The sequence below is a fragment of the Elgaria multicarinata genome, chromosome 5, assembly GCF_023053635.1.
Source record: "Elgaria multicarinata webbii isolate HBS135686 ecotype San Diego chromosome 5, rElgMul1.1.pri, whole genome shotgun sequence".
Lineage (NCBI taxonomy): Eukaryota > Metazoa > Chordata > Lepidosauria > Squamata > Anguidae > Elgaria > Elgaria multicarinata.
This window is the reverse complement of record NC_086175.1, coordinates 132629892-132701376: the sequence shown is the minus strand read 5'-3', so window position 1 is coordinate 132701376 and position 71485 is coordinate 132629892. Positions and strand designations below refer to the sequence as shown.

The window sequence follows — 71485 nt, the reverse complement described above, 5'->3', positions numbered from 1 at the left end:
CCCACCCCCTGGGATCTGCTCAGCAAGTCTGCTTGGCAGGCGGGGAGCATTTGCTGGAGCCGGGAGTAGCACGCTGTGGGCGGTCTGGCTGGACGGGCAGAGAAGGTACCGCGCTGGCGCTCCTGACCCCCCCCAGGGCGGGCCGCCTCCCTGGCCGAGAGGGCAAAGTGAACAAGGAGAGACCCCGCGTCACCCTGAGCCCCCCCCTCTGCCTCTCAACCACCTCTTTTCCCTTCTTCTCCCCACATCAGATTCTAGGGACAGATCCTGTGGACCTTTAAGGGCATTTTTTTGGTGTGGGTGTGTGGGTGTGTGAAAGTAGCTCGCTTTGCCTAGGGCGCAAAATAGTCTGGGTGCCAGGCAGCGATGGCAGTAGCAGTATTCCAAGCAGCAGGGCCGCCTCAAGGGAGGGAATCGGGGCAGTTGCTCAGGGCCCCAAAGTGTGTGGGGAGGTCAAACCACCACCTGAGGATGGTGGTGGTGACCCTGTGGTGGTTGCAGCAGAGGCGGCGTTCCGGTTCCTCCCTTTAGCCTGTGCCTGGTGGCAGGCACCTCCAAAAAGCACATCCACAGGCCTCTCCTGTGCTAGGAGGACCGTGGGCCCTGCCGCTCCACTCCTCTGGCTCAGCAGGTCAACGCCTAGCTTTGAGGGGGCTTCAGGACAAAGCACGGAGTGGCCCAGCGCTCCCGAGAGCCATGCCAGCCCCACGCAGGGAGCGCCCACCGCAGCGCTGCCCGCCTGAGGCCTAGGGCATGTCTACACCTCCCGGCGTTCCGGGAGGGGGGAGGAGAGGGTCTCACGATATGCTGATCATGAGTTCCTCCCCGTGTTCACACGCGGCGCGCGGCGTCCAGGGAGGGAGGAGGAGGTCGCGCCCGCCATTTTTTAAAAAACAACAACAGACCGTCAGCTTGAAGAGCTCTGTGCCCTGGGCATGGTTCCCGGCTCCTCGCATTTACTCGCGAGGAGCAAGGATGAAACCGGGACGGCCGCCCACACCTCCCGAGACTGCGGGAAAAACTGATAAAAAAAAGGGTATGGCAGTATCCATGGGAAAGGGAGGGGTCATCCCTCCCTGCTCCCGGGCTCCCCTGTGCGCAGGGCCGGTGCCAGACTATTTTGGGCCCTAGGCAGGTGAGCTGCTTTCACCCACCCACACCCACCCCAGCGTACCTGGGCGCAGGGTGCCATCTCGCCCACCCAGCCGAAGCGAAGCCAGGACGCCGGGGTGGGGGGGCCGGCGGGCGGGTGGCTTCAGAATGGCGTGCCCAGCTGGAAGCCGCTCTGGGATAGCGACTTCCGGGTGCGCCGTTCCGAAGCCACCCGCCCCCCTACCCCAGCATTCTGGCTTCGCTTCGGCACCCTCCCAGCTGAAGTGAAGCCAGGACACTGGGGCGGGCGGGCGGCTTTGGAATGGCACACCCAGAAGCCGCCCTCTCAGCGCCGCTTTGGGAGAGCGGCTTCTTGGTGCGGCGTTCGGTGCCCCCCATACCTTGGCGCTCTAGGCGGCCGCCTGAGTGGCCTCTATGGTAGCACCGGCCCTGCCTGTGCGTCATGCGGACGCACAGGGACGACCCCCAGGATATTGTCTGGTGTTGACATGCCCCTAGATAGAACAAGGGATCCGGTGGGTGCGCTCTCTGGGGTGCCCCACTGGCTGCTTCCCTGTGGTGAGAAATGCCACTGCAGAAAAACAGCCGGTGCAGCTCCAAAAGTCTGCTCGACCTAAATGCCATGCTTAGACGGTCCTTCCTTTAAGGGAGGCTTTCTAGGTGGGCGTTGGCCTGTGCTGTGCTTCCCCAGGGCCACTTCACCCAGCATGCCTCACTTTCAGGAAAGGCCCCTGGAAGCAGTAGAGGCTGGTGGCTCCGATGTCAGTGGGGCGCTGAATCCGCTCCGGGCTTCAGTCAGAACTCTGACTGAAACCCGGAGCGGATTCAGCGCCCCACTGGCATCGGAACTGCTTTGAAGAGAGGCGTAAAGGATGAGGCAGGGGGTAAGGAAAGTAAGGAGGAGGAGGAGGAGGGTTGTGGAGGGACCCCCGAAAGGGCAGGTTCCCTTGGTTCTCTGAGTAGCGGTCAAAGTCTCTCAAGACACAATTTCTCTCATCTTGGAAAAGTTTTATTACGAGCGGCCTGCAGTGCGGCAAAGTGGCAAACCCTAGAGGATCTGAAGGACTGCCCACTAGTTGCAGGCAAAGCTAACATACTTATATAGGGTAACATCCTCAGAAGCAACAACAGAACTTCCTCATATAATAAAAAAATCATAATACAGTTTTGCAATACAGTAACCAATGATAGACAAGGCATTTATGCATGTGCAGAGTGCAGATAATTCTAAGACTAGAAAAACAATCCGTAGATGGGTCTTGCAATCCTGGAACATCTGTTCCTTTGTGGTTACTGCTCTTCCTGTCCTCGCTGGGAGGCTCACACTCTAACTAATGTGTCAACACTTCTTGTTGGTTGAGCAAGTGTTGCTCAATATATTTTCAGTTACAGTCTGGATCAAATTGCTATAGAACTTAATTTCTAATAGGAGGGGCTTACATCAAAACAGGGTGGGCACAGATAAAACAGCCCATTCACACATTTCTTCAACAGGGTGAGGGTGACAGTAGCTGAAGAAGAAAAGGTCGGAACCTGGAGAAGGGCGTAAGGCTGAGAGCACCAGAGGCAGCGGCTGCCGAGGAGAGATGAGATAGGTCAGCGGCATGTCCGTTGGAACACCAAAACACCACCTGGCCTGGGGTGTGTGGGAATACTAGCAGAACTGTCCCACTATTGTGCTGAGTTAAAGGAAAAGCTTGGTTGCTTGCTAGTGAACACCGGTACTCAGTTGACGATTCTACAGTCAGCTGCCTTGTGGCCTTTAGCAGGCCAGGGAGGTACAAGAATTTGGTTTCGATTCACCAATCATTCAAAAAAAATGCAACCCCGAATGTGAGTGCGCGTTCTCCAAAACGGTTCACAAATTCCAGAACTTGCATTTGCATGTTTTTAAAATGTGCACTTTAAAAAAAAATCCCTATTTTTCACACTTGAAGGGAACATGTGCGCCTTTGAAAAATACGCAGAGAAATGCGACTTTTCCTGTTCGAAATGTGCATTCCGCCCCCCCCTCGCCCCAGCCTAACAGATCCCAGACAATCATGGGAGCGAGCCAGTTTGCCTCCATGCCCTTTGAACGACCAGGCTTGCTTTCCCACTATCTGCCACAGGTGCAATGTGCAAGATCTGGCACCATTGCTACGGCGGGTAACGTTGCCCGTCCTGACGCAATCCATTGCGTCGCCAAGCCAGCCATCTTGTTTTGGGTTTCCCATACCATTTGATTTGCCAGTGTTTCAAATACTGGAAGGTGCCTGAACAGGTATGCCAAATATGATCCCTGACCCAGGTTGTTTCCTGTGGCACAACTGACGCCCTTGGCAAATTGCCGCAGGGCATTCCTTCCACTGGTAGGAGCACAAACTTGCCGAGAACAGTGAGTTCCTTCTCATTGCTTTGTTTCGCACTCCGTCACTCACTACTCAGGACACCGGCGCTCCCTGGCCAAGGCGCATCTCACAATCATGTGTTTCACCAAAATATTTGCCTATTGGTTTTATTTAATTCCTAAGCTACTTCACTGGAAGGTCTTCTCATTACAAAAGAGCAATATAGGAACCGTCGTTTCATAAAGCACTCGTTTCAAATGTGAGCACCATTTTTCACGTACATATTCTCTTTTCACAGTTACTGGCTGCCAATTAGTTTCCGGGCGAAGTATAAAGTGTTGGTTATCACCTTTAAAGCCCTACATGGTTTGGGTCCAGGCTACCTGCGGGATCGCCTTCTCCCATACAATCCGTCCCGCACACTCAGGTCCTCTGGGAAGAATTTACTCCAGCCAACAAAAACTAGATTAACAACTGTTACCCAGAGGACCTTCTCTTCTGCTGCTCCCAAACTGTGGAATGGCCTGCCGGAGGAAACTCGTCAACTTAACAGTCTACTAGCATTCAAGAGAGCTATAAAGACTGATATCTTCCAGCAGGCCTATCCAATTTTAAGATGTTTTTCGGATGTTTTTAACAATGTCTCCCATCAGTGGGAGGGCTTGGAATCATAGCAAACAGTATGGTTAGGAATGGCTCACACGATACGCTAAGTCATAATGTTTAGCTCAAAATGCTTAACCACTATGGTTTAGTGTGAACAGGGCCTAATGTCCATTGTTGGGGAACATGGGCAGGAGGATACATTGTAAGCTTTCCAGTGATAATCTGGTCGGCCACTGTGTGAACAGAGTGCTGGACGAGATGGACTCTTGCTCTGATCCAGTAGGGCTCTTCATGTTCTTATGTTGAAAGTATAACACAGTATGTTGCAAATTTTCGGTAAGGTTGTTAGTGGTTGCTCTAATATATCCTGAAACTGAGTAGAAAAGTCACCACTTCCTTTGGACTTACGGGTTTCATTTTTTAAAATTTGATTACACTCAGAAGTTTGTAACCTGTAACTTTCCAATCAAGCCTAGACACATGTGCTTCCAATGGGGATTTGGACCTATGTGCATTTTAAAAAGTCAGCTTGACTTTTGACATTTGTGTTTCTCTATGAAGCCCTATGAAGAGACGCTGAAAGAACTGGACATGTTTAGCCTGGAGAAGAGAAGATTGAGGGGAGACATGATAGCACTCTTCAAATACTTGACAGGTTGTCACACAGAGGAGGGCCAGGATCTCTTCTCGATCCTCCCAGAGGGCAGGACCATGGAATCATGGGCTCAAGTTGCAGGAAGCCAGATTCCGGCTGGACATCAGGAAAAACTTCCTGACTGTTAGAGCAGTAAGACAATGAAACCAGTTACCTAGGGAGGTTGTGGGCTCTCCCACACTAGAGGCCTTCAAGAGGCAGCTGGACCACCATCTGTCAGGGATGATTTAGAGTGGATTCCTGCATTGAGCAGGGGGTTGGACTCGATGGCCTTGTAGGCCCCTTCCAACTCTACGATTCTCTGAGAGCTCCATCACATGTACTCCCCCCCTGCTTTTCCTCTGCTTATTTTTACCCTGTGATGCATAAGAATGTCAAGCTTATGGTTCCTTTCACCTGAATACGCTGCTCTTTCGATTGTTTGCTCTTCCACTCCACCCCGCCCCTTCTCTTTCTCCCTCCAGTTCATTGGCTGCTCCTTCCCCCCTTTCACGAGACATATACAAGCAGGTCCTGTCAGATGAGTACTTCAACCAGACCGCCTTTCTGCCTGGCAAAAATGGAACGACCCTTTAGTCTGGCCCTTTGGGGCCATCGAGGGAGTACAATTCTGTCTCTGCAGAGATTCGGATGTTGTGTGGTTTTTAAAAACGCTTTAGAGCCTGGGATGCAAGGTTTGGGTTTTCTATTGAGGCTTGGAGCCAGCTGATGGGAGAGGTCACTTTTCCCTGCCAGGACGTGATGCAATCCATTCAAGCCAACAGCAAGGCTCCCATCACAGCACACGCCCCGAACAAAAGAAAATGCGCTTAGGGAAAATAATCAAGACTTTAGGCGATCTAGGAAAAGATGGAAAAGGCTGGGGAAGAGGCGGGGTGTCAGCAGGACAGGCATGGCGTCGTGTGAGTACCGTGCTGCAAATCCGCACACCAGGCATGGCAAGAGGGCAGTAAATCTTAGAATCATAGAATAGTAGAGTTGGAAGGGGCCCATAAGGCCATCAAGTAAAACCCCCTGCTCAAGGCAGGAATCCACTCTAAAGCATCCCTGACAGTTGGTTGTCCAGCTGCCTCTTGAAGGCCTCTAGGGTGGGAGAGCCCACAACCTCCCTAGGTCACTGGTTCCACTGTCGTACTGCTCTAACAGTCAGGAAGTTTTTCCTGATGTCCAGCTGGAATCTGGCTTCCTTTAACTTGAGCCCATGATTCCATGTCCTGCCCTCTGGGAGGATCGAGAAGAGATCCTGGCCCTCCTCTGTGTGACAACCTTTCAAGTATTTGAAGAGTGCTATCATGTCTCCCCTCCATCTTCTCTTCTTCTGGCTAAACAGGCCCAGTTCTTTCAGTCTCTCCTCATAGGGCTTTGTTTCCAGACCCCTGATTGTCCTCATTGCCCACCTCTGAACCCCTTCCAGCTTGTCTGCATCCTTCCTATTAACAATTGAATAAATCTCCATCCAGTTATGTCCCAGCAATAGTAAATAAATTCACTGAGTGGTTTGGGAGGATTCCTGGAGACTCCTGATGAAAAACAATAATGGGTATGTGGGTGTGTGAAGAATTGTGGGATGATGTTCCTAAAATGGCAGAGATATTTGGACCGAGCTGGCTTTGAGGTGAGGACCCCAAAACGGCTGGGGGAGCAGGTGAAGGGGAAGCAAGTTACAACATTAAGTTAGGTGTGTCTCCACTAACTAAGTTGTTTTGAGAATAACCTCAAACCCTCCAAGCAAGAAATTCCATGTCTTTGTGGGGAGGTTTCCTTTCCCCCTCTCTTTTAATGTAAATAAGTACCTGTGTAAGTTTCTCAGAACTTTGGAGGGGGAGTAGGCTATCAATCAAATGAATGAATGAACAAACAAACAAACCATCAGTAGTAGCTTGCGAAATACTGCAGACTCTTGTGGTTCAGTTTATATAATTTCCTTGAATGAGTTCAAATTTCCTTGAATGAGTTCAAATCTCCAGGGCCTGATGAACTGCATCCTAGAGTAATGAAGGAGCTAGCGGAAGAACTCTCAGAACCTTTGTCTATTATCTTTGCAAAATCATGGAAGACGGGTGAGGTGCCGGATGACTGGAGGAGGGCTAACGTTGTCCCTATCTTCAAAAAGGGCAAAAAGGAAGAACCTGGGAACTACAGACCAGTCAGTCTGACATCCATCCCTGGGAAAATTCTGGAGCAGATTATAAAGAAGTCAATCTGTAAACTCCTTGAAATCAGTGCAGTGATTACTAGAAGCCAACATGGATTTGTCAGGAACAAATCCTGTCAGACTAATTTGATCTCATTTTTTGATCAAATTGTGGACTGTGGGAATGCTGTGGATGTCATATATCTTGACTTCAGCAAAGCTTTTGACAAAGTGCCCCATGATATTCTGATTAACAAACTAGCTAAAAGTGGGCTAGATGGAACAACTATTAGGTGGATCCACAGTTGGCTACAGAATCGGACTCAAACAGTACTTATCAATGGAACCTTCTCAAACTGGGGAGAGGCAACGAGTGGGGTACCGCAGGGCTCGGTCCTGGGCCCAGTACTCTTCAACATTTTTATTAATGATTTGGACGAGGAGGTGCAGGGAAGGCTTATCAAATTTGCAGGTGATGCAAAATTTGGTGGGATAGCTAATACTCTGGAAGACAGAAACAAACTTCAAAGTGATCTTGATAGGCTGGAGTGCTGGGCTGAAAACAACAGAATGAAATTTAATAGGGATAAATGCGAAGTTCTACATTTAGGAAATAGAAACCAAATGCACAGTTACAAGATGGGGAATACTTGGCTCAGCAATACTACAAACGAGAAAGATCTTGGAATTGTTGCAGATCACAAGCTGAATATGAGCCAACAGTATGATATGGCTGCAAGAAAGGCAAATGCTATTTTGGGTTGCATTAATAGAATTATAGCTTCCAAATCATGTGAGGTACTGGCTCCTCTTTATTCAGCCCTGGTTAGGCCTCATCTAGAGTATTGCATCCAGTTCTGGGCTCCACAATTCAAGAAGGACGCAGACAAGCTGGAGAGTGTTCAGAGGAGGGCAACCAGGATGATCAGGGGTCTGGAAACAATGCCCTATGAAGAGAGACTGAAAGAACTGGGCATGTTTAGCCTGGAGAAGAGAAGATTGAGGGGAGACATGATAGCACTCTTCAAATACTTAAAAGGTTGTCACACAGAGGAGGGCCAGGATCTCTTCTCGATCCTTCCAGAGTGCAGGACATGGAATAACGGGCTCAAGTTAAAGGAAGCCAGATTGCAGCTGGACATCAGGAAAAACTTCCTGACTGTTAGAGCAGTACGACAATGGAACCAGTTACCTAGGGAGGTTGTGGGCTCTCCCACCCTAGAGGCCTTCAAGAGGCAGCTAGACCACCATCTGTCAGGGCTGCTTTAGGGTGGATTCCTGCATTGAGCGGGGTGTTGGACTCGATGGCCTTGTAGGCCCCTTCCAACTCTGCTATTCTATGATTCTATATCAAAGCTATTACCACACAAAATAGTTACTATTCAGCCCCGCTTGTGGGTGTCCCAACAATCTCTGATTGGCCACTGTTGGGAAAAAGATGTTGGGCCAGTCCTGGTGCAGTGGACAGGTCATAGTTCTGCAGTAGCGCATATGCGTTGGATAAAGGAAGTACCAAGGCTAATCTACGCCTGCAGAGGGATGCTTCGGAATGCTCCCCGCTTCCGCGATCACCACTTACGGCGCACACGCGGCTGAACTTTCCTGCAATTACAAGAGTGCTGTTCCGGGAGAACGTGTGTCCCGTTGTGGCACTTCCACCTGTGTTTTGGTACAAGTGGGCAAGGCCAGGCAGATGGCAATGGAGCACAGGTGTTTCTTTTAATGCCTTGTGAGGGATGCGCATGATTACAGACATGCAGCGACACATGGGGGGATAGGAACTCCGTCGCATATGCGCGCCTGCGCAGATATGTTTGTATTTTTAAAAAAAATGAACAATTGGCGGTAAAACACACTGATACCCATGCGCACGCCCCACACAACTGATTGGCTGTTCGCTGAGCCCAGAACTCATGGAGAACAGCAATGACCTTGCCCACACTGTACAAGTTCTTCAAAATGGAAGCAAGAGAACCAGGAAAACCACAACAACAGCAGTCAGGAATACTCTGGGGAAACTGAGAAGTGGAGCCATGTCCCCCGCGGGAGCAGGTGAACGTCATGTGCTCCATAAGTGACGACTCCGATACAATCCTGCAATAAACGGCTGTTTCAGACTACGCTGCCCGCAGATTCAGATTTCTGGCATTTCAGGAGATGGGGAGATAGGATGGGCATTTATGAATCGCCCCAAAAAGAGTATGGAAAGATGGCAGTGGTTTGCACGAAATTTGCATATGCTAATTCATATCAATAGATGAGGTTTTATTTATGCATTTCTTTCTGAACACTTCTAGGTCAATCTTCTTTTTCAACAAAATAAATAAATCCCAAAGCAGCTTACAAAATCTAGAAATAGTTATTAGAATTTAAATAGAAATACAAAACATCTCACCCTAGGATAGTAGACCGTGACCAAGTGACCTACTATCCAGGGGCTAATTCACGACGGAGAGCAGTCCTTACGGTTCTTTATCTCTGAACCAGAACTGGGCAGGACAGTCAACAGAGAACACGAGAACCATTGAAAGTTGCCTTCTCCTGAGTCAGGCCTTTGGTACATGTAGCCCACTATTGTCATAGAATCATAGAACAGGAGAGTTGGAAGGGGCCTACAAGGCCATCAAGTCCAACCCCCTGCTCAATGCAGGAATCCACCCTACAGCATCCCTGACAGAGGGTTGTCCAGCTGCCTCTTGAAGGCCCCTAGTGTGGGAGAGCCCACGACTTCCCTAGGCCATTGGTTCTATTGTTGTACTGCTCTAACAGTCAGGAAGTTTTTCCTGATGTCCAGCTGGAATCTGGCTTCCTTTAACTTGAGCTGACTGGCAGCAAGGACTTCTCCAGGGAATCAGGGAGGATTTTTTCCTCAGCCTACCTGGAGATACCAGGGATCAAACCTAGGACCTTCTGCCTCCAAGTGCTCTACCACTGTGCTATGTTCCTCTACTCAACCCTCTACAATGTAAATCAGTGCTCTACCTCTGAGCTTCAAATAAAGAATTGCCCTCTATAAAAGAGGACACCTGGCCACTCTTCCTGAGGGAAAGAGCCTGGAGATTTGCTGCCAGTTGGGAACACTGGACTAGATGGACCAATCCCTGAGGCAGAGCACCTGCTTTGCATGCCAAAGGTGGGGTGGCCGGGTGGCCTACTTCACAGAGGATGGTCCTCTGTTTGAAGGGCTGTCCAGCTCAAGTCCGGCTGAAAGATCAAGAACCTGTGAGAAGGGAGAGCTGCAGCTTTGGAGTCATCCAGCAAGTCAGCACTAAGATACTCCCCCACTATAGGAAGCTTTATTTCATTTCAATTTAAAGCACGGCGTTGGTGATTTCTAACTGTGCATCTATTCAAGTAAATGTGCACCTGCAGGTGTTACATGTGCACTTCTGTCCTCTTTTTTGGCAGCGCAGAAGGGCCGCATTTGTGATCCTGCCACATCTGATTGCAAGAGGCCGAAATGCTGAACGAGACGCACCGCTGCTCCACGGCATTTGTCCGTCCTCCAGTAAGCAGAGAACCGCAGAAACTGGAAGCGGAGGGAAAATCCATGCGGCAACCGCCTTTCCTCTTCCTCCCCACCGCTCCCCCGCAGGGCTTGCCAGTCACATGCTGCAGTCTGTTTTTTTGATTTGCAGGTGCAATGTTGCACAATCGCGGCCTTTCCTGGCTCTGCCAGGCTGCATGGCGGGCTGTCAACATATACGCTATTGTTCTTGGAGGCGGCTCAGCTTCAAGACTTTGAACTCTACCAGCTGGGGCGAGGTAGGGCAGCAATGCATCAGAACAGCAACACGCCACGCCTGCTTGTGGTTAGGAGCCTGGCGCACCCCAGAGCAGGTCGAGCCAAGGCCATGGGCTTTGGGCGAAGGCCTTCCACCGCCGGTAAAGGATCCATGAACACAGCTTTGGAGGAATTGGGTGCTTCTCCTCCCTTCCAAAGCACTGGCTTGATGGTCTATATAGCTCAGCCTTTCCACCAACCTGTTGCTGACACAACTGCAAGGCCCATCAATGCAGTTGCAGTCCGGCACACCGGGAGGGCACCAGATTGGGAATAGAGTGGTCACTCATGCCTTGCAAAAGAGAGGAAAGGCATTGCCACGAAAGAGGGCATTGGCCTGCATAAAACATGCACCTGCTAGCGGACATGTGGTTGATCCTACTCCGATCTAAACCTTCCAGCAGACAAACCCAGACTCTCTCTCACTCTGTCAACTCTCCACACTCAAGAACTCCTTCCAACTGCTAACTGCCATCGTTCAAACCCTTGAATCCAACAGCCAATCAGCATTTGCGCCAACATTCCATTCACTCACTCCCCCTCCCGACAAGATTCACCACTTACCATCTTTACCACTCGAAGTCCAAACGGCACTTACATCCTAAATAAATAGCAATAAACAGTAAAACGTCACGGAGCTCTCCAAGGAGTGAAGCCTTCCTCTGACTGAAGCATGGAGTGGATCCACCACCCACCGGCTGACATCAGAGTCACCAACATCACTGGGTAGCAGTGATGGGAATAATAGAATCACAGAATAATAGAATAGCAGAGTTGGAAGGGGCCTACAAGGCCATCGAGTCCAACCCCCTGCTCAACGCAGGAATCCACCCTAAAGCATCCCTGACAGATGGTTGTCCAGCTGCCTCTTGAAGGCCTCTAGCGTGGGAGAGCTCATAACCTCACCAGGCAACTGATTCCATTGTTGTACTGCTCTAACAGTCAGGAAGTTTTTCCTGATGTCCAGCTGGAATCTGGCTTCCTGTAACTTGAGCCCATTATTCCGTCTCCTGCACTCTGGGAGGATCAAGAAGAGATCCTGGCCCTCCTCTGTGTGACAACCTTTTAAGTATTTGAAGAGTGCTCTCATGTCTCCCCTCAATCTTCTCTTCTCCAGGCTAAACATGCCCAGTTCTTTCAGTCTCTCTCCATAGGGCTTTGTTTCTAGACCCCTGATCACCCTGGTTGCCCTCCTCTGAACACGCTCCAGCTTGTCTGCGTCCTTCTTGAATTGTGGAGCCCAGAAAGAGGATGAGGACCAAGAGGAGCAGGTGACAATGGCAGTGAGAAGGCAGATTCACTGAGGGAGGAAGGGGCCCGTGGGGAGGGTCTCACCGGAGGGTCTTCAGACACCTAGATCTGGCATGGACTGTGTATCCACATGCACATGCAAGGGTATAAGCAGCCTCCAACCCCTGAACCAGTGTCACATGTGACTCTCTGGGGATCCTGATATATAACAGCATTACCATCGCATCGGTTTCATTATTTTCAATCCCTTTCCTCTGAGTGTCCAGAGTGGGGTTCTTTCCCCACGTTGTAGCATGCCTGTAGCATCCTTTCCTTCAGCTTTCTAGTCATCTTACTGGAATACACGTTTGAGAGCAGCCGACAGTGTGCTTTCATGGCGAATTTCACACAAAACACTCCCATGACGTCCACCTTTTAGTCCGCTATCGCGGCAAAGGACTCGGATGACGTTGACTACGTCCTGCTGTGATTGCGGTTCTTCCCCCCCTCTTGGCGATGTATTTTGCCCCTTGGAAAGTGTGATTCTTCTTGAACTATGAGCGGCCACTGGGGGCACAGAAGGATAATGAGGAGCAGAGCCGCCTCCCTCGGCAGCCCCCAAGCAAGCGCCTTGGAGCCTGGAGCAGGCCCAGCCCTCCCAGGGCGCGCGCTGGAGCAGGAAGATGAGGAGCAGGGCCACCCTCAGCAGCCCCCAAGTGAGTGTGGCCCAGCCCTCTTGGGGGGGGGGGCAGAACAGGGTGGAGGCACAGAGGCTGATGTGATGGAGCTCAACAACAACAACAGCTGCTTTCAAACACTATGGGATAATTCGAGGGAAAACCAGGACAAATGGGTAGGTGTAACGGAGCTTTTCGAAAGTGATTCCAACATTCTAATTTCCAGCAAAAAGACTGGGTGTCCCCAAGTGAAAACAAGAAGCCGCACACCATGTGAAGGGGTGGGTGGAAAGAAGTCAGCTCAGGATGCAGAAAGCCTCACCTCTTCCTGAGTTGCTGTGGGCACCTGTAGGCTCCTTCTTCTCTCTCTCTCTCCCCGCCCCAAGCATGGAGTGGGTGGCAGTTTCTGGATTGTTTCATCCTCTGGGAATGGTTTTTGGTTTTGTGATGTCATTTCTGTGCATGGTGCAGCAACACGGGGAATGTCAAAAGGTTTTTTACGGTTCCAGCAACATGGAATCCAGGAAATAAAATGGGGAGATGCTCTATTTTCTGTCCTCTAACCAGTTACAGATCCATAAAAGGACCTCTCCTCTTATTCAAAGAATCATAGACTCATAGAATAGCAGAGCTGGAAGGGGCCTACATGCCATCGAGTCCAACCCCCTGCTCAATGCAGGAATCCACCCTAATGCATCCCTGACAGATGGTTGTCCAGCTGCCTCTTGATGGCCTCTAGTGTGGGAGTGCTCACAACCTCCCTAGGTAACTGGTTCCATTGTCGTACTGCTCTAACAGTCAGGAAGTTTTTCCTGATATTCAGCTGGAATCTGGCTTCCTTTAACTAGAGCCCGTTATTCCGTGTCCTGCACTCTGGGAGGATCGAGAAGAGATCCTGGCCCTCCTCTGTGGGACAACCTTTCAAGTATTTGAAGCGTGCTATCATGTCTCCCCTCAATCTTCTCTTCTCCAGGCTAAACATGCCCAGTTCTTTCAATCTCTCTTCATAGGGCTTTGTTTCCAGACCCCTGATCACCCTGGTTGCCCTCTTCTGAACACGCTCCAGCTTGCCTGCTTCCTTCTTGAATTGTGGAGCCCAGAAAGAGGACGAAGACAAAGAGGAGCAGGTGACAATGGCAGTGAGAAGGCAGATTCACTGAGGGAGGAAGGGGCCCGTTGGGATGGCCTCACCAGAGGGTCTTCAGACACCTAGAGCCAGCACGGTCTGTGTGGATGCACATGCAGGGGTATAAGCAGCCTCCAACCCCTGAAGCAGTGTCACATGTGACTCTCCAGGGATCCTGATATATAACGGCATTACCATCGCATCGGTTTCATTATTTTTAATCCCTTTCCTCTGAGTGTCCAGAGTGGGGTTGGCTTCTTTCCCCACGTTGTAGCATGCCTGTAGCATCCTTTCCTTCAGCTTTCTAGTCATCTTACTGGAATACATGTTTAAGATCTCCATCACACCAGGCTGACAGTGTGCTTTCATGGCGAATTTCACACAAAACACTCCCATGACGTCCACCTTTTAGTCCGCTATCGCAGCAAAGGACTCGGATGACGTTGACTATGTCCTGCTGTGATTGCGGTTCTTCCCTTCCCCCCTCTTGGCGATGTATTTTGCCCCTTGGAAAGTGCAATTCTTCTTGAACTAAGAGTGGCCACTAGGGGCACGGAAGGATGACGAGGAGCAGAGCCGCCTCCCTCGGCAGCCCCCAAGCAAGCGCCTTGGAGCCTGGAGCAGGCCCAGCCCTCCCAGGGTGCGCGCTGGAGCAGGAAGATGAGGAGCAGGGCCACCCTCAGCAGCCCCCAAGTGAGTGTGGCCCAGCCCTCTTGGGGGGGGGGGCAGAACAGGGTGGAGGCACAGAGGCTGATGTGATGGAGCTCAACAACAACAACAGCGGCTTTCAAACACTATGGGATAATTCGAGGGGAAACCAGGACAAATGGGTAGGTGTAACGGAGCTTTTCGAAAGTGATTCCAACATTCTAATTTCCAGCAAAAGGACTGGGTGTCCCCAAGTGAAAACAAGAAGCCGCACACCATGTGAAGAGGTGGGTGGAAAGAAGTCAGCTCAGGATGCAGAAAGCCTCACCTCTTCCTGAGTTGCTGTGGGCACCTGTAGGCTCCTTCTTCTCTCTCTCTCTCTCCCTGCCCCAAGCATGGAGTGGGTGGCGGTTTCTGGATTGTTTCATCTTCTGGGAATGGTTTTCGGTTTTGTGATGTCATTTCTGTGCATGGTGCAGCAACACGGGGAATGTCAAAAGGATATTTACGGTTCCAGCAACATGGAATCCAGGAAATAAAATGGGGAGATGCTCTGTTTTCTGTCCTCTAACCAGTTACAGATCCATAAAAGGACCTCTCCTCTTATTCAAAGAATCATAGACTCATAGAATAGCAGAGTTGGAAGGGGCCTACAAGGCCATCGAGTCCAACCCCTTGCTCAATGCAGGAATCCACCCTACGGCATCCCTGACAGATGGTTGTCCAGCTATTAGATAATGTTCTTCGCTGAGGGACAGGATCCAATCACAGCTGCCTCTTGATGGCCTCTAGTGTGGGAGTGCCCACAACCTCCCTAGGTAACTGGTTCCATTGTCGTACTGCTCTAACAGTCAGGAAGTTTTTCCTGATATTCAGCTGGAATCTGGCTTCCTTTAACTTGAGCCCGTTATTCTGGGCTCAAGTTTCCATGATTACTAAGTTTGTTCAGGAGTCTTTGGTGGGGGTCTTTATCAAAAGCCTTTTGGAAGTCCAAGTAAACAATGTCCACCAGATCACCCTTGTCTACATGTTTGTTGACACTCTCAAAAAAGTCTAGCAGATTGGTGAGGCAGGACTTGCCTTTGCGGAAACCATGTTGATTCTTCTTCAGCAGGACCTGCCCTTCTATATGCTTACTAATTTTCTCTTTAATAACGCTTTCAACTTGAAACTGCATTTGGTTTCCTTTTTCTAGGTGTAGAACTTGGCATTTATCCCTATTAAATTTCGTTCTGTCATTTTCAGCGGGCAGGCTGCACGGCCCACAGTGCAGTCCGCCACCTCCCAGAATCTGCAACCCAAGGCAACTGCCTCACTCTGCCAAACAGTAGAGCCAGCCCTAGAGAGCTGAGTTCCAGTTCAGTGAACCTCTTGGAGACCACATTCCAGTAGTAGACAGGACTGAAGGCACGGGGAGTGGGGCCGAAAATACGAAAATGCAAGCCTATTTTACCTTAAAGCTACTTACTACTGATAACTTTAGGAGAGACATTTCAACATTTTAGGATGGGAGTGGGTGGGGAAAACTGCACAAAAGCCGGGAAATCATGTCACAATTGGTAGTCAGAGGAAAGGGGTGGAGTCAGGGGGAATGGGCAGAGCCAAAGAAAGAGGGTGTGGCTAAATGGGGGAAGCCAGAGGTCTGGGCTTTAAGCTTCTCATAGAATAGCAGAGTTGGAAGGGGCCTACAAGGCCATCGAGTCCAACCCCCTGCTCAATGCAGGAATCCACCCTAAAGCATCCCTGACAGATGATTGTCCAGCTGCCTCTTGAATGCCTCTAGGGTGGGAGAGCCCACAACCTCCCTAGGTAACTGGTTCTATTGTCGTACTGCTCTAACAGTCAGGACGTCTTTCCTGATGTCCAGCTGGAATCTGGCTTCCTTTAACTTGAGCCCGTTATTCCGTGTCCTGCACTCTGGGAGGATCGAGAAGAGATCCTAGCCCTCCTCTGTGTGACAACTTTTTAAGTATTTGAAGAGTGCTATCATGTCTCCTCTCAATCTTCTCTTCTCCAGGCTAAACAGACCCAGTTCTTTCAAGTCTCTCTTCATAGGGCTTTGTTTCCAGACCCCTGATCATCCTGGTTGCCCTCCTCTGAACACACTCCAGCTTGTCTGCGTCCTTCTTGAATTGTGGAGCCCAGAACTGGACCCAATATTCTAGATGAGGCCTAACCAGGGCCGAATAAAGAGGAACCAGTACCTCACGTGATTTGGAAGCTATACTTCTATTAACGCAGCCCAAAGTAGCATTTGCCTTTCTTGCAGCCACATCGCACTGTTGGCTCATATTCAGCTTGCGATCTACAACAATCGCAAGATCCTTCTCATTTGTAGTATTGCTGAGCCAAGTATCCCCCATCTTGTAACTGTGCATTTGGTTTCTATTTCCTAGATGTAGAACTTGGCATTTATCCCTATTAAATTTCATTCTGTTGTTTTCAGCCCAGCACGCCAGCCTATCAAGATCACTTTGAAGTTTGTTTCTGTCTTCCAGGGTATTAGCTATCCCACCCAATTTTGTGTCATCTGCAAATTTGATCAGCGTTCCCTGCACCTCCTCATCCAAATCATTCATAAAAATGTTGAAGAGCACTGGGCCCAGGACTGAGCCCTGCGGTACCCCACTCGTTGCCTCTCCCCAGTTTGAGAAGCTTCCATTGATAAGTACTCTTTGAGTCCGATTCTGCACTCTTACCTTATATTGTACCAACGTTAGGGTGACCATATGCCCAGATTTGCCTGCATTTTGTTGCTTGCCTGGGGGTTCCAGGGGGGTTATTTAATTGGTCCAGAAAAAAAGTGCCGGTGCCGCTGCTTGGTCCTGCTAGATGCCTGCATGGCTTAGAACAATTTTAAATATTGCAGTACTTATAATACCTAAATGATCTGCCTATTTTAAAGGATTTTACAGCCTATTGCTCTTAAATGGTTGTTTTAAAGTTATGTTGTTAGTGACATTGTTCTAGAGTTTTTTCTTTTTTTCTCAAACTTGATTGTATTTGATTTCTTTAGAAACTTCTAAGGTTGTTTTTCCAAAAAATGGGATACAAAAGAAGTCATAAATAACAAAATAAATAGGAGGGAATAGATGAGGCGATTGATAAGGGGAGAACATAGCTGATGTTCAGTTGTAATATTCCCATCATTTACCCCATCTGTTGTTGAACTTCTAATAAATTAAGGTTGCAATCCTATGCATGTATAGACGGGGGGGGGGGGGGAAAGTCCTATGCCCCCCAGTTGTAGGACTTTTTTCTGTCTAAACATGCATAGGATTGTAACCTTAATGTTTACAATACTTAAATATTCTTTGGCCAGGCAGATGCCAGAATTTACCTCAGCTTGTAAGGGAATGACTCAATGGCCGGATTGCTCATATAAAAAAATATCCCCCCTCTCCTTAAAATGTGTGGCAAAAACATCATTCCTGTCCCCAAACCACGTTCTGGTGAACTGAACGGATCCTCGTGGACAGGTATAACAGCATCTACCTTAAAGCAAACCTGAAAGATGGCCCTCTGTGTGACAATTTTTCAAGTCCTTGAAAAGTTCTATCATGTCTCACCTCAATCTTCTCTTCCCCAGGCTAAACAGGCCCAGTTCTTTCAGTCTCTCTTCATAGGGCTTTGTTTCCAGACCCCTGATTATCCTGGTTGCCCTCCTCTGAACACGCTCCAGCTTATCTGGAGAAAAGGTCAAGACTTTTCTCTTCTCCCAGGCATTTAACAGCATTTAACAATCGCTAAGTTTCATAGAATCATAGAATAGCAGAGTTGGAAGGGGCCTACAAGGCCATCGAGTCCAACCCCCTGCTCAAGGCAGGGATCCACCCTAAAGCATCCCTGACAGATGGTTGTCCAGCTGCCTCTTAAATGCCTCTAGTGTGGAAGAGCCCACAACCTCCCTAGGTCAGTGATTCCATTGTCATACTGCTCTAACAGTCAGGAAGTTTTTCCTGATGTCCAGCCAGAATCTGGCTTCCTTTCACTTGAGCCCATTATTCCGTGTCCTGCACTCTGGGAGGATGAAAAAGAGACCCTGGCCGTCCTCTGTGTGACAACCTTTTAAGTCTTTGAAGAGTGCTATCATGTCTCCCCTCAATCTTCTCTTCTCCAGGCTAAACATGCCCAGTTCGTTTTTTAACAGACCCCAGAATTGTTGTTTTTAAATGGATACTGTTATTTTTATACTCTTGTTTTTAAGTTTTTGAAGGTTTTTAAATTTTGTATACCTTTTTAATGTTTACTATTTTTAACTTTTGTGAATTGCCCAGAGAGCTTTGGCTGTGGGGCGGTATATAAATGTAATAAATAAATAAATACATCTGATCTTTCTTGAAGTGTGGTGCCCAGAACTGAACACAATATTCAAGATGAGGCCTAACCAGTGCCGAATAGAAGGGAACCAGTACCTCACATGATATGGAAGCTATACTTCTAGTAATACAGCCCAAAATAGCATTTGCCTTTCTTGCAGCCATATCGCACTGTTGGCTCATATTCAGCTTGTGATCTACAACAATTCCAAGATCCTTCTCCCTTGCAGTATTGCTGAGTCACGTATCCCCCATCTTGTAACTGTGCATTTGGTTTCTTTTTCCTAGGTGGAGAACCTGACATTTATCTCTATGGTAAGCGGCAGTTACTGCAGCCGAAACTCTCCCCAGGGCCTGAGTTCGATCCCAGCAGAAGCTGGTTCTCAGGCAGCTGGCTCAGGTCAGCCTTCCATTCTTCCGGGGTTGGTAAAATCAGTACCCAGCTAGCTGGGGGAAAAGTAACTGCGACTGGGGAAGCCAATGGCGAACCACCCCGCTACAAAGTCTGCCAAGAAAACATCAGCGAAAGCAGGCGTCCCTCTAGGAGTCAGCAATGACTCAAGTGCTTGCACGAGAGGTTCCTTTCCTTTCCTGTTTTCAGCCCAGCACTCCAGCCTATCAAGATCCCTTTGAAGTTTGTTTCTATCTTCCAGGGTATTAGCTATCCCACCCAAGAGGTCCTCTGTTGTGTCATTTTTGGATATCAGTTTCCTTGGACGAACCAGAGTTCTAGTAGCGCGTTTGTGGGAAAGGTGAGGGAACAACACAGGCATACAGAATCGTCTCTCCATTCCTTCTGTTTGCACAGTTAATTGTTTTATAAACACCCGTCAAGGCCCTCTCGGTCATGCCAGGGATTACTGATTAGTATAATGAGTACAAGGAATGCAAAGGAACATAAGCAATTAGACATGTAGAACAATCCGGATGCCAACCTGACGTTGGACAGATGCCCCGGGAAGGGCGTGATAGGAATTCCTTTGAATGAATATTTTTTGGCAAGAATGGGATGGGAGCCAATCAGAGCCCGGGAGAGCCAGCGATGGCAGAGAAAAACAAGAAATGGCAGCATTTCCTAGGCCATTGGGTTGGCCAACTGGTTGAGGCCATAGCCTCCAGACCAAGAGCATCTTATTGTGCTTCCCATGCCCTCCGGGGACAAAAACACCTGGCTGATTGTGTAATACTGGGCAGAGGAAGGACGGGATTCTTCCTTTAATGTTGTTGGCAACCACCAGTGCCCCTTTCTAGTTTCTTGGATGCTTTCAACCGGCAGCTACCAAACTATGCACTCATATAGGCTTGGCTCCCTGGGCCGCTTTTACTTTATTTTATTGGGTAGGTTTTTAATTTTCCAAGAGTTAGAACTTGCCTAGAGGGAACAAAATTCTTGCTACCAGTGACAGAACGCTTTAGGGAATGGAAAGGATTGCTCAGTTGGCAAACATGGCAGGCCTCATGTTGAAGGGACTGAGTTTGCCTGCCTCCCAGGGACCGAATAGGCAACTGCACTGCCCGCTCCTGGCCATGCTTGGCTCCAATCCATTGCCATTGAGAGGGGTCAGGAAATAGCATATGGTACAGCCCTTGCTATGACTGTACCATGTTGGAATGGGGTGAGAGCCAAACCTGAATCTGAACTGAAACATAAACAAAAAAACCAGAACCGGAACTGAACCGGAAAGTGTCTGGAAAGTCTCAGAAGAGAACCAGGAAAAAAAATACAAGGTCACTGGTTCAGCAACCAAACAACAAAGAACCACATGTGAGTCACTGCCTGGCTCCACCAGAACCAGAACCAGAACCAGAACCAGAACCAGAACGAAAATAAACAGTGGAGGCTGGTGGCTCTGATGTCAATGGGGCGGTGAAGCCATTCCAGTCAGAATGAGTCAAAACGCTAAAGCAGCTGTCCAAGGTAAGCTTCATGCGTCACACTTTGGGTAGCTCCTTTAGAATTCTGACTGAAACCTGTATACGGACTGTTTTTCTATTCTGCTCAGAAGCGTGGTGGAGGCATAGCTCAGAGCTAGAACACTTGCTGTTATTGCTTTGAAATTACGTTAAGTAGAATTCAGGATTTGATTTGATTTTTCAAGAAACCCCTCATGGTCAAACTTAGAAAGCAAAATTGTCAAAATCTTCCAAATCCAAAAATTTTCTGAAAAATCAAGATATTGTTCCCTGATGGCTTTGCACGGGGAGTTAAGAGCCACTGGTGGAGACAAAACTGCTGGTATTGACATTCAAAGCCCTAAACAGTTTGGGGCCGGGTTATTTGAAGGAACGCCTCCTCCCATATGTACCTGCCCAGACCTTAAGATCATCTACAGGGGCCCTTCTCCGTGAGCCCCTGCCAAAGGAAGTGAGGCAGGTGGCTACTAGGAGGAGGGCCTTCTCCGCTGTGGCACCCCGGCTGTGGAACGAGCTCCCCAGAGAGGTCCGCCTGGCGCTTACACTGTACTCCTTTCATCGCCAGCTGAAGACCTTTTTATTCTCTCAGTATTTTAACACTTAATTTTAGCTTAAATTAAATTTTACTGTTCTAATTCTGTATTTTAATCTTATATCAATTTTGCTGCGTGGTTTTTATCCTGGTTGTGGTTTTTATACTGTATTTCGTATTTGTGCTTTTAACCTGCTGGTAGTTTTATTACGGTTTTAATTTTTGTGAACCGCCCAGAGCGCTTCGGCTATTGGGCGGCATAAAAATGCAATAAATAAATAAATAAATAAATAAAATAAAATAAAATAAAATAAAATAGAGTTGGTTTGTCGATGTGGATCAACGCCACTGCCTGAATTTTGGGACACTCTTTGGAGGTGTGACAATGAGAGTGTCATAATGAACATGCTACACTTTACCGCTACACTGGTGAAGCCAGCTCAGATTGCCTTCCAGGACAGATTTGGCCCATGGGAGGCTGGCTGATGACTCCTGGAATAAGAGCTGCCCCTTGAACTAACTTGGAATGCTGTCCTTGCAAAGCGGTAATAAATTAACTTCCCAATGGTTTTCTACAAGCTCCAGGATGGCAATAAATGAGCCGCCTGCCTGATATGGCTATATATCACCTTGGAAGGCTTGATACATGGCAACCTGGACCTGTAATCCAAGGAAAACATATTAAAGCACTTAGAAAGGTGGTTGTTTTCAAGAGGCTTTGGGGATGAGAGTTCCCCCCCACACCTCACCGTACTCTTTAGGAGAGAAGGATTTCATAAGAGGGTTGTTTTATTTTACGGCATTCGCTGCATCCCACCTGGGCTCAGAGCTGCATTCCACACTTGCTGGGCTGCGTAACCAGAGTCTAATTAAAATCACAGGCCAAGCGGCAGCCTGGCTGTAAGCACAAAATTTAGGACTTCAGTAACATGCTGGGAACGTCAGTCTCGTGTGGGGCTGTGGCCGTGAGCCAGTCCGCTAAGGAGGCGCAACCAGGTCACGAGGTGGGTGGATGCCAAGGAAAAATCAGAGGTCCAACTGGGGGAGGGGGGGACAGGGAGGTTTCTTTGTTGCTCGATGGACTGAGATCAGGAACTGGGATCAAGGCTCTGGAAACAAAGCCCTATGAAGAGAGACTGAAAGAACTTGGCCTGTTTAGCCTGGAGAAGAGGAGATTGAGGGGAGACATGATAGCACTCTTTAAATACTTGAAAGGTTATCACACAGAGGAGGGCCAGGATCTCTTCTTGATCCTCCCAGAGTGCAGGACACGGAATAACGGGCTCAAGTTACAGGAAGCCAGATTCCGGCTGGACATCAGGAAAAACTTCCTGACTGTTAGAGCAGTATGACAATGGAATCAGTTACCTAGGGAGGTTGTGGGCTCTCCCACACTAGAGGCCTTCAAGAGGCAGCTGGACAACCATCTATCAGGGATGCTTTAGGGTGGATTCCTGCATTGAGCAGAGGGTTGGACTCGATGGCCTTGTAGGCCCCTTCCAACTTCTCACATTTTTATGGGAGAAGGTAGTTTGGTCCCAAGCCATATAGGGGAAGTATCCACACATGTATTAATACCGTTTAAGAAGAGTCCTTTTAACGGTGAATTGAAATATTTCAAAAGCACCAAAACGCTAATGAAGAGACGTACCCTGCTTGGTGTGCCCTGCCACGCTGGCTGCAAAACAGAGGCGTTTGCTCTCTTTTCCCTCCCTCCCTCAGCAAGTCTGCGGCGGGTGCTTCCCATTTTAAGGGGCTGTGCGCAGGGGCACTGGGCATGAGTTTGTGGAACCAAGGGGGTGGTTACCTGAAAAAGTTCGGGAACCACTGCTCTAGCCCATGTTAGGAAAGCGTCAACCAAGTCTTAACCCTTGCTGAGGGATAAGAGATTTATTTGTATTTTTTCCCCTTTGGCCATTTGCTTTCCCCGAGGTCAGAGCCCTGTGGCGTTTAGTGAGGCCGTGCTGTTTTCACAGCCATGAGGGAAAGCAGAAATCAGCTAGGCTCGCCCGCTTGAGTTTTACTTCAAAGGTGACGTCACTTTTCTCAAGACAGTGGTATGTCAGTTGTGGGAATGCGGGAGGTGTCGGTCATTGCAGGCACCTCCTTGAAAGAAAATTGCTTAATAGAACCGGACAAAGTATCTCTATAACCTTAGAGCCAATGTGGTGTAGTGGCTAGGGTGTTGGACTGGGAGTCGGTTGATCCGGGTTCCAGTCTCCACTCAGCCATGGAAACCCACTGGGTGACTCTGGGCCAGTCACAGACTCTCAGCCTCTTGTCTTGAAAAGCTGCCTAGTGTGGTGTAGTGGTTAGAGTGTTGGACTGGGAGTTGGTGGATCCGGGTTCTAGTCCCCACTCGGCCATGGAAACCCACTGGGAGATTTTGGGCCAGTCACAGACTCTCAGCCCAACCTACCTCACAGGGTTGTTGTGAGGATAGCATGGAGAGGAGGAGGATTATGTACACCGCCTTGGGAGGAAAAAAGGATTTATCTATTTATTAAATGTAATAAATAGATAAATTGGAGGAGCTGACAGAGAAAGAAACCCTGCTCCAAATTTCCATCTGGACGGCGGACATAAGAAACCCAAAGCACCCTAGGGCACTGCATGTGCAGAGTGTCAAAAGGAGGGTCAGCCGTCTGTACTCATCGGATGACTGCGGATTAATTCATTTAAAGGGGTTCAAACCATACCAGGTCCACAAAGTTGTAGTGGCCTCAGGCAAACATCTACTGTATAATATGGGGGTAACAATACTGGCTGCTGCTCATGATAATGAATAATCACATTACATAACAACAACTAGTAGTAGTGGCAGCAGCAGCGATATACCTTGCAGGCTTTTAAGAAGGCCTTGAAAGCAAATAGCAAATGCTATTTTGGGCTGCATTAAAAGAAGTATAGCTTCCAAATCACGTGAGGTACTGGTTCCTCTCTATTCAGCCCTAGTTAGGCCTCATCTAGAGTACTGCGTCCAGTTCTGGGCTCCACAATTCAAGAAGGACGCAGACAAGCTGGAGCGTGTTCAGAGGAGGGCAACCAGGATGATCAGGGGTCTGGAAACAAAGCCCTATGAAGAAAGACTGAAAGAACTGGGAATGTTTAGCCTGGAGAAGAGAAGATTGAGGGGAGACATGATAGCACTCTTCAATACTTAAAAGGTTGTCACACAGAGGAGGGCCAGGATCTCTTCTCGATCCTTCCAGAATGCAGGACACGGAATAACGGGCTCAAGTTACAGGAAGTCAGATTCCGGCTGAACATCAGGAAAAACTTCCTGACTGTTAGAGCAGTACGACAATGGAACCAGTTACCTAGGGAGGTGGTGGGCTCTCCCACACTAGAGGCCTTCAAGAGGCAGCTGGACAAACATCTGTCAAGTATGCTGTAGGGTGGACTCCTGCATTGAGCAGGGGGTTGTATGTGATGGCCTTTTAGGCACCTTCCAACTCTACTATTCTATGATTCTATGAAAGGGACGTGGATGTGGGTGTGTCTTTAGTTGCTGTGCCTCAGGCAACAGAAGTTTTTGGGTCAGCCCTGCCAGTATATCTCCTTTGAGAGGGCAATTGCCTTAAGAACATAAGAAGTGCCCTGATGCTGGATCAGACCAAGGGTCCATCTAGTCCACTCTGTTCACACAGTGGCCAACCAGTCATCGGCCAGGGACCCACAAAGCAGGACATGGTGCAACAGCACCCTTCCACCCGTGTTCCCCAGCAACTGGTGCACCCAGGCTTACTGCCTCGAATACTGGAGATCGCACACAACCATCAGAGCTAGTAGCCATTGACAGCCTTCGCCTCCAGGAATTTATCCAACCCCCCTTTTAAAGCCACCCAAATGGGTAGCCATCACTACATCTTGTGGTAGTGAGTTCCATAATTTAAACTATGCACTGTGTGTACCTTCCAAGGACTCAGATAGAAGGGCTTTTTCCAGTCCCCGTCCCCAAGAACTTTTTGTTTAGCGATGCCTGGGACTGAACCTGGGGCCTTGAAAGTGCATGGACAACGTCTCACAAGGCAGAGACATGGCTGAATAAAGTGTTCAGTTGCTGACTGTTGTGGCTTTCACGTTCTCCCTCCTCTTCCACCTCGCGTTGGACTGGATGGCCTTGTAGGCCCCTTCCAACTCTGCTATTCTATGATTCCTCCTAGCAAGCCTGTTGAATGATTCCAAAAAAAGAAAACTTATGCAAATCTGCTCAATTTGTATAATTAATACAAAGTGCAGAATTCATACTGCGAGGGTGCAGAATTTTAATAATAGTGCTGAGTCCTGAGTATAAGGCACCTCTTTACAATCTTAAAATAAATTTCACACTATCCTACAGTAAAGTTTTGCCTGCACTCTGAAAGCAAGAATAGATCTTGTTTTTTTAGAAGGGGGGGGGATCAATCGTTTTCCTTTGACGTAAACTGCCCAACGAGCAATAAACTTAATCTCTGAATAGTATTTGGCCAACGTTTTAAAAAGGCTCCCCAAAGGCCAAGACATCTCAATAGCGCCCTTCTGTTTTGCATCTCTGTTTATAATTTTACAGTCGTGGGAGGTCAAGCTAATATTTGCTGAACAAATAAGAGTTCTGTCTTCAGTTTAATAGACTGATACTCCAGGCAGAAGTGTCAGTTCTGATGAAGAAATTCTGTAATGGCTCTTACTAGGCTAATGGGTAAATGCGTAGCGAAAATGACGCGTGCCCAGCCAAGGAAACACGGCGGCCCATTAAAGTCTGAGTAATTGAGAGGCACAAACAGCCCTGCGAAGACATAACTTTTCATGAAAAGGCCTAATAAAGCTCCAGCACCAAGACGTGCACCGGTTTTCTGCGTGGGACAACCCTGGACTTCCAGTTAGATTTTGTTCACCAATTCATTTCTGAGAAAGTTTCCTAAAACAAACGAGCAAAAACGAAGAAAGAGGAAGGGCCGAGAAATGTATATATAAGTTCATGCAACACTTCAGGTTACACTTTCCACTTTCCTTTTTGTTTGTTTTACGAAACTTTTTTCAGAACTATGCATGGTGAGGAGAAAGTTGTTCCTTCGTGCAGCTGCTGCTATCTGGAGACATGGTCTGAAGGTGCATGAGGCAGCCACCGTGCTGAAGCTAAGCAGGTCAGGGTCTGATCGGTGCTTGGAAGGGAAGTCCACGTGGGAACCACATGTAACCCCCTTGAATTCCAAAATGGAAGAAAGCTGGGATATAAATGTAATAAACAAAACTGGAGGGTTCTTGGTCATTCAGAAACCTCTGGCTGGACATCAGGAAAAACTTCCTGACTGTTAGAGCAGTACGACAATGGAATCAGTTGCCTGGTGAGGTTGTGGGCTCTCCCACACTACAGGCCTTCAAGAGGCAGCTGGACAACCATCTGTCAGGGATGCTTTAGGGTGGATTCCTGCATTGAGCAGGGGGTTGGGCTCGACGGCCTTGTAGGCCCCTTCCAACTCTGCTATTCTATGATTCTGATTCTACGAAAGATGCTATATCACCATATTTCATTGTGCTGAAGTAAAACCGTGGATCAAAACACCTGCAGTAATACCTCCATCACTGCAACAGTGGCCAACGTTGTGAAAAGTAAGGGAAGAACACACCTTTCACTCCCCCCTTCCCCCCAAAAAATCAAGCCAGATGTTCTCCATAGAGGACTTTCAGCTCATCCTTAGCTTACAGAGAGATTTGTGCCACATTTTTAGCCCCAGTTATCATGGTAGCCTTGAGGCGGTGGTCCAGTAGTTAGGCTAAACAGCTGGAGCTTAGAAAAATTCTCTGGGGGAAATCTAAACATAATTCCCAGCAAACACGGCAGAATAAAACAACAGAATAAGAACGCAGGATCCATAAGAACAGAGCCACAGCTGTTTAAGGTATAACAGGAGTGGGGAAATTAAAAGGTCTAGGCCTGGCACTGAAACAACATCCAAGTAGGGCCCAGGTAAACTGGGCTCCTACATGAGGATTGCCTGGAAATTAGGGAAGTTGCAGTACAACACATCAGGATGGAGAATTTGACTGGGACAAAACCCACTGTTTTAAAATAAAAAAACCCATTCTTTCCCTTCAAATCAACAAGAAAAGACAGGTTGCTTACCTGTAACTGTGGTTCTTCGAGTGGTCATCTGTGCATTCACACATATGGGCTCTGCGCCTGCGCGGGGCCAGCTTCGGAAACTTCTCTAGCTGAAAATCTTTTTAGGCGGGAACCCCTCCCCCACCGTCCACTGAGCATGCTCAGGGATTCCCGCCTAATCTCCTCAGTTCCTGAAACCGCTTAAACAGTCTCACTGAGGTGAACTGAGCAACCTGTCTTTCTTCTTCATGGTCTCTGTGCATCACACATATGGGCGAATAACAAGCTGACTACCCGGAGATGGGTGGTGTCAGGTGATGGATGAAAAATTCAACGGATGGCCGATAAGACGGCACGCCCAAAGGCACAGTCTCTATGCGCTCTGATGTCCAGACGGTAGTGACTGGCAAAGGTCAGAGGTGTCGACCAGGTAGCCGCTTTGCAGAGGTCTGGCAAGGCGACTCCTCTTTCAAAGGCTGTAGAAGTGGCCACTCCTCTGGTGGAGTGAGAGCGCACTTTCCCCTCCAACGGGAGGCCAGCGAGTTCATAGGCTAATTTAATAGTCTGAACAACCCAAACAGATATTCTCTGCGGAGATGCCTGAAGGCCCTTTTGTTTGCCGCAAAACAAAACAAAACAAACAAAAAGTCTCCACAAGCTGTTGACCCACAGGTGGTTGAAGAGAACTGAGGAGATAGGGCGGGAACCCTTGAGCATGCTCAGTAGACGGTGGGGGAGGGGTTCCCGCCTAAAAAGATTTCAGCTAGAGAAGTTTCCGAAGCTGGCCCCGCGCAGGCGCAGAGCCCATATGTGTGATGCACAGAGACCACGAAGAAGAACCTGCAAAACTCCTTGGTGTAGAATGTTGCAATGCCCATGACTATCAATGGGAATAATTCTCATGTGATGTTCTAGAGAATTCCAGCCCAGCAAAGCAAATCTGATTTACCAATACCGTCATTTGTCTTATCTATTGTCTCTCAACTTTTCCAGGTCAATGCTTAGCATTGTGACCTGTAGTTCGCTTTGTTCCCTGCATTGGGGGGGGGGGGGCTTTCACACAGCCCATTTCTACCAACGTACGTCACGTCTGACCTTCTGCCGGCCTCTTTTGCCATTCCAGAACTGGATTCGGCCCAAGTTGGGAATCGGCAACTGGTTTTTGACCGGGGACCCACACCCTGGCCTGACAAGGCTCTTCAGCCCTGACCCACAGGGCCTTCGTCGCGCAGCCAAGGTCAACAGACGTCAATCCTGGCTCCCAGTGAACCACCTGCTGTTCCCAGCTTGGGGACCAGTTGCTGCCAACTCACAATTATTCAGTCTTCCTTGGGGTGGGGGCTCCCCCCTGCTACCTATTCATATCATACACAGAGGTTCATTTGGAGCAGTTCCCAGACCTCTGAGCAGCAAAACAACTTGACCTTTTGGTTAATGCGAAAGCCAACTTCCTTTCTGATGGATAGGCCCTGGATTGCCACTGACGATTGTACTTTTTTGTGACCGGTGCCAAGCAACCACCCATATTGGAAGGCACTCCCCATAAGCTCGGAGGCACTCTTGTCACTTCATATTCCTCAGGGCAGAGTCCCAGATTGAACTACTCCAGGAACCGAGTTCATAAGGACATCTGTTAAAAGGCATTTTTGATACAGAGCAGCAGGTACCTCTTACGAAGTCTGACCTTTGGGCCATGCAGCCTTTTAAAAAAATTAACCAAGAGCACTTTTACCCCACTCCTCAGCCAAAAAGAGTGGCGGAACGGTTTACAAATAATCAGTCAAGGAAGCCCGCCCCCACGCACAGAATTACCATCTAAAAAAGATGCACAAGGAAAAAGAACGGAGGAAATCAGTGTTTCAGCAGGGCTCAAAAAACTCTGCTTCACCCTCTCGTATCCCTCAGCACATGCTGCTGGAATGGCTGGACAGTGGAAGGAGGGAAAACCTTCATGGAGGACTGGCTGAATGGCCTGAATTCCCCTCTCCCTGCCCTCAGTGCAGTCGAATCCTTGCAGCTCTCCTGAGTGCCACAGGCAGAGGTCCTGTCCAGCCCAGCACCAAAGCTACTTTTTAACAGAATGTAAAGAGGTGGGTGGGGAGACATCACAGCTGGGACCTTCCGCACGTAAAATGTATGTGTGACCACCAAGTCATGGTCCCTCTTGTATAGAACCAGATCCATCGACCCAACTGAAGTAGCTCTCCAGGGATTCAGATAGAAAGTTTTCCCGTCCTTTGCTCCCTGATCTTTTTATGAGGATGGAGATGCAAGGGCTTGAACCTGGGACCTTCTGCATGTAACTCATGTGCTGCACTGCTGAGCTATGATCTTCAGCCCAATGCAAGTTGGAATATACACAGGGCTGGGGCATTCCTACCCTGCCCTTCATGTAAAAGCCATAGAATCATAGAATAGCAGAGTTGGAAGGGGCCTACAAGGCCATCGAGTCCAACCCCATGCTCAATGCAGGAATCCACCCTAAAGCATCCCTGACAGATGGTTGTCCAGCTGCCTCTTGAAGGCCTCTAGTGTGGGAGAGCCCACCACCTCCCCAGGTCACTGGTTCCATTGTCGTACTGCTCTAACAGTCAGGAAGTTTTTCCTGATGTCCAGCTGGAATCTGGCTTCCTTTAACTTGAGCCCCTTAATTCCGTGTCCTGCACGCTGGGAGGATCGAGAAGAGATCCTGGCCCTCCTCTGTGTGACAACCTTTTAAGTATTTGAAGAGTGCTCTCATGTCTCCCCTCAATATTCTCTTCTCCAGGCTCAACATGCCCAGTTCTTTCAGTCTCTCTTCATAGGGCTTTGTTTCCAGACCCCTGATCATTCTGGTTGCCCTCCTCTGAACACGCTCCAGCTTGTCTGTGTCCTTCTTGAATTGTGGAGCCCAGAACTGGACGCAATACTCTAGATGAGGCCATGGAAGGATGCTGCCTTGGGGGGGGGGGAACACAATTGCTGCAGGGGCCGCTGCAGCTTCCATCCACGGCAGAGGGGCACAGGTTTTGAATGCAAAAGCTCCCGGGTTCAACTCTTGCCTTTCCAGCTACGGATGGGAAAGTCCCACCCTATCAGAAACTGTGGAGCTCCATGGTCTGATAGCCTGACTTGGTGGAAGTTCAGCTTCCTTGGTGCCTGTTGCAGGCAACATGACACGTACATTAATTAGTTAGGCAAATGCATGACTCCCTCCTGAGGCACTGCTCAGCATTACAGCTGGAAAGAAAGTAGGTATTCATCGTTGGGACCGGTTCGAGGCCTATTGTGAATGGGGGGGAAAGTTTAGCTGAAAAATGATGAAGTTTAGTTCTGGTAGCTACAGTCCTGAAGGCCACAGCCCCTCCCTCCCCACCCCCAAATTTACTGCCAGCTCCTCCTGGAGAGGTTCCTGCAAAGTAGAATCCTATGATGGCACTTCTGTTAGTATGGTTTTGCTAACGACCTCGGCTCCTGCATCTATACCATTCCTGGCAGCCTGAAGGCCTCTTAAAGGATAACTTTTCCACCCCATATGCCCGGGACTCCCACAATTCATCTTTCTCTTCTTTCAAAACCCTCGTCACAATCACTGTGGCTTGAATAAGCCATGGTGGGTTGCAGTGTGCGCCTTAAAATACACCAAGGGCTGTTTAACCCACGCCCACCAGGTTTGGACATGGCAACCTGAGGTTGCAGCTCGAATATTCAAAATGGCTGCCTGCCATTTTGCCTTAAGTAAGCCACGGTGGGCTGTTTGATCGTGTGAATCGGCCCAGTATGGTGTTAACTTTGGTTTATCCAAACGAATCGGGGTAATTAACTATAGAGTGAGGTTGGCTTTGTTTGGACAAGCCAGTTAGCACCAATCACAGTTTTCCCTGGGCAGACGGAACATGGGGCTGGTCAAAAATGGAAGCAAGTGCTTCTCATCCCATTGCAGCCACACAGAAGAGGGAAGGCGAAGAGGAGGCGGACAAGCCCAACGCTCTTGCAGGGAACGCATGAACTATGGTTTAGCCCAGCCTTCCCAGTCGGATATCCTCCAGATATATTAGACAACAACTCCCGCCTTCACAGCAAATCATAGAATTGCAGAGTTGGAAGGGGCCTACAAGGCCATCGAGTCCAACCCCCTGCTCAATGCAGGAATCCACGCTAAAGCATCCCTGGCAGAGGGTTGTCCAGCTGCCTCTTGAAGGCCTCGAGTGCGGGAGAGCCCACAACCTCCCTAGGTAACTGATTCCGCCATGTTAGCTGGGGAAAACAGGGATTGTAGTCCAACACATCTAGAGGGTGCCAGGTTGGGGAAAGCTGCTCTCCAGTAGTACAATAGGGTACCTGAAAGGGGACAAGACTGTAAAAAACTCTGTAAATGAATTGACAACGGTGGACCATTTCACCTTTTGCAAGTCACCCAACCACCCAGACTTTATTTAACCGACTGGCTAACTTTTACTCTGGGGTCTGGAAACAAAGCCATATGAAGAGAGACTGAAAGAATTGGGCATGTTTAGCCTGGAAAAGAGAAGGCTGAGGGGAGACATGACAGCACTCTTCAAGAACTTGAATGGTTGTCACACAGAGGAGGGCCAGGATCTCTTCTCCATCCTCCCAGAGTGCTCAAGTTCCATGAAGCCAGATTCTGTCTGGACAGCAGGAAAAACTGCCTGTTAGAGCAGTACGACAATGGAACCAATGACCTAGGGACGTGGTGGGCTCTCCCACCCTAGAGGCCTTCAGGAGGCAGCTGGACAGCCATCTGTCAGGGATGCTTTAAGGTGGATTTCTGCATTGAGCAGGGGGTTGGACTTGATGGCCATATAGGCCCCTTCCAACTCTACTATTCTATGATTCTACTCCACCCACCCCCATCAGTAGCATCACCAAGCATCCTTGCAAGATGCAATGCTATCACAAAGAGAAGCACAGGTGAAGTCAGCTGGCACCTCACAGCCCCATCTACGCAAGTTGGTGCCAAGCTGGCAGGCCAGGTAGCTCAAGTGCCCCCTTCTGAAATCCAGAGCAGCTTACTAACAGGTGAAGATTCCCAACTGTGTTTAAAATGACGTATTTGTACTTCTCAACACAGTTCTTGGATTACTTCTTCCTGAAGTATTCAGTTGCATGGAAAATCTTCAAAGCTCAGTGAAAAGACTTTAGCCAAGCAGTAGCAAAAGTTCCAACTCAAAACACCTCTCCAGGAAGATTAGGGGGGGGAAAGGGTAACAGAAGACCACATCTTTATTGAACATTTCCCTACACCCCCACCAGGATAAATTTCTGAGCATACAAAGGGAGAAAAAACATGAGCATTACTTTCTTAAGAAAGATGTAAAAAAGAAATGAAATGAAAAGACACTTGGTAGGAGCCAAACTTGCCCAGCCTCTTCCAGTGGAGGCCTCCTGTTTCCTTTTTTAAAAACAAAACAAAAGCCCCAACCAATACTATCCCAAGGATACAAAGCCATACCCAGCTGTTGCTCTCAATTCTGTACAGAGAAGGAAGCCAAGCTCCCTTTCCTGAGGGTAGGGAAACCTAGGATTCGAACATTAAACAGGTTCCTTTGCCATGAAAGCTAGCCTGCAATCCTGGGCTATTAACTGGATGCATCTATTAGAAGTTCAACCATTTGAACACAAAAACCTAAATACCAAAGTCTGGTTTTGAACAGACTGAAGCCAGTGGCCATCCAACAGTGCGGGCTGTTTTTCACATCTGGAACAGTTGTGACTGGGTTCAGATTGTTCAGCAATGGATTTGAACTCCTTATTAGGAGCAAGGCTGCAAGTTAAACACTTTCAGAACAAAAATCTATTTCTCTAGTATGGAGTTTCAACACTGAACCTCTCTCTGGTTCTCCTTTGGCCTTGTAGCCACCTAACAGGCAACTGAAGTGGCCTTAAGAAGTCACCAGTAGCTTCACATTAACTCTTATTTTGCTGCAGACCTCTTGAAACTGTCTTTCGGTTGCAACTGAGGCAAGGCCCTAACTCCAAAGCTAGCGCTAAATCAACCATGGATGGTGGGGTGGTTGGTCATAAAATGGAGTTCTTATTCTTCCACCACAACCAGCTGAGAACCCACAACAAGAGAGAAGGGTTGGATCCTCCAAAGCAGAGGTGCTTGTTACTCATTTCCTTCAATAACAAGTGGTCTCTCTAATAAGGGGGAAAACCACTTGGTAGTAGCTCGAGGTCAACTAGCCTGGTATTTCACCACCCCTCATTTATGGTGGGACTGATGTAACGTCATACAAGGAAGCCCAAACAATGACATGCTGCCTGCCCTTGGACAGGTGCTCTGCCAAAAGGAAAGCTCCCCTTTGGGGTGGGGGGGCAGGGCAAAAAATAGTTTGAAGCAGGACACTGCAGGGTTCTTTCTATCTCAAGAGGGCAAGTCCAGCCTGGTTCTGAAGAGCTGCTCATGACAGGAATCCGTCCCAGATCAAGCACATATCCTAGCAGAGGTAGCCTCTGCCATCGCACAAGGTCGTAATACTTTTTAATAACATTTGTAAAGCGTTCACGGTTTCCATGCGGTCTGCAGCCCTCTGTTAAGGCAAAATACTAAGACGCTCAGTTGTACTTGGCCTTCCTAATGGCTGCAAAAGCAGGCACTGGCACGGAGGCCCGTTATATTTTAATCACATCGAAAATAAGGCAAAGCAGTATGGGGCGGGCAGACTCCCCCTCCCCAATCCTGATCACCCAGGGCCCTTCCCACAAAGGGGACGGGCCGAATTCTGCTATGAATTGGGGCTCCCAGCCTCAAGATTTCAGCACCCAGAGAGACAACTGCAGAACTGACATCACAGTGTGCAGCTGGGACTTCTAACTTTTTGGGGAAAGGGGAGGGGCTCTTTCCTAGTGGGGACATACGGTATGGCCTGGTCTTGGGGGGGGGCGCGAGTGCACTTCACAGGAAACTCATGAAACCCTGTTCCTGTGTGCCCCTTTTTGCCAGTTCCCTTCCCAACAGCAGCTCTCAAAATCTCTACCAAGCACTCAAGAGTCCACCACTTTGAGAAGGAAAGGGTGGCTGGGATGAAGATAGTGGGTGGCGATATTTAGTTACATTTGATTTATTTGAGCCAACGGGAGAAGCCAACTCACTTGCGGACCTTTCCTCAGACAGGACACCTCAAAACATTAGCCTTAAAAATATAAAATGCGTCTATCATATACCATGTCTGTTATATCTCATATTTAAAAGGCCACCACACAGCCTTGCATCTGCCTCGGTTGCCTCCAGCGGCTGCTTACTGCACAGTTATTCTGCATCAAAAGCTCTCCACGAGTGGATCCTTGTCCAGTTCCCGGATTCCAGAGAGCCCACTTACATAGTAAGTATTCTGCCCGGCGGTTTGCAGCGAAGCAACTTCTGCAAGTCATAAGTTGGCTGGAGGTCATTTCTTCTGGAAAAAGCCCACGATGGACGCTTGCTTGTTCGCTCTGCTGGCTGCAGCCCCTCCTTTCTTTGCGTTTTTCTTCTCCTCTTTGGCTTCTTTCTTTGCAGCTCCAGCAGGGTGTTTGTGAGCTGCGGGGCGACTGGACCGGAAATCATCTTCACTGTCTGTGCAGGACTCGCTCTCGTAAACCTTTTCAGTCACTGGAAACAAAGAACGGCAGAAGCAATTACAGTATCTGCAAGGCCTTAATTCTCTCTTTCAGCTGTGGGGTTATCCAGCAGGGGCTTAAAGGAGACATGAAATCAACCTCCATCCTCTGAGCAACCATAGCAAGTATCCCAGGGACTCCCAAATGCTGTCCAATCTAACGCCCATCTTCCCTTTCCTATTCTTTTGCGGAAATGTATCCTTGGACTACAGAAATGTCTTCAAGCCTTGGACTGGTTTTATATAGTATAGTGCCATGCCCTGAATGACTACTGGGGGACCAGCCTGGCTCCTAAAAGGCATCTAATGTTCAAAATGGGGTAGCAGGAATGGTGTGAATTGGACTTCTGGTGGGACACGGTAAGTCTCCACAGCTCTACACTTGATTAAGGTATAAGCCTGTAACATTTTTTTACAAGTTCACACTTGGTCCTCTGACTTGGAAGTAGGGATAAGGCCCTCTTATCCAAACATTTCTCACCACAGATCCATATCTTGTTTATTTATTTATTTATTACATTTCTATACCGCCCAATAGCCGGAGCTCTCTGGGCGGTTCTTTCCTTGCTACATCAAACCATCTGCTAAGAATGCCACAGGGGTGCACACAACTCCCTAACGCTCTGTACCGGATCTGGACTGCAAATCCAGAAGGTCAACGTTCCACAAGAGACCACCGAATCCAAGCTCTAAGTGGAGAAGGCAAGCTTCCCACTCTGGACAGGTTTAGAGAAGACTGAACTGAAAGAATAAAAACGAAGACCACCTTTTGTCGGAAGAGGAAAGTGCCCCTTCTTTGTTATTGCAAGCTCTGGCAATGTAGGCCTTGGGAAAGGGCGGGGAGGCTGGCTGGTGAAGCAAAGGGAAGGGGCCCGCTCCTTCAGAGAAGCCTGAACTCAAGCCGGGTCCTTCCGGCCCAAGACTGCTTCCCCCTTTCCGGAGGTGGCTTCAAGAGGAACGTTCCCACGCTAAGGTACCTGAAGACTTTTAAATGAGATGCCAGGGATTAAAGCTGAAATCTTCTGCAGGTAAAGCTTGCTCTATTTCAGGGATTGGCAACCCTTTTATGCCCATGGACACAGTTGGCAATTTGACAAATTGCCCTGGACAGTGCCCCAAAATGCCTGCCATGGAAGGTGTGGCTAGTCAGAAAGGACAAGTCACCGGCCCAAAAGACTGGCAATGCAGGCCTTGGGAAAGGGCAGGGAGGCTGGCTGGTGAAGCAAAGGGAAAGGGTCCGCAAAAGGTCTGACCCCAAAAGGAAAAGAAAGGAACCTCTTGTGCAAAGCACTTCAGTCATTACCGACTCCTAGAGGGACGCCTGCTTTCGCTGATGTTTTCTTGGCAGACTCTGTAGCGGGGTGGTTTGCCATGGCCTTCCCCAGTCATGGTTGCCTTTTCCCCCGGCTAGCTGGGTACTCAATTTTACCGACCTTGGAAGTATGGAAGGCTGAGTCGACCTGAGCTGGCTGCCTGAGAACCAGCTTCTGCTGGGATCGAACTCAGGCCGTGGGGAGAGTTTTGGCTGCAGTAACTGCCGCTTACACCACTCTGCGCCACACGAGTGTTTTTGGCCTCCACGGTTTTCAGCACCAATGGAAATGTATTCTACATCTACCAGTGAGAAAATGGGTTGTTGTGGGGTTTTGGGGTTTTTTTTAAGTTGGAGGGGCACGGCACCTTGGGGGGCACCAAAGTGTCTAAGGATGCACTGGTGCCCCCCAGGCACCATTTTGCCTACCCTGGCTTTATTCTATCCACTGGGCTGTGGCCAGGATCTATCACTTCCGGAAGGCCTTCTGGCCAAGGCAAAAACTGCAAATTGTCAGGCTGTTCCCTCTCAACAAAACAAAACAAGGACCCAAAACTTTCCGGCAGGTGAAGGCAGTGGGGGATTCATGATCCCTGGGCTGCTGCTGGGTAGAGGCACCCCAAGTGTCTCCAGCAGCAGCCCAGCCAACACAGGCCGCCTCTGTTCCCTAGCTGGTATCACCAAGGAAACCCCTGCTGGCCTCTCCTGCAGGGAAACAGGGGAGCTGGCTGGCTTGGGCACTTGAGCAAGGCAGCCCACTTCGGAGCAATACCCCACCACGACCATCAAGCTGGAGAGGGGGCAGGACCGCTACATAACTGTTGAGACGGTTCCCACCCGGTACCTCAACAGCTTCAGACATTGGGAGGAAAGCTAGTTACTCCTCACACTCACAAGGTTGAGAGCACATTTGCCATGGTTGAGTGTGGCAATTGAAAATGTTGGAGCCTGGTTATGCCCCCCCACACACACACACACTCACGGGGCATGGCAGGCCTTTCTCCCTGCATCAGAAGTACTTAAGCGATTGTATGACAATGACTCACCCGTGCCTTTTAGAACAAATTCTCCTGTAGCATTCAATTTAATAAACTGCTTAGATTAATCAAAACATCTGCATCGATTGTGTCCTTAGAAGATCTGGTGGCAGGTTTTTTTAAAAAACGGTGGTACTTTTTAATACAATTACTTTGTCGTGGCAGCCACAATTGTAGAAGAAGCATTCCTGCTTTTCTCTCACACAAGAGAGAATGCCTATTTCTCAAATAGTGCCCCCTAGGACAAGCTCATCATCCCAAAACAAAGTATGCTTCTTCTTCTGCAGAACTGTTTTTCCTCGTACAAATTTACGAAGGTTTTATCAGTTCGTTAAAGCTCATGATTAATTGACTAAGGTGTCCTTAATCAAGTGACAGCCCTACCACTTACCTATACAGCCTTCATCATCGACAAATGTTTTGGACTTCAACACTCGCTTCCGCTTCCGTTTCTTCTCTCCTGTTGAAACCTGAAAGCACATTCCAACGAATGAGAATGATGAGATGATTTGACACGGAGCCAGACCTGCTTGACAGGAGCAATCATGGGTCAGTTATAACATGCGTTGTTCCAGCAGCATTAAAAAACGCATTGGGCACGTAAATAATAGAGGTGGAAAAGAGGTGGGGCATTCCACAGGGTTGTGGATGGCAACTCGTGCGCTGTGTCTTTCTCTGAAGAAAACAACCGGCCACCCCAGCCAGCACACGGGACTATAAGGACCCTCTGTGGAAGAGAGTAAAGAATGACAGACAGGTTTCCAATCCATTCAACAAGGTATATTATCGTGATGGGCTTTCCCTGCTCTGGTGAGTGAATGAGATATACCTCGGCATTTAAATTTTATTATTGTTAGTCATTAGAGAACAGACATTCAGTGCAGGACACGGAATAATGGGCTCAAGTTAAAGGAAGCCAGATTCCGGCTGGAGATCAGGAAAAACTTCCTGACTGTTAGAGAGCAGTACGACAATGGAATCAGTTGCCTGGTAAGGTTGTGGGCTCTCCCACACTAGAGGCCTTCAAGAGGCAGCTGGACAACCATGTCAGGGATGCTTTAGGGTGGATTCCTGCACTGAGCAGGAATCCACCCTACCAAAAACAACAGAAACAGAATGGAAAGAGTGAAGAAAAGAATCAAAAAGCAGCTGGACACTTCTCTCCTTTTCTTTGAGGGGCTTCCTACTTCAGACCAGCAGCTTAAATGGTAAAACTTCTTTGTAAGACTGTTGCATTTCTTATTAAAAGCTAAAGGTTGCCTCTTAGCTGGCTGAAGAGCCTTTGTTAAACAAATGCTCAATGTCTTTTACAAGATGAACTGATGCAGGATTACTCAGAAGTAAGCACCATCAAGTTGGACGTTAGGCAACTTGACTGGAACACAGCAAATTTCTCCCATGCACCCTCTTTTGAACAGAGACCTTTATTCAATTTATTTTCAAACTAAAACTTCTGGGGCTTATGGAACTACCAACAAACTCTGACAATCCCTGCATACCTCTCGGCAAATTTTGGATTTCCTCACTAGGTGTTAAAAACAAAGTGGTGACAGCATGATTGTATCAGATCATCTGTAATTGACGCTGCTGAAAAAACACACAATTCATTCTGGGGGCCTTGAAAGAATTAGTTTACATGCCAACTATCTGGTTTCAGCATGAATTCGAGTTAAAATGAAGTATTCTAGGTTTACTGTAACTTTTCCAAACCCCAGCAGCAGAGAGAAGACTGCTTCTGAGAAGTGGACTCTGATCTATAAAGGAGGGCGACAGGAGTCTTCCTGAAAAACTGGTCGTTGTTCCTTAATTTTTGTAATAATTTTTTTTAGGCAGAAAATTAAAACCACCACCTTACCAGCCAAATTCTAAACTTTTCCCACTGTTCCTTGTTGTCTCAGAAAACAGCAATGTAACTGTTAATATAACAGTTAAAATTTGAAAGTTTGTCAAAAGCTGTGTAATGAACAGTAGTTAGAAGTAAAACAAAATTCAGTCTACAGAAAGCCTGAGTAAAATCACTTCCTCAGACTATATCCCATATTGATGAATTCATATAAATATTGTTGTGCTATCAGGGTGGGACCAGACATTGCAACTGACTAGAAGAAAACGAATGCTTGGTTGCGAGCATCTGCCAGCCAATCTAGCTTCCGATCACGGATTTTCACTCATTCATATTTGGAATATATTTGCAAAACAAGACAGTTACCTCCATTGGCCCAGGACCTGGCTGTGGCATTGGGGCTGGTTCAGGAGACAAGTCTTTCACTTCAGGTGTTACAGGTGATGCTGGGACATCTGCAGGGAAAAAAAGGAGCCGGGTTGCAAGGTTGGCGCTACATCCCCATGTGTGCTTGCAGCATTACTATGTCATTCTAGATTTATTGCTGCTTGTCTAGTTAAAGCCAAGGCAAACACACTTTACACTTAAGTTTATTTATTTATTACATTTATATACTGCCCCACAGCTGAAGCTCTCTGGGCGGTTTACAAAAGTTTAAAACAGCGAACATTACAAAGTATACAAAATTTAAAAACGAAAACATAAAAACAACAGAATGAAAACAACAGTATCCATTTAAAAACAACAGTTCTGGGGTCCGTTAAAAACAAACAAACGTAGCGTTGTTAAATGCTGTTAAATGCCTGGGAGAACAGAAAAGTCTTGACCTGGTGCCGAAAAGATAACAATGTTGGCGCCAGGCGAGCCTCATCAGGGAGATCATTCCATAACTGGAGGGGCCACCACTGAAAAGGCCCTCTCCTTGTTGCCATCCTCCGAGCTTCCCTCGGAGTAGGCACTCGAAGCTTCTAAAATTGGCCAGTAAAAGGCATACTCGAGGCCTGATGTTCAAAAGGTGCCACCACATCTCAGGGCTCCTGATGGCCAGCCTGGGAAGGGAAGGAGCACAGCACCTTCAAAAGCAAGAGGCAAATACTTTTAAGACCCCATCTTGGCCAATTCTTGCTTTTATCTGCAACTTTCTAATTGGCTAGGATGCGTTCTTAAAAATCAGTGAGGTTTGGCAAGAGGGACTAAAAATCCAACCTCTACACCAACATTCATTTGCAGGTTCCCTGCAAATTCACTCACAGGACTGAATTTCATGCAGGAAGTGACCAATGTGTGGGCACCACCCTACATTTCTTTAATGCATTTACACGTTTTTACAATAAGCTGGAATAAATTACACAAACCTAGGTGAATTTTACTTAACAGGGCAGGTGCTGCACAGAACATAAGGAATCTGGTTCCTCTGTTGATGTGGAATCAGGAAGGAAAGTGGCACCCTTAACAGAACAGAACAGTGCAGAGGAGGAGGAGGAGGAATGAAGTAGAAGTATCCCTCCATAAGTGGGAACCAAGTAGTACTATTCCTCAATAAACAGAAATCCACCAAGACCTCTTCTCATTCCTCAGGTTCACTGTGTATTCCCAGCCTTCCTGGGACAAACCAGCGAAGTATCTGACTTTATTTTCTTCTGCTCTTCAGTGCTGAACTGATGGTATTAATTACACTGCAACAGCAGCCTCTGTGTTCTTCTCTTGACCGGCTTGTTGGATCCCCGTTTTATTCGGCGCGCTCCTCCTTCCCCTCCTCAGTTCCAAACTTATTTCTTAGTAATTTACCGTATTTCTTCGATTGTAAGACGCCATCGATTGTAAGACACACACTAATTTCAGTACCACCAACAGAAAAAAAAACCCCTAAGACACACCTGCGATTCTAAGACGCACCCCATTTTTAGAGATGTTTATATGGGGGAAAAAGTGTGTCTTAGAATTGAAGAAATAGGGTACTATGATCAGCAGCCCTGCAGCAGCCGAAGTATTTTGGAATCTGAACACGGGAACCCTTGTAACAGTGGCTGAAATGGCGCACCCTGCAGGGACAGGCCCCATTGTTTTGCCTCTAATAGTTCCTATTATCTGCTGTTTTGCCAGCTTTGCTTTGAGTGCAGTCATCCAGACAATTTTTAAAATATTTTGAACCCTACAATCCCCAAAACAAAACCTGAGACGTTCACTAGGTGAGGAGGCAGTGGTGAATTACAAGAACCTGGCTGGATGCTGTTATTTTCCGCGGGATATCACAAAAGCCTCAAGGAGACTCACAGCAAGCTCTTGCCAAGTGGCTAAACTCAAGTCCAAGAGGGAGCCAGCGGCTTCGGGCTGTCAAGGCAAAACTATTGTTCCTTCCGGAGTCCATGCGCAGAGAAGGCGGCAAAGACTCCGGCAGGACCGAACTTTGAATGGCGGAGAAATCTTTTTAAAATGATATTGCAAGATTCTGGCTTGTAAGGATGTGGAGATTCGTTTGAAAAAGATGCTGCTGAAACCTGCAGATGTTTCCAGTGCTTTTGTGGGAGGGGATCAGGAACAAAGAGCCTCTATAAGTTGCTTGGGCTACATGTCTCTTTGCTCAGGGCTGGCAATCAAGTTTTCCTTATTTACTTTTAAAAAAAATCCATCTTGCCTTTTGCTCTAGACATGACCTATTTTCTGCAGCCCCTCATTTACCTAAACTTACCTTGATCATCCTCAACCAGGATGATCAGCGGTCTGGAAACAAAGCCCTATGAAGAGAGGCTGAAAGAACTGGGCATGTTTAGCCTGGAGAAGAGAAGATTGAGGGGAGACATGAGAGCACTCTTCAAATACTTAAAAGGTTGTCACAGAGAGGAGGGCCAGGATCTCTTCTCGATCCTCCCAGAGTGCAGGACACAGAATAACGGGCTCAAGCTAAAGGAAGCCAGATTCCAGCTGGACATCAGGAAAAACTTCCTGACTGTTAGAGCAGTACGACAATGGAACCAGTGACCTAGGGAGGTTGTGGGCTCTCCCACACTAGAGGCCTTCAAGAGGCAGCTGGACAGCCATCTGTCAGGGATGCTTTAGGGTGGATTCCTGCATTGAGCAGGGGGTTGGACTTGATGGCCTTGTAGGCCCCTTCCAACTCTGCTATTCTATGATTCTGTGGTTCTGTGGTTATCTGTGACATAAGTGAATTATAAGCATTTAGATAGGTATGTTTTTTACATGACTTATTCATTTTGATGCACCCATAAGCAAACCGTAAACGAATGCTGTCCTCAATGTGACCACTTGAGTGGGGCAAGTGCAGAAGCATGAACCACATACAGGTCTGCCTACAGGTACATGCACCTGGTGTGTAACCTTTTTTACATTTCCCCATCAGGTGCATGTACCAGGTTCAGAATATGGTACTTCCCTGCCCACGACAGTCATCAGGACAGTGCTGGCCTTGTTGGATGTTAAGACTGGCCTGAGTAGAGTCCAGGGCCTTTTGGGTGAAGGTACCCATATAACAGAGCTTAGAGGCTTGGCAGGCCAGCACTGTCTTGATTTGTAGAAGATTTATTTATTTACAATATTTATACTGCTCCCCATAGAAAATTTTGGAGTGGTGTACAAGATAAAATGAAAATAAAAACAGAATAAAACACTTAAAATAGATTTTAAAAGAAGCAAAAAGAGTGACTCCTGGCTGGACATTAGGAAAAGCTTCCTGGAATAATGATGTTTTCAGGAGGCGCTGAAAGGAGTACAAGGTTGGCGCCTGTCTGACCTCCAGAGGCAGGGAGTTCCACAGGAGGGGGGCCACCACGCTGAAGGCTCTTCCCCTGGTGGACTCCAGTCGGAGGATGGATCTATGTGGGACCACCAGGAGCAGACCCTTGGATGACCACAGTGACCGGGCAGGTTGGTAAGGGAGAAGGCGCTCTCTCAGGTATCCTGGTCCCAAGTTGTTTAGGGCTTTGTACACAAGTACCAGAACCTTAAACCTGGCCCAGTAGCGAATAGGCAGCCAGTGCAGTTCCCTCAGCAGAGGAGTTACATGCTGGAAAGGGGCAGCTCCAAACAACAGCCAAGCTGCAGCATTCTGCACTAGCTCCAGCTTCCGGAGCAGCTTCAAGGGCGGCCCCACATAGAGCGCGTTGCAGTAATCCAGTCTTGAGGTTACCAATGCCTGTACCACCGTGGCCAAGCTATCCCTGTCCAGGAGAGGCCGTAGTTGGCGAACCAGCCAAAGCTGGTGAAAGGCACTCCGAGCCGTGGCGGCTACTTGAGCCTCCGGCGACAGAAATGGGTCTAAGAGTACCCCCAAACTACGAACCTGTTCTTTCAGAGGCAGAGCAACCCCATCCAGAACAGGCCATGAGCCTGTCTCCCGGACTCAGGAACCACTCACCCACAGATCCATGAAGACCATCCTTTGAAATTCCCTTGGTTTCCTCAACAGGGTTAAAATGTTATAGCCGCTGTTTCACTATTTTTAACTGTATATATTTCTTTTTGTTGTGACTACTTTTTGTTTTATTGAAGTTATCTGATAGGAAGCCGCCCTAATGGCTCTTTTGAAACCGTGTTAAGGGTTAAAATATTTGAATACATGCAATCCCTTTTCGCCATGTACATTTGCATTTCACCCAAAGATTTAATTATATGTGCACATAATGACTAAGAAAGAGCAGGCACCTCAGTGGGGCTTTGCACCCATTCAGGACAGATGCTTAGCATTGCTACCATCACTTATTTCTGAAGAACCTAAAGATCAGTGCAGTATTTCTACAAAGTAACCAGTGTCACCAACTACACCGGCTCCCACTTACCCTCATCACCGCTGCTGTCCGACTGAGGCTGTCTGATCCGACGCCTCTTTTTCCTCAGGCTTTCAACCCCTTTCTCTTCATCGTCTGACACCTCCACCCTCTTTGCTCTGCAAACAAACAAGATATGTCACCACACATGTACTTTGGGGGTGTGAGAGGGAAGAAAGAGGACGGTTTTGCCAAAGCAAAAAGTGTCCTGACTAGTCATTTGGAGCTAAGAAAAATACAGCATCTACCAGCTATAATTAAAGACTGTTGCTTACACTGAATCCTCATCCCTAGACATGAATGCACACTTGAGATTCCCAGGTAGAAGTGACCTGAAGAGGTGCCCCCAGGGGCATGTATGTATTGCTATTTTAAAAAAAAATCCCACAATTGTAATCCGGTACCACGAAGCAACAGCAGGAGCTCTTAGTATGTGGCGCTTGTGCGTAGTCACACACAGAGAACTGGACAGGACATGCCGCCTGCCTGCTGGAGGGAGACAGAAGTGGGGTGTGCTCAAGTTCTGGAGACGAGACTGCAGCCCAGAAGTTAGGAACCAAGGACAATGGGTTGTGGACATGAGCAACCTAGTGTAGACAGCTCAGGCAGAAAGAACAGGAGAGTTTAGGCGATCGACTAAAACACAAAGGAAACTCTGGAGTTTCCTGGCCACTGAGAGGCGGGCAGAGGAAGTGAGGTGACCACCAGTCAACCTACTCTGACTTGAGGCCAAGGAACAACCTTTATTTTATTTTTTAAAAAAACGAACTGGTCCCCTTAGGTTCTCAAAAATGTATAACCCGCTCTGGTCCTTTGAAACAAGGCAGGTTATAAAAGCTGAAGGCATCTCGCATGCACTTCCATGTTCTAGAAGTGACTGCCGCACCATGAAAGTAAACGTCCCTACACCTAGTGCACATTCTGCCCCAGGGATGTAGAAAAGGTTTGTCCTAAAAAGTACATCCTTGCAAGAACTCCTGGCCCTAGTCACTCAGTGCTCTTTTAACTGAGTCATTCCCGCAATGAGGTAGTGTCTCAGTTTTCTGGAGCAGCTTTTAAATAATTTTTAACATGATCATGTTTTTACTAGTGCGGGGAAAAAAGAAATTAAATGGCTTCTTTCAGCATTGATGGGGAGGTGCCAGCCAGCCAGCCTTGGAGGCAGATGCCACTCTCGGGAATGCAGCCTCTCCTCCTTCTGCCAACGGGCACCCACTTCTCCAGGCCTCTGAGGCTAAACACAAGGGGCCCACGTCAGCATCTCCTGGAAGAGGGTGTCAAGGGAGGAGGGGACCGCCACAACAGGAAACTGCCCAGACCATCCGTTACTGACACATCAGTCACCAGATCGCAGACAAATGTTTGCTGCCTGTCAGGTGAGGGTAGAGCTGTAAGTAAACACAGACTGGCAGGTGTAAGTTGTACTTGGAAGACCAGTCCAAAAACCTAGTGACGTTATGTGAAGCCATATTGTCATATTGTTTCTGTAGGTACTAAGTGAAATTATACAACGCAATACAACTTGTGTACGTGTGACAGTGCAGGTTGTTGCTTGCCTCTCCTTGTCCACCGCCCCCTCCCTCCTCTCCTACAACCTAGTCTGTCCCAGAACTCGGTACATATACAAATCCGGCACTGTGTAGAAGTAGCTGAGCTCTGGAAACTCGTTCTGGGCTGTTTACGTTTCCTCTGCAGATAATGTTGCAGAACACGTAGCAAGTTTTACTATCAAAATTAGAATCGGGAAAGGAATAGCTTTAAACTAAATCATTTGATTACTTTTGTTATTTTGCAGAGAGTTCGTTATTCTTATTGACCTGTATTTTGTTTTGCATATTCTGCTTTATGCAGTTTTTACATATGACCACCCACTCCTCTTCTCATTATTTGCCATGGCCTTTGTAGTAGCAGAGCCTCGTGTGGCGCAGAGCGCTAAAGCAGCAGTTTCTGCAGCTGAAACTCTCCCCCCAGCCTGAGTTCGATCCCAGCAGAAGCTGGTTTCAGGCAGCCGGTTCGGGTCGACTCAGCTTTCCATCCTCCCGAGGTCGGTAAAATGAGTACTCAGTTGGCTGGGGGAAAGGTAATAACGGCCAGGGAAGGCAACGGCAAACCACCCCGCTGTAAGGCCTGCCAAGAAAACGTCAGCGAAAGCTGGCGTCCCTCCAAGAGTCAGTAATGACTCAGTGCTTGCACAAGAGGTTCCTTTTTTTTCCTTCCTTGTAGTAGCACAATTAAGCCACGTGAATGAATGAGCCAAAGGTGGTTCTTTCTGACCCAAAACTCTTAGACCAACACTCACAAACATGTTACCTTTTTTTGTCCCTCTGCTGCACTTTTGCAGGCTCAGCTTTCTTGCTGGGTTTTGCAAGCCCTGGAGCACCAGGAGGTGATTTGGGTTCCGCTGAAGAAACTGGGGTCTTGGCTCCTGTTTTTGCTTCCTTTTGTTCTTCGGGTTCAGTATTGACCTTGCCTGAAGATGCCACAAGTAAAAGAGGGAAGGTTGCATTGTCATCATAGATCAGGATGGGCTTTGCGTGGTTCTGAAGACCAACATGAAGCACACATCCTCTTTTGAGCAGACTCAGAAACTAAAAGTTGCATCTCCTTCTCCATCCTGTATAGAGCGAGACTAAGGCTCAACAATTCCTCACCAGCAAGGCTCCCTCTGGTACCAGAGTTCTCCATGAGTGGCAAACAATGTGAGGGTGGAAGAGGTCTATGTCTCTTCATGCCAGAGACTGTACAGGTCAGGGCGGGCAACCTCTTTTGGTCCGGGGTCAGATTCTCTCTTGGGGAGGGATGACATCAAAGGGGCAGCCCCCCCCCCACCGCCCAAAGCCACTCTCCCTCTCATGATGTCATCAGGCATCACACCGCCCACTTTTTCTTCTCTCTGCGCAAATAGGGAGTGCTGATTCCTCTAACCGGAGCAGTGTAATAAACACACGTAAGACTGCACTATTAAGCACACTTAGGCCCTGGTCTACATGAGCGGCAGAACAAGGTGGTATAACAGACTGTACCACATCTGACTGTGAGTGAGGAATGTCTTTTTTTAATGTGTCCCATCACATTAAAAAAAAATACTTGCAAGTGGGTGTTTTCCCCCCCAACACAACCATGCCAGCTTTCTACTTGCATTAGGTTTTAAATGTACGGGAGCATTCAAATGCGTGACCCTCACACCTGCAATCTGAAGTTGCACAGCCCATGCTACCCACCCCACTGACCATCCTTTCCTAGGAAAAGTCCCACTGAACTAAGTAAGATTTACTTCTGAAGAGGCATGTTTAGGTACAAGTTGTTAGTTTCTCAGGGATCTAAGTATAATTGTCATAGACTCTCACTTGGAACGGGGATCACAATACAAGGAGAAGCTTACAATCCTTACTCATAGCAGCCTTTCCAAAGAAGTTGTTCAGCACATTTCCTTTAGAAGGAGCCTTGCTGCTTGCCGTGGAGGCCTGGAAGTCATGAAGAGAAACTGTTAGGAAAGAGATGCCGTGGGAAACCAAAGGCCACAGTCCACCAAAAATTGACCTCCCGACATTCCCATGTGTGCAACAGCAAAGAGGAGTGCTTCCACAGGTCCTGTTCCTTTTGGTGAGACTTGTGCAGAAGTTCTTGATGGAATGCGCCTAAATATGACATTTTGTTCATTTTCAAGGATCTCTCTGCAACCACAGAAGCTATAAAGTAAAACCTTTGCGTATTTGTGGGCCCCTAAGTCAAAACACTCCTCATAGATCCAGAATTCGTACCCTCTGCTGGTTCCGTGCTCACCACCACTCCACAAATAAAGAGCCAGAGGGCTTGTTCAGGTAACACGCTAAGCCATGGTTAGGCCACTGACCCTTTGCAGTAACTGGTTAGTGAGTGTTTAAACCAGTGGTTCCCAAAGTGGGTGGTACTGTACAGCACCATGTACATTGATGGTGCTATATAAATAAATAATAATAATAATACTGCCCCCTTGGGGGCGGTGGGATTGCATAGGGGAGAGTTAAGAGGCAAGGGGGCGCTAAGAGGCAAAGGAATGGCAGGGGGCGCTCAAGGTGGTCTTTTCTGAGAAGCGCCTCTCCAGAAGGTCTTAAAACCCAGGGACATTTTTATGGGAGAAGGTCGTTTGGTCCCAAGTTGGGGAAGAATCCACACATGTATTAATACTGTTTAAGAAGAGTCCTTTTAACGGTGTATTGAAATGTTTCAAAAGCACCAAAATGATAATGAAGAGACATACCCTGCTTGGTGTGCCCTACCATGCCGGCTGCAAAACAGAGGCGTTCGCTCTCTTTTCCCTCCCTTCCTTGGCAAGCCTGCGGAGGGTGCTTTGGATTTCGAATAAATATTCAATTAATTGTTACCGTTTTGAATTTTATTGTTATTATCTTCCTTAGCGGGTCGTTGAAAACTGCTATTCTGAATAATGATTTTTATAGTGTAGGGTAGGGAGGCACTGGGCATGAGTTTGTGGAACCAAGGGGGCGGTGACCTGAAAAAGTTTGGGAACCACTGGTTTAAACCATGGTTATGTAGCCACCACATTTAGGAATGGTTCACACAACACATTAGATCATGGTTCATACAATGGTTGAACCATGTATGATCATGGTTCACACATGGTTCATGCTTTTTATATTGTATTTCGTATGTGTGTTTTAAATTTGTTCGTTATTTATATGGTCTTCATGGTTTTTAATTTTTGTGAACCGCCCAGAGAGCTTCGGCTATTGGGCGGTATAAAAATGTAATAAATAAATAAATACAACACGCTAAGCCATAATGTTCAGCATTTTGAACTTAGCGCGTCATCGTGAACTGAGTCAGAGTATCCTACACTGCTAGTCTGAGACTGGCACACTGCCCTTTGTCCACAGCAAGGAAGCCACGGTTCTCTTAACAAGAAGCCTTTTTTTTTATCACAGGACAACCATTAAAAGCTGCAATGGAGAAGAGTGGGCTGCAAAGCCAGGACTGGACTTTTGGATCCGGGGGCCCAGTGCGTCTTTGGCCCAAGTTTTCTTCCAATGAGCAAATTACAAATAACCAGTGCTGACAAAACTGGGGGCCACCAACCACCAGGCTTGAGAGGCTTATAAACTGGGCACGTTTAGCCTGGAGAAGAGAAGATGGAGGGGAGACATGAGAGCACTCTTCAAATCCTTCAAAGGTTGTCACACAGAGGAGGGCCAGGATCTCTTCTCGATCCTCCCAGAGTGCAGGACACGGAATAACGGGCTCAAGTTACAGGAAGCCAGATTCCAGCTGGACATTAGGAAAAACTTCCTGTTAGAGCAGTACGACAATGGAAACAGTGACCTAGGGAGGTGGTGGGCTCTCCCACACTAGAGGCCTTCAAAAGGCAGCTGGACAGCCATCTGTCAGGGATGCTTTAGGGTGGATTCCTGCATTGAGGAGGGGGTTGGACTCGATGGCCTTGTAGGCCCCTTCCAATTCTGCTATTCTATGATTCTATGACCTCCTACACCACCAGTGCTCTGGGCTCTCGACAAGCCAGCTGGGTTACCCTCTATAAGGTAAAAGCACCTCCTAGGTTGCAGTGCTGTTAACTGACCCCACACCATCAACTGATCCCCCAGTCCAATGGCGAAGCACCAAGCCCCTTTTTCTGCTAGGCTGGTCTAGCAGTCTGAGCAACTTGTCTCACTGAGTAAGTAGGCAGACCCTCGCTCGCCTCGCCTCGCACTTGCATTGCCTCCAGGTGAAGGGCTTTTAACCCTTTACACTTACACTTGGTGTCTCTTTAACCTCCGCTTTGGCTTCTTTGTGCGTGTCCTGCGATTTGGTGGCAGATTTTGCTGCAAACATTCCCATAATGCCCTTGGCCTGCTGGGAGGTCTGCTTTGAAGAAGTACTTGGGGCATGGCCGTTGACCACAGGGGCAGCGACTGCATTTGCGCCACGCGGGGGCGGGGGATCCACTTGCGCAGGGGCTTCGATCCGAGGCATTTCAGCTGCTGTCCTGGCAACGGCAGCAGCGCAGTGAATTGCACTAAACCTGGGAAGCGGAGGGAGAACTTGCGTTAGCCATTTGATGTCTTATCATCTGCTCTCATTTCTGCCCTTTAGCACCTAAGACTCTCAGCCCTCTCTGACAACCTTGGCATGATCATGCATGCCTAGTGGAGCAATTCCTGTTTTATTCCTAACTAGCTATCGTACCCGGCACTGCAAGAATTGGAATAGTCCTGTTTAAAACTGCAAAAACTTCAAGCAAAGTTTCACAGCAGTCAAAGAAAATCCATGCTTGCTGGCATCCCTTGGTGCAGGGCCTACCACAGCACACCCTTATAGTCTTCCAGAGTGGGCCCACTTCATTCACCTGAGGGGAGGGTTGCACTAACAGGAGAGGGGCAGCTGTAGAACGCTGTCCCTTGGACTACCCACCCACCCTGGCTTCAAACTGTATTGACTGCAAAGCTGTGTGTTGACTGGGGAAGTCTGTCACCTATTGAGCGTACGGCAGGCTCCAATCACACAGGCACATTTAAATTAATGAGTTTTATTTACCTAATAACCCCTTAGTATGCACACCAGCTTTCAGCCTTCTAGGCTTCATGAGCTTAGGACTATAGTAGTGACACACATTCTCTTTTACATTATAGATGAATAGATGCATTTCTTAACCATGTGTTAAAATACTACACTTGGCTGACAATTAAAGAAAATACCACTCAATGTGTTTTGAGCGCAAACCAAGAAAGGTGTATATATTATTTTTTGTAGGAAAAACACACACCTCTTGAACTGGGCCTAACAGTCGCTCACCCAAGACTGCAATGTAGACTGGAAGCAAGAGGATCTCCCAATTAAGAATTGATCAGATTTCCCAATTAAGAACTGATCGGAAGAGGGGTGTTTCTGTAACCACACTGCTTCTTTAAGAGGAGACTGACATAAAACATAAAAACACAGCAATTCCAACTCATACTGTTGTTGTCTTTTTAAACTGTTTATGTTTTTGATGTTTTTAAATTTTGTATACTTTTTAATGTTCACCGTTTTAAACTTTTGTAAACCGCCCAGAGAGCTTCGGTTGTAATAAATCAAATCAAACTCATACAGGACATCAGAGTGGAAACAGTTGGTACAACTGGCATGTTGCAGATTCTGCACTGAAAGTGTGATTAAAAAATCTACACTGCAGCTCAAAGCTTTTCTTGGTAGAAAACAAAAAAATAGTCCCACAGTAAAGACCCCTTTGGGATGGGTGCTTGATTGTACATCCTGAACACAAGCTAAAGTACTGGCCCTGATATAACTTGAGCACAGCAGAGCACTTTCTATGACAGGACTCACTTGCTGCAATTCTGTAGGTTTGCTTTGATGACATCGTAGTCTGTGTTGTAGAGGGGACCGCTGTCCTTGAGCATGGCTTTCTGGATGCTGTAGACATGCACGCTAGCGACTGTGGACAGCTTAGACTTCATGGCTGAAAAGGGAAACAAAAGATCTTTGAAGCAGAAAAGAGCTTCCGATCATAGACAGATTCACCTCGGGATCCTTCAGACTTGCCAAGTGACTAGGAGTGCAGTGCTCTGCTGAAGGGACACACTTGCGCAGAGGCACAGGTTGTGCCTCCACAAGGAGGATGTATTGGTGGCCAGTGATGTCAGTGGCCACAGCACAGAGCTGGGCAAAGAACGTAGTGTTGACTAAATCAAAGACTTATTCTTATTATTAAAGTATCATTTTACATATGAAATAAAGCTACTGCGAAAATCACTTCAAATATGAAATACAAAAATATTTATTTCCTACAAAAACACAAATCCACAGTATAATTCCAAAATAAAATACTAAATAATTCATTCAATAACACTTAATGCTGGGGTGAATTGTATGCATGCTTTCCAAAGGGCAGTTGGATTTACATAAAGACTTAAAAGTAAAAACCAAGGCAGGCAGGGCTGGAAAAATTCCTACTTGATGATCTGGAGAGCCGTTGCTGCCAGTCAGTGTCGACAATACTGGGCCGGGTGAACTCATGGTCTGCCTTATCTTAAGGCAGTTTCTGATGTTCCTATCCTGTGCTGTTTTGGAAAGCCCCCAGAGCCCTCAAGGTACAGGCATGCCTAGGGAACCACCATCCGGCGTGAACCAGACATTAAAGGTAGCAGAAATACTGATAAGCCACGAAGGGCTCAAACACCGGAATAGTTTTCAGTTTGGGGTGAAGTGTTTTTCTAACTCCATGTACTAAGAAGCCCAGTCCTGGAAATTACTTGTGCTTGGGATCCATCACATCTTCACAAATCAGGGAATGCAGAACCTTTGATGGTGTAGGTTTTCATGGGGAAAGGGAGGCTTTTGCACTGCATGAAATCCAGCAGATCCCAAGAGACTCACCAAGACTTGAGCCCATGCATTTTCTAGAAGTGGAGTAAGAAATAGGCATTCACGTTGGCTTTTGGTGGCCAAGAAAGGGTAGATCATATTGTTACCTGTCTAGAGGTGTTGGGATAGCTGCTAAGTGCAACCCCACCCCACCCTCAAAACAAACCCAGGCTAAGACATCACAGAAATCTCTACATGAGAAGCCTGCATTATTCCTTGCCTGTTTTAACTCGCCACCCAAGACTATTATCCTTAAACTTTCTCACCCTTGGCAACTACAGCTTTCACTGTCTCACACAGACAACTGCATAGCTCTATTATGGTTACAAAACCATTTGTAGTCAAAATACCTACCCTACAAATCGATCTGTTGGGATGGAGAAACATTAGACCTGTGATAACGAGCTGAAGGTTTGCAGTCCAAAAGCTACTGCCAAAACTGTATCAGCTCACATAAAGCAGAGTTTGGTCAAAGCAGACGTTAAGTGAAATGTCCGCCTCACCTCTGCAGTAGCTGCTTGTAGTCTCAGATGCTTTCCCTTCTGAAATCAACACCCATGTGCGAGTGATTGCCTGCAGTTGCACAATTTTTGCAGGGGCTCATCACTGTTGGCTGGTCTTGGTAGCCAGCCAAAATTTGTGGGTGCCAGAGATGGGTTCCTTAGTCTCCGATGTCATGCTGAGCCTCAGAGGCTACCCAAATGCCTCTGCAGAACAGTGCAAGGTTTGTAGCAATAATGCCTCCCACACACACATCACTCTCTGGAGGGGAAGATTCTGTCTCTACACTTCCAAGGATCTAAGCGCCCGGGTTTTTAGCTAGGGCAGGATTCTTCCAGCAGTTATGATGTACTCCGGAGATGCTCCATAGGCCTCCAAAGTATAACATAGACAAGGCCGGCTCGTGCTCCCCAGCTAGGCTCTGGTGTTTGTCATAATTCTCAGAGCAAGGAAGGATGCTATCCTGCTTGCAGCTGAAAAATGGCATGTGCTGGAACCAGGAACAAGTTACTGCCAACAGTGCTTCAAGACAGCCCACCTAGGCAACACTAAATCCAACACCTCTGGGATTGCAGCACCTGAAACCTCAAGAGGCCAAACACTTAACAGGTTTGTGCTGCTGTGTGTGTGTGTGTGTGTGTGTGTGTGTGTGTGTGTGTGTGTGTGAATGTAAATAGAGAGAGGACACAGAAGAGTATTTTTAATGGCAAGGAGATAGGTGAGGAATGGCTGAAAGGGAAGAAACCCTTCTACTAGAACTCTACAGCTGGGGAAAGGAGGCATTTCCTCAAGACAGAGAGCTAATCAAGAAGGAGGAGAGAATAGGTGGCATGACAGGACCCAATGAGAATGGAAGGGTCAGGCAAGGGGGAGGCTTAAATGCCTGGAAACAGGAAAAGTGAGTGGAACAGGTCAGAGGAAACCTGGGATGTGGGCAGGGTCTCCTGAGGCATGAACAGAGTCAGAAGTTAGGGTTTAAGCTAATGGGATGGGAATTCATAGAATCATAGAAAAGCAGAGTTGGAAGGGGCCTACAAGGCATCGAGTCCAACCCCCTGCTCAATGCAGGAATCCACCCTAAAGCATCCCTGACAGATGGTTGTCCGGCTGCCTCTTGAAGGTGTCTAGTGTGGGAGAGCCCACAACCTCCCTAGGTAACTGATTCCATTGTCGTACTGCTCTAACAGTGAGGAAGTTTTTCCTGATGTCCAGCTGGAATCCGGCTTCCTTTAACTTGAGCCCGTTATTCCATGTCCTGCACTCTGGGAGGATCGAGAAGAGATCCTGGCCCTCCTCTGTGGGACAACCTTTCAAGTATTTGAAGAGTGCTATCATGTCTCCCCTCCATCTTCTCTTCTCCAGGCTAAACATGCCCAGTTCTTTCAGTCTCTCTTCATAGGGCTTTGTTTCCAGACCCCTGATCATCCTGGTTGCCCTCCTCTGAACACGCTCCAGCTTGTCTGCGTCCTTCTTGAATTGTGAAGCCAACTGGATACAATACTCTAGAGGAGGCCTAACCAGGACCATTTGTCAACTTTTAAACTACTTGACTTAAGTCTTGAGGATAGGGCAGGTTATAGTAAGTACGTAAGGCAAAGCTGCAACCTCCATGCTGAGGGAACCTCTAACCATCTCGTGACTGCCAATAGGCACAAACTCCCATTTCAGCCAGTCAACGCACTACCTACATCCAAGATGTCCATGGAGCCAGTCTCCCATTGGTGTAAATTTTGATCTTGGTGTATGGGGGTGCTGCTGCAAGAATTTGAGCGCATCAAGATACAGCTCTGCTTGTCATCACTGGTGTGGAGCCACTCCACAGGAGGACAGCATTATCCAGAGTCACCCGGCAACAAGTGTGTGAACGTCTTTAGAGATGGGCCTGGATTTTAAACATGCCAAGGGAAGTACCAGAACTGCCCAAACTCATAAGTTAGAGCAAAGCCACGTATAACTGCATGCCATTTGCAAAGTACGTAAGCCGTATTAAGATTCTTTTTTTAAAAAAAGAGGCTTCCTTTGAAGTACTTCTCCCAATGAACATACCTTCCAGCTTATCTTCTTTCACTACTGCAACCCTGTGGCACTGTAAAAAAAATCACAACTTATTACCACAGCAAATCATTTTAAAATTGTTTTGAAAGACATACCAGCACACTGATCCTTAACCTACTTAACGTACAATTAAGACTTTTGGGTTTCTGTAGAACTCATTTTCAAGCAAGCAATTTAAGATTGCACCCACTATTTCCTGCCCTCTTCTGCTAATTTACTCCTCCCCACCCACTGCAGTATTGTAAAAGATTCATATAACAGAAAAAGAAGTGACATTTGGTGCCATTAACATTTTTTTCCCCTTAGGAAAGCTCAGTAGATTCTACTTCACACTCGGAAATTTCCAGCCACCATTCTCATACTAGACAGTGACCTTTTTTTCAGTGTGTGTGTATGTGTGTGTGTGTTGCTTTTCCATATGACATGCTAGGCTACCCATTTCTCACGTCCACTTCTAAGACCAAATGCCCAGCCAGCTTTCAGCAAACACCTTGGTGGTAAAGGTTCAAAGAACTGGAAGAGAAGGCTTTAATGCATCCTTTCCCAGCCTCCATAGGAAAAGCAACTTACCCCATGCTCAGCAAGACGCAATGCATGGACACAACCCATTTGTACACCTCAGTGAACAACGGCCCCTGCTCCTGTCACACTGACCACCTTCTCCCAACAGGAGATGCAAACTCTAGAGAGCAAAACCCTTTTCTTGCAATAGACTTTTTGCAAAACAGCAACACCCTCTGGCGGGCAGAGCCCATTACTGCAAGGGATTTGTCGTTTCATTTATTTCTTACTTTTGCTACTTAAGACTCTTATCCATAGAATCATAGAATAGCAGAGTTGGAAGGGGCCTACAAGGCCATCGAGTCCAACCCCCTGCTCAATGCAGGAATCCACCCTAAAGCCTCCCTGACAGATGGCTGTCCAGCTGCCTCTTAGAATCATAGAATAGAAGAGTTGGAAGGGGCCTATAAGGCCATCTAGTCCAACCCCCTGCTCAATGCAGGAATCCACCCTAAAGCATCCGACAGATGGTTGTCCAGCTGCCTCTTGAAGGCCTCTAGTGTGGGAGAGCCCACCACCTCCCTAACCTTAACAAATACACCCTCTACACAGAAGAAAGCTGGTTACAAAACCAAATATTTTTCTTGCTTGCTATTAACCGCAACACTTAGCACTTCAAACACACAATACTAGTGAGGTTACCAATAAGTGCCCCCATGTTCTTTTAAAAAACCCTTGTCCTAATTGCTTGTTTCTTTTGATATAGTATTTATGAGACTTGGCTACAATGTTCCGTTCTTACTGAGACAACCCTAATCCATGCTTTTGTATTTCACCTTCATTGCGAAAACCAACTCTTGGCTGGTCTTATCACCCATGTCCAGCTACCAAACCAGCTACCACGAATGACGGCCATTCGGCAACAATGCTTAGTGGACTGCAGCCATTGGGCCTTTCATTCTGTTCACATTAATATGTCTTCGTTGGTCTGCTCCACTCAACTACTTTGCCCATGAGCTATGGGCGATGACCCCCCAAATTTATGGCAGAAGCCGCTGAGCACTTACTGTGTGTCCATTCTGAATGAGGTTTCCCGTCACTAAATAGGTGACATGCAACTGAGCTCCCGAATTCTCTTTCCGCTTTCTTTCCACATAATCATACAACATCCTACATGCAAAAAAAGAGGAAAAAAGCAAAGACGGACATTAAGGAGGACATAATCCTTGAAGGCTTTATTCAAGACCTTGGAACCCATTCACTTAGGAACTGATTAGAGCACACGTGATTGAGATTGAGCCATTCATCTAAAAAGAAGAAGAAAAAACAGCTGAAAAGGGGTAAGACTGAATTTTCCTTTAGCCCTTATTGTCATAAACATCAGAAATCTGCTCCTGGACTAGCACCACTTAAGGCAACAGGTGGGGACTCAGGTGACTAAATACTTTTCCATACAAAATATATTCAGGGATATTTTTTTTTGTATTAAAGAATTTTCAATGATGAGGGTTTCTACCCATCCGCTGCAGTCACCTCAGTGGTACAGTCTAGAGACAGGCAAACCTTCTCTGTATCTGTGAGAGACAGGTTTAAGACTGCAAACTAAATCCAGATCTCACTAAAATAGAGCATATGCCAGTACAACTGAGTAATTGATATAAAAATAAAAAGTGGATACATTTGCCAGTAAGTTATTCCTCTGCTAGTTACGCCACAGTACACATACTGGGCTTGTTCAGACAACATGCTAAGCCATGGTTAGGCCGCTAACCTCTTTGCAGCAAATGGTTAGTGAGTGTGTCTAAAACATGGGTTATATAGCCACCATACTTAGGAATGGTTCACATGACACGCTAAGCCCTAATGGTTAGCTCAAAATGCTTAACCACCATAGCTTAGCATGTCGTCTGAACAGGCTCACTGTTTTGCAAAAGACTCTCAGGTTTTACAAGTGCGTAGCAAATTACGTTTAAGTTTGTTAGTTAACAATAATGTCAAGAATTGGGCACTTTGGCCTATTACTCTGCACTTCTTTGTTTTCTAATATGATAAAGGTTACCTTGGTTAAGCGTAGTTTTAGGAGCCCAGAAAGAGTCATAACAAAGAACAAAGGCCAAGAGCAGAAATCAGTATGTTTATCCCAGGCAGTTTTCCCCAATACTACCAACGCATTGCTATGCTGCATGAACACTTCCTGCATATTTAACTCTAAAGGTAGCCCTTCCCCACATTTAGAACCACAACACCGCATAGGCTTTATGGAGTATGGGATCATCAGACATGAAGATCACTCAGCATATCCAACCCAGCTACTCATGAGTAACTACCTAAAAAGAAAAGTAACCGGAAGGCAAATCCCAACTCCAAGGTTACCTCCATCCACTAGTCCTTAAATGATTTTGCTTGCTCAGTCACAGCACATTAGAAAACTGAATATAGTAACAAAAAGTAACATACCAAGCATTCGGTACCTGCCTTTTGAAAAATATAAACTGCATGAAAAAAACATCTGGTATCTCTAGTCTTTTAGTCTCTCTTTTGTTAAACTTGAACGCTTAGGAGGCTAGTTGGTAGCTTCTGTTTCCTCCCCAATGCGAAGATGCCGTTTCAGACACAGGCAAATCCTCCTAGTCCCTGGTTCAGCTTGTTTCCAGTAACAAACCAAGATATTCCTTATCCCTACTCTAGTGTTCAAGAAGTGACAAGTGAAGGTGGAAACATTTACACTTTAAAACATTTCATGGCTCTTGTGGGGCTTTGTGATGCTCAAATGCAAGACCGGCATACAGATCTTATATGGGAGGGTTGTGTCAGAGCCAAATCTGATGGTTTGAACATTATGGAGACACGTGACTAGGCCACAGTTTTCTTTTTTCCCTAGCCAGATTTTGGAAATGCAAGAAAGCAAGATCTAAAACAACCCAAAGGTTCCTTTTAAGGAGTACTCCACTTGTTGAGTTAAGGGTAGAAATATGATTCTTTACATTCATAGAAAAAAAATATCTTATCAGTGAACAGAGACTACACCCACTTAGTTCCTTGAAGGTGGTATGATGGGTCACAATTTCAAAAACTTAAGTTCTCCAATTCAATCACTTTATAACCCCACTGAAAATTACTACATACTAGGAGAAGAATAAAAGTTATGGTTGAGAGGATTCACTCCCTTTCCAGAGGTCAGACTTGATCAAATATTATCTGCTACTGAATACAGGATCAAATATATATCAGTACTTACTGCTTAGCTTGGTTGACATGAACACCCAATGTATAACTCAGCCATTTGTATGTTACCTGCAAGGGAGAACATTCCAGTCTTAACACACACAATGCCAGTACCCTCAACAAAACTGCCAATCCTCACTACTACAAACAACTATACAGAGCCAAATCCATTATCACAGAATAGCAGAGTTGGAAGGGGCCTACAAGGCCATCGAGACCAACCCCGTGCTCAATGCAGGAATCCACCCTTAACTCTACTGGGTCCCTTCACCCCAGTTCTGTCTGACAAAGTGCAAGTTTTGTTTCCACTATGCTTCCCTATTTTTTATCAGCATCTCCTGCACTTCATCTAAAAATATGCACACACACCTTTAACACAGGAATGGGCATAAGGTAGAGAAAGGGTAGGCAAAAAGTAGATCTCCAGATGTTTTGGACTTCAACTCTCAGCATTCCCGACTATTGAGACTGTCGGGGTGTGTGTGTGTCTTGGAGCTGAAGTATCAAACTTACAGAGATCTACCTTCTGTTCACCCTGAGGTAGACCATAGTCCAACAATGAACCATTGGCCAATATTGGGTACTCATTAGAAACTCCTGGTTGCTGGGAATCCTCCGAAGAATGCTGGACCTTGTTCTGACCAAGCAAAACACTTCTGCGTAGATGCAAAAACCGGGTGGGGAGAAGGGGAAATCCAGAAAAAATGGGTGGTAGAAGCAGAATAATTCTAAATATACCCCTCCCCCCGTGCCGCCATTTTCTCCCCAGGCCTTCATCTCTCTAGTTCTGTAAGAGTCCGTACTGGAGCAGTCAAGAGATTAGTTAGGCTTTAAGCATTAAGAAAGATCATGATTCTTGATTTGTACATTTAATGCACATTGCTAAACCTCAGGCATTCGCGGGGGGTGTAGATGGTGTAAGTAAAAGTAGACTGAAGTCAGTCCACTGCAGGTTTAGTGTACACGCTGCTTACCTCCCATACCCTCCTCTGGTTCCCATTCTGCTCTTGCACCCTAAGCCAAAATTGAAAATCTTCAAATACTTAAAAAGGTTGTCCCACAGAGGAGGGCCAGGATCTCTTCTCGATCTTCCCAGAGTGCAGGACACGGAATAACGGGCTCAAGTTAAAGGAAGCCAGATTCTAGCTGGACATCAGGAAAAACTTCCTGACTGTTAGAACGGTACAACAATGGAATCAGTTACCTAGGGAAGTTGTGGGTTCTCCCACACTAGAGGCCTTCAAGAGGCAGCTGGACAACCATCTGTCAGAGATGCTTTAGGGTGGATTCCTGCATTGAGCAGGGGGTTGGACTGGATGGCCTTGTAGGCCCCTTCCAACTCTGCTATTCTATGATTCTATGACCTGCATCTGCAATCTTGCAATTCCTGCATCTTCTTAACTCATCCACTGGTCATGGGCCAATAGGCTGCTGGGTTCTGTGTGCATGTGTCAGCCTTCCCCAGAGAGGTGGCTCCCAGATATTTTATTTCAATTCCCATCTGCCCCAGCATTGTCAATGGTCAGGGATGCTGGGAGCTGTGGACCAAAATATCCAGAGGGCACCTGGTTGAGGAAGTCCTTCTTCACACAGCGTATTGTTAAAACTATGGAAATCAATACCTCAAGATGTAGGGATGGCTACTAATTTGGATGGCTTTAAATGGGGTTTATATACATTGGTGAACAAGAGCATCAGACATTTTTCTCCCACTCCCATAATACTAGAAGCTACGGTCGTCCCATGAAGCTGATTGGTGGGAGATCCGGGACAGATAAAAGGAAGGATTTCTTCATGCAGCACATAGTTAAATTATGGAACTCACTACCAGAAGATGTAGTGATGGCCACCAATTTGGATGGCTTTAAAAGGGGGTTGGAGGAGAAAGCTATCAATGGCTACAGAGAGCTTCGGCTATTGGGCGGTATAAAAATGTAATAAATTAAAGAGTCCTGATGGCTCTGTGCTACCTCCAGCATCAGAGGCAGTAAGCTTGTGTGCACCAGTCGATGGGGAACATGAGCAGGAGAGTGCTGTTGCACTCATGTCCTGCTTGTGGGTTTCCCATTGGGGCACCTGGCTGGCTACTGTGTGAACAGAGCATGTTGGACTAGATGGACCCTTGGTCTGACCCAGCATGGCCCATCTAATGTTCTTAAAAAGGCTGCTACGTGCACTGTTTTTTTGGCGGTTGTATTTATACAACTTGATTTAAGGTGCGTTGAGATGCTTTGGATTGAAAGGGGGTGGCAAATCCCCCAAATAAATATGTAAACAACGGAATAGTCAGGACAACCCCAGGCCACATGCCACCGCCCTCAAACACCCTACCTGTTGTCATAAGAACCTAAGAAGAGCCCTGCTGGATAAGACCAAGGGTCCATCTAGTCCTTCACTCTGTTCACACAGGGGCCAAGCAACTGTTGACCAGGGAACAACACAGCAGAACATGGTGCAACAGCACCCTCCCACCCATGTTCCCCAGCGACTGGTGCACATAGGCTTTTGCCTCAGATACTGGACATAGCACACAACATCAGATACTGGACGTAGCCATGGATAGCCTTCACCTCCAGGAATTTATCCAACCCCCTTTTAAAGCCATCCAAATGGGTGGCCATCACTACATCATGTGGCAGTGAGTTCCATAATTTAACTCTGCGCTGTGTGAAGAAGCCCTTCCTTTTATTTGTCCTGGATCTCCCACCCATCAGCTTCATGGGATAATGACCCCACTGGGTTCTAGTATTTTGAGAGAGGGAGGAAAATGCCTCCCTCTCCACATTCTCCACACCAGGCATCATTTTGTACACTTGTATGGTGTCTCCCCCTCACCCTCCTTCCCCCCCCCCCCAAGCTGAACAATCCCAGCTGTTATAACCTTCCATTTTTATTCCGGCAGGCCTATCCAGATCAATGTTAAAACAAGAATTTTTAGGATGTATTGATTTCTGTTCTAATGTTGTTCAATCCAAAGGGAGAGGTGGGTAAGAAATAATAATAATAATAATAATAATAATAATAATAATAATAATAATTCTCTCAGTATTTCAACACTTAATTTTAACTTAAATCTTACTGTTCTAACTCTGTATTTTAATCTTACATCAATTTCTGCTGCGTGGTTTTATCCCGGTTGTGTTTTAGATATTGTATTTTCATAGAATCATAGAATAGCAGAGTTGGAAGGGGCCTACAAGGCCATCGAGTCCAACCCCCTGCTCAAGGCAGGAATCCACCCTAAAGCATCCCTGACAGATGGTTATCCAGTTGCGTCTTGAAGGCCTCTAGTGTGGGAGAGCCCACAACCTCCCTAGGAAATTGGTTCCATTGTCGTACTGATGACCAGCTGGAATCTGGCTTCCTTTAACTTGAGCTTGTTATTCCGTGTCCTGCACTCTGGGAGGATCGAGAAGAGATCCTGGCCCTCCTCTGTGTGACAACCTTTTAAGTATTTGAAGAGTGCTATCCTGTCTCCCCTCAATCTTCTCTTCTCCGGGCTAAACATGCCCAGTTCTTTCAGTCTCTCTTCATAGGGCTATGTTTCCAGACCCCGCATCATCCTGGTCGCCCTCCTCTGAACCCCCTCCAGCTTGTCTGCGTCCTTCTTGAATTGTGGAGCCCAGAACTGGACGCAATACTCTAGATGAGGCCTGACCAGGGCCGAATAGAAAGGAACCAGTACCTCACGTGATTTGGAAGCTATACTTCTGTTAATGCAGCCCAAAATAGCATTTGCCTTTCTTTCAGCCATATCGCACTGTTGGCTCATATTCAGCTTGCGATCTACAACAATTCCAAGACCCTTCTCGTTTGTATTATTGCTGAGCCAAGTATCCCCCATCTTGTAACTGTGCATTTGGTTTCTATTTCCTAAATGTAGAACTTGGCATTTATCCCTATTAATTTCATTCTGTTGTTTTCAGCCCAGCACTCCAGCCTATCAAGATCACTTTTGTATTTTGTATTTGTGTTTTTCGACTGTTGGTTGTTTTATTATGGTTTTAATTTTTGTCAACCACCCAGAGAGCTTCGGCTATGGGGCGGTATAAAAATGAAATTAATTAATTAATTAAAGGAGATTCTCCAGCCTGTTGATCATTTGAGTTGCCCTTTTCTGCACTTTCCCCAGCTCTATCATATCCCTTTTTGAAGGTGTGGTGACCAGAACTGTGGGTCCCCCCCCACATCTTTTCCTTCCCCTCAGCGCTCTGCTCCCACCCGCTTCTGCCGCCCCTCCCCCAATTCCCCCCCCCACGAACTCTAAATCCCCTCCCCTCCCCTACCCAGACCAACCCCCCCTCCCGAAGTGGCCCTCAGGGCGCCCCTCATCACGCCCCCGCCCCCCAGCGCCCCTCTCCCGCTCACCACTCGGTTCTGGTCCGTGACGAACTCGTCGATGTTCTCCAGGTACAGCTCGTCCTCCATGGCGGGGCAGATGGCCAGGCCGGGCCCTCAGGAGCGCCAACCCCTTCCCTCACCTTAGCACGGAAAAAAAAACCCCGCCGCCGCTCTCCATGGCAACGCGAGGCCTTCCTCGCTCTCTCGCTTTTGCCCGCGCGCGCTACGGCAGCCGCGCGGAGACATACCAGGCGGGCGTCCCCATAGCAACCGCAGGCTTCGCGCGCTACGGCGGCCGCGCGGGGACTTTCCCCAACGGAAGGGAAAGACAAAACGTCCCCTTCTTTTAAGCCCCGCCCGCCTACGCGCGCGCAGCCGTCGCAGCAGCCGCGCCTACTCCCTAGCCGTTAGCCACGCCCACCGGCCTCTCCAGGTTGAGGGAGGGGCTTCTCTAACCTGGAGCCGCTCCAGTTGTGTGTGTGTGTGTGTGTGTTGGCTGAGGGAGGGATTATGGGAGTTGTAGTCCGAAGACGTGTGGAGGGCGCCAGGTTGGAGAAGGCTTAGATATCAGGACTAGAATCATAGAATAGCAGAGTTGGAAGGGGCCTGTAAGGTCATCGAGTCCAACCCCCTGGTCAATGCAGGAATCCACCCTAAAGCCTCCCTGACAGATGCTTGTCCAGCTGCCTCTTGAAGGCCTCTAATGTGGGAGAGCCCACAACCTCCCTAGGGAACTGGTTACATTGTCGTACTGCTCTAACAGTCAGGAAGTTTTTAATGATGCCCAGATGGAATCTGGCTTCTTGTAACTTGAGCCCATTATTCCGTGTCCTGCATGCTGGGAGGATTGAGAAGGGATCATAGAATCCTAGAATAGCAGAGTTGGAAGGGGCCTACAAGGCCATTGAGTCCAACCCCCTGCTAAGTGCAGGAATCCACCCTAAAGCATCCCTGACAGATGGTTGTCCAGCTGGCCCCTTCTAACTCTACTATTCTATGATTCTAAGAGAGCCGCCTGTATAGAACCAGGAGTAGGTAGCCGGCCATTCTGGGGCCTCACTGGCTTCCAGCCCTTTTGCCCCACAGACACAGTGGCTTGGCTTGTTCATAATTTGCCAGGTAAAGAGCTGGAACTCATACTGAGAAGCCAGTCCAAGAAAATGATCGAAACATGTTTCAGTGGCGGTGGTGCGTGCTGTTAAGATGGACAGCTCACTAGGTCCTTGCCTGCTTTCGATTCACAAACTACCTTCTGGGTTTCATAACAGAATCTTATGAAGAACATGTGCAGATTCTTATTTTGGTCTCTCAGATGTAGTGGAGTGAAATCAGAAATGGCTCGGACAAAGATGGGACATAAGTCCCTGCCTACTTCACAGCCTGGATAGTAAACAACCATAACAAATGATAAAGAAATGATTCAGTATCAGTTTACTCAGAGCAAGAACAGAGGGGAAACATATTTTATTTTATTGTCTGCAGGCTGTTTGCTGTAATGACACTGACATGGTTGTGTTGACATCAGTGGGCATTCTCCAAGCATAGCTTCTACATCACAGGGGTAAAACATCCTCTGGATCAAGTTATTTTCTTCACAACTGATTTACTGAGATTAATACAGATGGCTATCCCAATGCACTTGACACACAGCAACTGTGAACAGAAAGAATGAATGGTTAGAAAGCACTGCCATTACAACCAATATTTAAGAAAGTGACCCCTTATGTATCATCCAAAAAAAAAAAGGCACAGGGTTGCATAAAAGTATGCTGATGTGCATAGATGCAATTGTAGGGTGACTATAAATTAAATAGAAATTCAATACACTGTAATGTAGGACACATGGTCAACCTAAACTGATAGCAAAACTCATAACAATACTATTTAAGTCAACTTCCGAATGAAAATTTTAACAAGTGCTATTATTGGACAAACTATTTTATTTATTTATTACCGTATTTCTTCAATTCTAAGACGCCATCGATTGTAAGACGCACACTAATTTCAGTACCACCAACAGAAAAAAAAGCTTTGATTCTAAGAAATAATAAACACACCCGCAATTCTAAGATGCACCCCGTTTTTAGAGATGTTTATGGGGGGGGGGAAGTGCATCTTAGAATCGAAGAAATACAGTAATACATTTGTATCCCACCCTATATTGCAAGGATCTCAGGGCAGAGCTACAAACTATTGACAGCATTTACTTTCTGGAGTTTGTCTAGTGTTATTTTTTAAATGTGTTTTTCTTTTTAATTAATTCACATTGTCATAAAAAGTCTTTGATACAGGCTGCAAGGTTATGAACACTTACCTGTTAGTAAGTATCATTCAATGGATATTACACTTCAAGCCCACTTATCATCTTTTCATGGAAGATAAGGCTATCAGTTACTATTATATGTAATTTAATACTGTTAAACACTTTTTATACTGTATTTCGTAATTGTGCTTTTAACCTCTTGGTTGTTTTATTGTGGTTTTAATTTTTGTGAACCGCCCAGAGAGCTTCGGCTATTGGGCGGTATAAAAATGTAATAAATAAATAAATATTAGTTCTGATGGCTTCCGGTATCAGAGACACTATGCCTATGTACCCCAGTTGCCGGGGAACATGGGTGGGAGAGTGCTGTTGCATTCATGTCCTGCTTGTGGGTACATTGCATTCATTGGGGCAGCTGGTTGGCTGCTGTGTGAACAGAATGCTGGTCTGGATGGACTTTTGGTCTAATCCAGCAGGGCTCTTCTTACATTCTTAAGAGGTGCTCAGTTTTGCACTCATTCTATACTTGGGTTCTCCCACCCTCCGCTGTCCTCCTTTTACCACAGGGCCCCTATGCTTTTATTGCTGGTGTTATGCTTTGTCAGTGAATCATAGAATGGTAGAGTGGGAAGGGGCCTATAAGGCCATCGAGTCCAACCCCCTGATCAATACAGGAATCCACCTTAAAGCATCCCTGACAGATGGCTGTCCAGCTGCCTCTTGAAGGCCTCTAGTGTGGGAGAGCCCACAACCTCCCTAGGTCACTGGTTCCATTGTCGTACTGCTCTAACAGTCAGGAAGTTTTTCCTAACGTCCAGCCGGAATCTGGCTTCCAGGAACTTGAGCCCATTAGTCCGTGTCCTGCACTCTGGGAGGATCGAGAAGAGATCATAGAATCATAGAATAGCAGAGTTGAAAGGTACCTACAAGGCCATCGAGTCCAACCCCCTGCTCAATGCAGGAATCCACCCTAAAGCATCCCTGACAGATGGTTGTTCAGCTGCCTCTTGAAGGCCTCTAGTGTGGGAGAGCTCACCACCTCCCTAGGTAACTGGTTCCATTGTCATACTGCTCTAACAGTCAGGAAGTTTTTCCTGATGTCCAGCCGGAATCTGGCTTCTGCCAAGACTCTTGTTCATGCTTTGGTTATTTCTTGGCTGGAATTTGTAACCTTCTCCTGACTGTCCTTCCTTCCTCTCACGTCGGTCTCTATTCATCATTCTGCTGCCAAGATCATCTTCTTGGCTCACCGCTCTGATCATGTTACTCCACTTCTGAAGTCTCTTCATTGGCTTCCAATTCACCCCAGAATCCAGTATAAGCTCCTCCCGTTGACTTTCAAATCTTGTCACAGTCTAGCTCCTTCCTATCTTTCTTCTCTCGTCTCACACTATTGCCCTGCTAGTGCTCATCAAATGCCACATTTCTTACTCGCCCAAGGGCCTCTACTTCTCTTGCTCGGCTTCGTCCCTTTTCTCTCACTGCCCCTTACGCCTGGAATTCTCTTCCTGAGCGTTTGTGGATCACGAGTTCAATGACTCATGATCCACAAAGCTCAATTGAAAACTTTTATTTTTTCTACAGCTTTTAGAACTTGACTTTGTTCTCCCTTTTTTTACACTGTTACTTTTATTGTCCCCTGAGCCTATTTGGTGCGTTCTCTTCCCTCTCTTATTGTTTTATTATGATTTTATTAGAATATAAGCCTATATGGCAGGGTGTTGCTGCTTTATTCTTTTACTATGTACAGCACCATGTTCGTTGATGGTGCTGTAATAATAATAATAATAATAGTAATATTGTTATCATCATCATCATTTCCATACTGCCCCATAGTTGAAGCTCTCTGTGTGGTTTGCAGCAATTGATAAAAATACAACGTAATAAAAATAGTCTAAAATGTTTCGTATAGAAAAATTAAAATAATGTAAACGTGGGGCAATGTTTTTTTTCTGGGTGCGGAAGATGCGTCGGATCCTGGCGATAGCACGGAGTCGGGTTGTTGAACCTCAGATCTGAACTGCTTGGAGTCCCCCTCTTGAGTTTTCCAGATGTCCCCAATTCCTCATTCTAAAACAGCCTTCCTCAACCTGGGGCGCTCCAGATGTGTTGGACTACAACTCCCAGAATGCCCCAGCCTGGCTGGGGCATTCTGGGAGATGCAGTCCAACACATCTGGAGCGCCCCAGGTTGAGAAAGGCTGTTCTAAAACGTTGAAATGCCTCTCCTAAGCCTTTAGTTACTGGCAGTAAAGAGCTTTAAGCTAAGAGCTCCATCAGGCGAGTGTTTTATTGCACGCTCATTGCTGGGCACTCACGGATTTTTGCATGTTTCTCTCACGATGTCGTCTGCCTCCCGCCTTCTTCATGTCACACAAAAAATGCACCTCAGTAAGTCTGACTTATTTTTAAAGACGGAAGTTGCCGCTATCTCCTTCCGTGTGCAGGAGAAGCAGTGCGATCAGAACGGACCACTGAATGGGCCACGTGCAAGTGGTTTACTTCCTCTTTCGAAAGAGGGAGTAATGCGGGACAAACGTGCGGGCGGAGAACCGACGATAAGCAAATGCGATTCCCCCCTTCCCCTGTGTGATGATGCTCTATGATGAGCTGGTATTTGGGGGGCCTATCCCTTTTGCCATGCCCCCTTTTCTTTAGCCCCACCCACCACTAGAATGCAGCTGCTGAGAGCTTGTCTGAATTTGAATTCGCCTGAAAGAGATTTGACAGCCCTGGCATAGAGCCATCATGACTAGTAGCCACGGATAGCTTTATACTCTATGAATTTTATCACTACAGGCAGTGGCAGGTGTTTGGGGCAGAAGTCTGGGTTCTCCACTCAGCAGAAAAAGCCCCCAAATGCAGCAGAGATGGGTTCATGGCATTTTGAAGTTAACTGAAGTAATAATAATAATAATAATAATAATATAATAATAAATTTATTTGTTACCTGCCTCTCCCTCTGAATCGAAGGCGGGGTACAACACAACCTTTAACCTTTTAGAAAGGGGGGCATATAAAGGTGCAATCCTATGCATGCTTAGACAGACAAAAGTCCTGCAGTTCCCAGGATACCCAAGCAAGGCAGGGAAATGCTGGGAGTTGTGCAACTGTTTTTCTGTCTAAACATGCAGACAATTGCACCCGACAATAAAGACATAGGGAACATTGGAAACTGCCTAATACTGAGTCAGATCATGAGTCCATCCAACCCAGTGTTGTCGACACTGACTGGCAGCGACTCTCAGGGTTTCAGGCAGGAGTTTTTCCAGCCCTACCTGGAGACACCAGGGATTGAACTGGGACCTTCTACATACAATGAGCTCCTTCAGACTGGGGGAAATTATGTTCCCTTACCATGACTCTGCTTCCTGCTTCTCTTCCACACTTGTAACGAGCTGTAATTTCACGAGTAAGAGAGCAACAACCATGTGGCCCATACAATTCAATGGGACAGCGCCCTCTAATGGGCATTTATAGTGCAACTTTGCCTGTACACAGCAGGAAAACCCGACAAATACCGATATATCTTAGAAAAGTCGGGTTTTCTGAGGTTTAATGTTTACCAGCGTTGGTGTTCTACCACTGAGCTATGGCTCCTCCAATTAACTACGCTACTGACTGCACGCATCACAAAAACCTGGTTCTGTCTGATTTCTTCCCACAAAATGCTTTTAATTTTCATGATTTCCCAGTATGTTGTTGTGCTCCAAGAACTGCTTCTCATCTCAATTGAAAGGTCAGAGAAAGGGGAGAATTAAAAATCGCAGGAGACTTACACCAAGTCTCCAGCACAGTCCTCAGGTCCCAGAGATTTTTCCTGGGGGAAACAATCCTTGCGGCAGTACCCCCTAAAGTTCGCACAACCCCATTCGCCGTCGCAGATGCCCAGGCCTGTCAAAACACAAATAAACATCAGCAAAGCATCAGTGGTGGTCAAGCACAAATTCTGCTGTGGTTTACCAGGAATGGAAGCTCTTTCAAATTCCCACAGTATGTTTTTCACCTGCTTTTTCTCGGGGAAAATGCACCAGGAGGGCAAACATCATGTGTGATCGTGTTGTACCTGCCATGGATATGGTTTATCAGCAATTGCCACGGCTGGAAAACACACCAATGCAATGATCAAGGAAACTGCTCTTTACGGCAGCTGTGATTGTCCTGCTCAGATTGTACAGTTGTCCGCAGAGTGGTAAGCAGCAGTTACTGCATCCAAAACTCTCCTCATGGCCTGAGTTCGATCCCAGCAGAAGCTGGTTCTCAGGCAGCCGGCTCAGGTCGACTCAGCCTTCCATCCTTCTGCAGTCGGTAAAATGAATACCCAGCTAGCTAGGGGGAAAGTTGCCGCGACTGGGGAAGGCAGCGGCAAACCACCCCGCTACAAAGTCTGCCAAGAAAACGTCAGCGAAAGCAGGCGTCCCTCTAGGAGTCAGCAATGACTCAAGTGCTTTGCACGAGAGGTTCCTTTCCTTCAAGAAGAGGTCAATGGGGAAAGATCATAGTCCAGTAGCACAATACATGCCTTGTGTGCTGAAGGTCCCAGGTTCGAATCTTCACATTTCTATTTTAACCAACGAGAGTCAGGTAGCATGTGATGGGGGGAAACCTCTTTCTGCTGCAGACCCAGGGAGAGAGGTGGGCATTCTGAGCAGGTGGTGCTGGATTGTCCTGGTATAAGGGACCTCCCAAAGTCCCAAGGGACAACCCCAATTTCACCAAGCATTGCCAACACACTTTTAGAGCTGTTGCCACCTTCAAGACTCCAAAGTGGCATTGCAGTTAGCCCTCGACATCCACCCCCCACCCCCCAGATTCTCATTTCTCAAGCATAGGGGGGCCTTGCTATGGGAAAGTTAAAATACTAGGAGGCAATGTGGTGTAGAATAATGGACCAGGACTGAGTTCGAATTCACATAGCCGTGAAGCCTACCAGGTGAGCTTGTGGTCTGACATTTTGGGCTTTTCTACATGAAGTTTCCAGATTAAGATTGGGCTTCTTTCTGTGCCTTTTTATATGTTCCATTATACCAGCCTTCCTCAACCTGGGGATGTGTTGGACTACAACTCCCAGAATGCCCCAGGTTGAGGAAGGCTGAATTATACAGTCACATAGGAGGTCATTTTTGCTCCAGAGAAAATCACAATCGTTGTTGCCTTGAGGAAGGACTTTGTTCAAAACGGGTCAGCAATTCACCAATAAATAATTTGTAATATATCTCTGTTTCCACCCCTTGCCTTTGGCTTTTCCTCACTGCAGTATAACAGAATTGCGCAATTACACCAATTTCTATGTTGTTAAAGTGGTGATTTTAAAAAATACAGCATTTTTCCCATTAAAAAAACCAAACATGGTAATGGTCGCAAAGCACGGGAGAGACCCTGGAGAATGATGACATCATGTAAAGGACTCGTAAATTACTGTGAGTGAGCAATCATGAGCACACAATAAAAGGCTCATGTAGAAAGCCTGTTTCTCTTGGCCTAACTCTACATCACAGGGTTGTTGTGAGGGTAAAATAGGAGGAGACAGGAACTATGTATGCTACCATTAGCTCCTTAGGGAAAGGGCAAGATAAAAAAATGCAATTCATAATATTAAGGAATAAGGGATTTCTTTCCATACTTACAGACAGCTGAGGCTAGAGCCAGGAGCACCATCAGGAGAAAGAAATTAAGCTTGATAAAAGCAGCCATTTGGAGTCTCTTCTCAAGACGAACCACACAAATTTGCCTCCCCAAGCCCCTTATAAATGGGCAAGTCACTCGCAGGGGGAACGCCCACTACTCCTCGGGACCGCTTTAATGTTTTGAAACAATATTCCATGGCAAATGGATTTCCTAAGAGAGTCAATTTGCAACATGGAAGGATTGTATGGTTTAAGGGTAGCTGGAGGGGAAGAGACGCCTTATGACTTGCAGATAACGAAATTAAAAGAGCTCTCCAATTTGCCAAGTCATGAGAGACCTCTCACAGGCCGCTGAAACAGGGTATTGTGGAGCAAAAAATAGATTTCACCTGACTAAATGGTAAAGGCTTCAATTAGTGGAGTTATGTATTCATGCCTCTGAAAATGTGGTTTCTGTCTCACGCCACGATAAATGTATTTGTCTATCGTGTGCCATAAGACCCTTAGTTGTTGTTTTTTTTGCTTCAAGAGATTAACCGGGCAGGGGTGGAATTGGCCAGCTGGTGGAGAGAGAGAGGAAGTTGGAAATGGTGGACGGGTCGGAGAGATGGAGGTTATGAGAGCTCTTCCATTTCAGGCTGAGAATATGTATCCTTTGTCAACTCAGTGTACTGCTGCTGTAAAATGGCAAATTCCATGTTGGGCATAATTAGGAAAGGAATTGAGAATAACACTGTTAATGTCATAATGCCCTGTGGCGCAGAGGGGTAAAGCAGCAGTTTCTGCAGCCGACGGCCTGAGTTCGATCCCAGCAGAAGCTGGTTTCAGGCAGCTGGCTCAGGTCGACTCAGCCTTCCATTCTCCCGAGGTCGGTAAAATGAGTACCCAGTT

General features: G+C 47.2%; 1 protein-coding gene and 1 long non-coding RNA gene across 2 annotated transcripts; both read right to left on the bottom strand.

The window, feature by feature from the left end:
- Positions 1 to 32341: 32341 nt before the first annotated feature.
- POLD3 (DNA polymerase delta 3, accessory subunit) lies at positions 32342 to 62959 on the bottom strand. The gene is made up of 12 exons (XM_063127214.1): positions 62733 to 62959; positions 58378 to 58433; positions 56207 to 56309; positions 54630 to 54669; positions 51045 to 51177; positions 49476 to 49743; positions 47116 to 47188; positions 46035 to 46194; positions 43737 to 43843; positions 39310 to 39398; positions 37492 to 37570; positions 32342 to 34744 (listed from the first exon to the last, which is right to left on the bottom strand). Exons 1-12 carry the CDS (start codon positions 62790 to 62792, stop codon positions 34542 to 34544), a joined length of 1371 nt encoding a protein of 456 aa, XP_062983284.1. The 5' UTR covers positions 62793 to 62959; the 3' UTR covers positions 32342 to 34541.
- A 1188-nt stretch (positions 62960 to 64147) lies between these two features.
- LOC134399778 (uncharacterized) lies at positions 64148 to 70816 on the bottom strand. The gene is made up of 3 exons (XR_010025510.1): positions 70595 to 70816; positions 68747 to 68861; positions 64148 to 64358 (listed from the first exon to the last, which is right to left on the bottom strand). It is a non-coding gene; the product is annotated as an uncharacterized LOC134399778 (long non-coding RNA).
- Between the last annotated feature and the right edge of the window lie 669 nt (positions 70817 to 71485).

Excerpts from the sequence above, each read along its gene's own strand:
- POLD3 (XM_063127214.1), bottom strand. The coding sequence starts at position 62,792 with ATGGAGGACGAGCTGTACCTGGAGAACATCGACGAGTTCGTCACGGAC. Across the intron at positions 54,670-56,206 it reads TCATTCAGAATGGACACACA|TGCCACAGGGTTGCAGTAGT; the intron begins GTAAGTGCTCAG and ends TTTTTTTTACAG. Across the intron at positions 47,189-49,475 it reads AGGTTAAAGAGACACCAAGT|GCCTCCACGGCAAGCAGCAA; the intron begins GTAAGTGTAAAG and ends CATGACTTCCAG.